At 37.3% G+C, this 72,089-nt stretch overlaps 2 protein-coding genes across 5 annotated transcripts in view; both read left to right on the top strand.

Annotated features, from left to right (window-relative positions):
* Positions 1-10,301, top strand: part of LOC140143042 (synaptic vesicle glycoprotein 2A-like) — a 21,194-nt gene extending 10,893 nt beyond the window's left edge. For both annotated transcript variants that reach the window (XM_072165086.1, XM_072165087.1), the window contains exons 3-12: positions 2,413-2,577; positions 2,905-3,088; positions 3,697-3,851; positions 4,194-4,321; positions 4,686-4,775; positions 5,372-5,470; positions 6,136-6,224; positions 7,282-7,778; positions 8,563-8,722; positions 9,186-10,301. In XM_072165086.1, coding sequence (XP_072021187.1) covers positions 2,413-2,577; positions 2,905-3,088; positions 3,697-3,851; positions 4,194-4,321; positions 4,686-4,775; positions 5,372-5,470; positions 6,136-6,224; positions 7,282-7,778; positions 8,563-8,722; positions 9,186-9,372 — 1,754 coding nt within the window. In that variant the 3' untranslated portion in view covers positions 9,373-10,301. The remainder of the gene's footprint in view (positions 1-2,412; positions 2,578-2,904; positions 3,089-3,696; positions 3,852-4,193; positions 4,322-4,685; positions 4,776-5,371; positions 5,471-6,135; positions 6,225-7,281; positions 7,779-8,562; positions 8,723-9,185) is intronic.
* Positions 10,302-40,911: 30,610 nt separating this feature from the next.
* On the top strand, positions 40,912-67,600 carry LOC140143041 (uncharacterized). 3 transcript variants are annotated; one of them, XM_072165082.1, is made up of 23 exons: positions 40,912-42,003; positions 44,143-44,286; positions 45,720-46,063; positions 46,419-46,622; positions 47,591-47,755; positions 48,286-48,711; positions 49,039-49,286; positions 49,780-49,978; positions 50,608-51,078; positions 51,302-51,534; positions 52,192-52,390; positions 52,959-53,516; positions 54,454-55,017; positions 55,673-56,045; positions 56,782-56,888; positions 57,798-58,319; positions 59,013-59,263; positions 60,085-60,295; positions 60,628-61,611; positions 62,117-62,587; positions 63,177-63,620; positions 64,334-64,765; positions 65,532-67,600. In XM_072165082.1, the coding sequence occupies exons 2-23, from the start codon at positions 44,276-44,278 to the stop codon at positions 65,534-65,536; spliced, it is 7,422 nt and encodes a 2,473-aa protein (XP_072021183.1). In that variant the 5' UTR covers positions 40,912-42,003; positions 44,143-44,275; the 3' UTR covers positions 65,537-67,600. The 3 variants fall into 3 exon arrangements, with proteins under 3 accessions (XP_072021183.1, XP_072021184.1, XP_072021185.1); XM_072165083.1 differs by lacking the exon at positions 52,959-53,516 and having other exon boundaries at positions 40,913-42,003; XM_072165084.1 differs by lacking the exons at positions 52,959-53,516; positions 54,454-55,017 and having other exon boundaries at positions 40,914-42,003.
* Positions 67,601-72,089: the final 4,489 nt, after the last annotated feature.

Here is a 72,089-nt window from a genome sequence, read left to right as displayed (position 1 = left end):
TATAAATTTAGTATCAAAATTATAGAATAATGATCATAATGAATTTTGGAGCGTTCCCTTTATAACATGTCAATTTGTTTTCTGATGGTGAATTTGAGATAGGCTATAGCCTACACATTGTATATCAAGAATAAGGGAGTGCCTATCGCCTCTATGTACAGGAAAGGTAAGGGACACAACAAATTCTTCCATTATGCATGGATCATGAAATGGCAACCTTGTCAGGTTGGGAATGAATCGGGCAATTTGAGTTTGAGTAAAGATATATATCGGTACCCGCCCGCTGTGTCCATGCAAGATTATGTCGAAGGTTCAATATATGTCGAAGGTTCGATATATGTCGAAGGTTAGATATATGTCGAAGGTTCGATGTGTCGAACGTTCGCCATACTATCGAACCGATATTTTCCTATTACCAAAGGGCTCGTTAAGTCGAATATGAAATAAGGATTAGGGTTAGAACCGCAATTTAAAAATGTTGTTAACATGTCATTATCAAATATTTGTGGGCAAACATTTTTGCAAAATATTTTTTCAATACTTAAAAAACAAGAATACTTGCAATAAGTTTTGTATACCCGCATGTATCCTGAAACATTCTGTCAAATGTTTTGTTTGTTTGCAGGGAATACCGATGAGGCGTTCTTTACAAGGGGGCTATCATGTAAAAAAATCTAGGGAGTCATGAAGCTTCATGACCTCAGATAGTGTGTTTATTTTATTAAAAAAGACTGATTTCAATACAATTTTATAGTCTGTTTAGGAAGTAAGGTATATCAGAGGTGTGTGTGTGGGGGGGGGTGTCATAAAACCCATATTTTAAGCTGTTTTAGATAATACAATAATGCCTGGATAAAGGAGGAGGTTTTTTTATTTTGTTGTTCTGAGAGGTAGGCCCCTCTAATAATCTCCTTTCAAAAGTGTTTCTTGTATATCAGCTAAGCTATAGAAAACATAATCAACTTCGTAGACATATTTTTTGAAAAGTTGTAACTAAATTTCAAAAAATAAAATATAAGAAACCTCAAAAAAGGAAGCGGGAGGGGACGTGAAACATGGTTATTTTTTTTTATTTTGCCTAATGTATCCCAGATCAAAATCTGAACTGTAGGCCATATTATAGGCCTACACGTGGTAAACATCACAAAATTGTTGACAGGTTTGAGGGAAATATTATATTAATTTGAACTTTGAAGGAAGGAAAATGTTGTTAAATTTGGCTCTACATATAACAGGTAAAAGGATATGCTGGATATGCACGTTGAAGGCACATCTATACACTCTCAAAAATCAGGTTAAAAATTTGTTGGTTAAACTAGTTCACCCAATTTGGTAAAATGTTAACCAACGTTGGATGGATTTAGGCCTACTCTGCTTAGCTAAAATTTAACCAACAGTGGGTGAAATTATTTTAACCAATCACTGCACTGTTTTGCTCAACTGGTAACCAACAATTTGCTAGAAAAGCATATTTTAACAGAATTGATTGAAATTTGCACATAAACTTAAACCCAATTTTTATTTACCAGGTGAACAATACAATGATTGGTTAAAATAATTTCACACAACTGTTGGTTAACTTTTAACCAACTAAAGTAAATTTAACCAACATATTGGTTTAAATTTTACCAATATTGGGTAAAATGTTGGGTTTTTACGGACAAATTCTTCAACCAAAGTTTTGAGTGTGTAGCGGGGCTTGAAATAGTGAAATTCCCATTCTCGTACATGGAAGATTACGCCTATGGTATAAATATATATCACTTTCAGATCCGGAAAGTGAATCGAAAGATCTCCTGTTTGATAATTTCCTGGATGCTATACAAATTTATATAGGCCTATTGTGATTCGATGTCGAATAACTCTCGGGGTCAACAATTAAGGCCTATATTAACATTTTGTTTAGTTGTTTGTTTTCACATTCCTCGAGTAATAATTATTGGAAATGTTTATAAAAGGCCCATTCCTTGAGTAATATTGGAAAGGTTTTAAACTTAAAGGCATATAGATGTGCTAACATAGTGCTAGTGGTTTTAAAAGCCGAAAGCTATGTATTAGAGACAAAATAACTTGACATTTTACTAAATCTGTAATTTCTCTACTTTATACGTAGACCTAGAGACATTAGCTTAATGTATGAATGGGCTACAACTTTGTCAATAATGCTGCTTTCCTCGTTTTTTTGCCAAATTTTTCATTTCAAAAATACCTTGATGACAATTTTAATTAAAGACCGTCCTTCACTTTCAGGAATTTAATAATAGGCCTATACACAATTGTAATATTTTTACACTTGGCTGGGATCACTGAGCCTTTAACAAAGATGCACGAGTCTTTATCATTCTCATCATACGCTCAAACCAACAGTTCTTATACTTATTATTTTGATACCTTTTCCTATTTCTTTTTCAGATGCTGGGTACCGATTATGTGTGTATGGAATTAAGAATGTCAAGTTTGTTCTAACAGTTGGATTAGGTTTGTTTTACGCTGGAATCCAAGCTGTCATTACATCGCTTCTTGTACCCGATATTGCCAGAGATTTGTGTTTGCGGGACGCTGAGACGGGATGGATCCGTAAGTCTATCTTAAGAGGGTCATTCAAAAAGTTCTGTCTCATCCCATGTCATGTGTGGAAATGGTATTAGCTTCTTGATGCAGAACTTTTTGAGCGACCCTCACATATGATTATCATGAGCTTCAAAATACTTCAAATTGAGGAGTGTTTACCATTTAGGCTAAATCCTGATAAATGTTATCATAAAATCATTATACATTATAGGCCTAATGCATAATTGTTATTTTAGTCAGCTCATGAAACGGACAATTTCTAAAACAAAAAGTTGTCATTCCATTGCCTTCGTTATAGTTATATCACTGTTATAATTCTTTTAAACTTTTTAGGCATCATCGTGCTGATCGGGATAGCTTTTGGTGCTTTTATCCAAGGTTGTATCTCCGATCTGACAGCTCGTCGTCCTTGCCTCATTGCATCCCTCATGACGGCAGGTATATTTGGAGCTATTGCAGGAGTTCTCCCACAAAGTCATGCTAGTTTGTTATTTTGCTTGGCTCTTAATGGATTCGGGTAAGTTAGGCTTGTAATCATTTCTAGACTATAGCCTATAACTTTCAGTTCCACTAAACTTCTATACTTTTATTCACACTGTCATGAGAGACTGTCGTTTAAAATAGGAAATTCAAACACTGCGGTAAGCGCACAACGCCATACGGCTTTTTGAAGTATGGCGGGCACAAAAGGAGAGGGCGTCCTTAGATTTGAATAATATTTTGTATGCTTTCTCAGCTGACAAATGATTACCAATATCAAAGTACGTCCTCTCATTTTGTGCCCGCCGTACTTCAGAAAGGCTTATGGATACAAATGAAAACTCCATCGAGTAATTCGAGTTCCTTACCAGATTATACCGCTTTCGCCCTATTAATACTCTGAGCTGTCCAATCTGATGGCTCACGCTGGGCTTGTGCAATGAGGGTTCTTTTACGATCGTCCCCTTTTACGACCCCGTTTCCGCCGTGTCTATTCCAGACATTCTTACCCTTTGCGATCCATTATCATTGCCCGTTTCTTGGAATATATCGAATAATTTACTATGTTTCTTACTTTAAGTAGGCCTACCCTTCTCGTCTGAAATCCACCTAAGCCAATCTATTCTCTCCATTTCATTTTCACAGCATTGGTGGTATTTTGGCGATAGCAGTGCCGTATTACACCGAGCTTCTACCAAGTCAAGGCTGTGGGAGACAGATCACTTCATTTCTTGTGTTCATCATCACAGGGGTTGCCTTCATTTCATTAGTTGTATCAGAGTTTAGCACTGCAATACCGAGTAAGCTAGCTTCATTAGAACATAAGGGGCCGAGTGTCCATTTATATCATAGCTACAATGACTTTTGCATAGAGACGAATCGCAATTTTGAGCAAATTGAGTTAATACGTGTTTCTGATTATATTTCCTGAGTTTTCTGTCTCGGGAAATTTTAATTTGCACCACACCTATGCGGCATATGATACAAAAACATGATTCCTTGACGAATCTAATTATAAAGTTTGTCCGATTTTTGGTATGCTTGAATGAACTTTTTTTCTTAACTTGAAGAAAGGCGTGCCATATTTGTCAGGAATCATGAATAACAATAACCCTATTGTTGATATTTTGTATTTTTTACAGCATTATGTTCTGGTTATTGTTTTTCCAACTGGCGTATAACCTGTCTGTCGTTATCTGTATTACCATGTCTATCGGCCCTTATGATATATTTGGCACACATTCCTGAGAGTCCACGGTTACTGATGGAGGTAAGCTTACTTATGGTGGTATATGTATGTGTGTTGTAAATCTTGGTCATGCTCCGCTACAGCCTCGATAGGCCTACAGCCTCGCTCCACCCTAACTTAAAGGTCACGATCCCGGCAGAGCAGAGGCCGGTGACTTTGTAATAAAGACTACCGACTTATAGAGTTCCGATATAGAAGAGCCCCGCAGGGCTGGGAAGCAAGGATAAATATAACAATTGTGACACTACAAACTATATAAATAAGTAAATTGTTAAGTTAAAGCAACGGTGTAGCGGAGGGAGAGGCTGAAAAATGAATTTAGATGGGGTGCTTTTGTTTCGATTATGGTATGTCTTTTCATTATATTTATGTGTTATCATTTCAGCACAGAGAATGGACCAAAGCAATCGAAATTTTGACTCATATTTATACTGAAAGTCACAACGGTGACGACGGGGAGACGTTTAAATATAAGGTAAGTTATATAGGGCCTATACCTGTGAGTTATATCCACGTGTCCGTGTAATCGTCTAGCCTGGAACACTACGCATGTCAGCATTTCAAGTGCTCAATTGTACAGCATCATACCGTAAAAACTCGATAGTTAGCATATGTGCTTACTATCGAGCGCTTTTGAAAACATGAAATTGTACCAAAGTCCGACGCTTTACCAACTGAGCTAATGGGGTTGAGACACACATTTGCATGTTTACTTGTTCGTATATAACTATGAGTATCGCTGATTTGCACAAAACCCTTTACACTTGTGTGGATGGGGCTCTTCATGTTTGCCTGTTTAAGCGCTGGATAGTAAGCGCATCTGCTAACTATCGAGTTTTTACGGTATAATGTGATTTTTTAAATTTTATTTCAGAGATATGTTGAGAACATGCATTACAATGTGAAAACTTTTTTCCTGCCATCATCATTCTAAGATTTTTCACAAGATATGTGTACAAATCAAAAAACAGTAACGAACATTTGTCATGGAAATGTATAATTTTTTCAGGTAAACATCTAGGCCTATTCAAATTGTATACGTCAAAATATTTTTTTTCTTGCTGCTTACAGGCGAATGAGTTATACCGAATAGGTCGCCAGACAAGAAGATCGAAGCCACCACCAGCACCTAGCACACTCCTACAACGAATTGGAAAGAAAATTTCTTCAGTAAGTTGGTTTCATTGTGTATATAATCGGGAATATAAAGATGAATGACAATGGTGTGGATTGAACAAAAAAGTCACTGATGAATTATCATTAAAATTGATCTCTTTTATAAATCTCAAACAAAAAGTGGTGTTAAACAAACGGACAACAGTACTGCTGTTGAAACTAGGACTGTTGTCGAGTAGAATTTACATTGTCAACAAGCGTCAAATCTCAAGATCCGATGTCGACAAGTTGTCGACAAAGCAATACATCACTAAAGTCAAAATATTAAGTTCAAAGACCACGTTATGCGCCGTTTTTATGCATCAACATATTACCATATTCCCGATACACGCAATTATTCATCATCAGAATATTAGAATTTATAATGGAAAGATAATCTACACCACTTACGAATGGCAAATAATGGCGATGTTATCATGTTAAGCATATCTTAAGCTTTTCTCTATTTTTGGCTTTGTCGACAACATTGTCGACAACAGCCTTGTCACCAGCCCTTGTTGAAACGTACTTGTATGCACGCACATTACTTACAAATAATGTGCAATTCTGACATTGCAAATTAAAGTCTTGGATCAAAATTGATCAAACCGACACACTTGCGTACCTAATTAAGTACATACTTGGAAACTTTCTTTCTATTTATTTTGTCTAATTTACAGTTCTTCAAAAACATAGCAGATGTTTTACGTAAGCCTATAGGACAATACACAGATCGCCTGATTATATGTGGATGTGCATTTGCTTTCGGGTTAGTAGAATTTATATTTTATGTACAAATGAATTGTATACTTTGGGTAGACTATTTCTCAAACTCGTCATCAATGGTGAACCTAGAACTTGTAAGACGACCCTACTCACTAGAAGCCAAATATCGTTAATACTGAGACGAATTATATATTTTGTCTGAGATATTAGTAGTACTTCTTCATATTCCTGTAATTCTTCTTCTTCATCTTCTTCTATATTAACCGTTTCTCAAACTATAGTCATCAATGGTGAACCAGGAATCGGTAAGACGACTCTAATTCATCAGATCATTACTATAGCATGTATAGGCCAAATATCTAACTACTGCATGTTGTCATTACATGATATACTTCAAAAATCATGATCATATGTAACCGTCCACCACAAACCAGCCGTAAAGTCGGCAAATTGTATTCTGCGTTACAATGTAAAATGTGCATGAAGGTCGTATAATAGGTACCTCTAAGTTGGTGCTACATGTATCTCATTTTGCTAGTGCCAGTCAAACACCTTTTAAACCAATTAATAATCCCATTGTTGAAAAGAATAATAAGCGTGTACCTATGTCTATAGAATTCTTAAATAGCTCTAGTCTTTGTTTGCTTTGCCTAAATCCTGTTCAAGTGGTGGGTTACAAAGCGTTGTATTTTGTCTAGGTATGTACAACCAACAATTAACAATTAGAGGACATTCCTGAACCTCGTTGACTTGGGGATGATTTGAAATGACCGCCAATTATGACTGTGTTTGATATTAATTACTAGCAATGTGGAAAAAGAGACACATGTAGAATCGAAATAAGGTTCCATTTTGTTGAAGGGGCAACGTTCAACAAACCACAACCCCACTTCTGGATATTGTTTGAAGTCAAATGATATACCATTTTAAAGCTTATGATATATATTTTCTAAACACGAAATAAAACAAAATTGGCCGGGGCCGACTTGTACAAAAGTGAAAAGTAGTAAACTACCGTGAAATATATACTTGGACGGTCACATAATGCTCATATCAAATGTGCACCTCATCCCCTCATAATTATTGGTTCCTCTTCACAGATATGGTGGATGGGCATTATGGCTTCCAGACTATATTAAAGCTGCCGATATCATTTCCCATCGATCCCATGATTCCAACATCACACGCACAACCATCAGCAACACCAATTACACAGATTCGCTGGAAAGCACACAATTCCATAATGTCACCATGCGTAATGTGCAATTCTACGATGTCTTTCTCAGCGATGTCCATTTCATCAATTCAATCATTCAAAATTGCAACTTCGACAATGTTGTGTCAGAAGGCGTTAGTTTTTCAAACTGTAAAATAATATCGAGCACATTTGGAGATACCGATTTTAGTGCAAGATTATTTTATGATTCCAAATGGGTTAACTCTAGTTTCGAGAAGAAAACCAGTGCGTGTTCATCTGATGAACCTTTTGCACCCACCATGGCTTATTATAAACTTTTCTTGTCACATATTGGTGGAATTGTTGGTGTCTTTGTGGCGTCCTTCGTAGTCAGCATCATAGGAAGTCGATTCATGTTTAGTAAGTATACTGTCATAATTATTTTAACCTATTTCCCAAAACAAACTTAAGATTTGCCTCAAATTTTCGGTCACAACTTTGACCTTTATCAGGAGACTGTCAACCCAGGCTAGGGATCAGTGATCTATTGGTCACATGGCCCAGAAAAGTTGATCGTATAAACGATAGGTGACTTGTATAGGCCCCTGTCGCGGCTGAGTGATGGTTGATTTGCTCTGATGTAATAGACTCCTTCACATCCTTTTCAAAGGTGTCTTGCACCCTTGGGTTTGACGTTGAGGTACGTCTTAGTTTTGTTTTAATATCATAGGTTAAAATGTTAATTATTAGGTCTATTAACACCAGATGAAATTTCAGTCTATTATTATAGTTACGGAGCAAGAAATATTTAAATTTGTTGGGTACTTTATAGTTGAAATGTGATTATTATTGCACCAATAATTAATGTTACAGGTCCCGGGAATGACCAGCGGTTAGGTAATTCGGGCCTACCCTTAATAAAGTTGATAAATTCCTGTAATAAATAAGCACACATATTGCTTGTAAATTATCTTCACCTAATCAAGTTACCATGGTTATTGGCAAAAACATGCTGCTTGCTACTGTGTCAACTTCAAGAAATTATATTTTCTATCCATTTATTTTGTAATAATAAAATGGTAACTTCTTTTTCAGTTGTACCAAATGTACTCTAAATATAATGTAACATTTCATTAAACATATTCCGGTTTTCAATAAGCATTTGATCAACTTTTCCGTATTTCCACTACGTTTTCTCTTTCAGTTGGTAGTTGTGTTGCCACTACAATCGTTGTATTCTGTATGCTCGCCCTATCCACATCCATATCAGCTACAGTTGTCTTCCTCTTCCTTCAGCTGACTGGAATGGTGACATGGAGCGCCCTCTGTGTTCATACAATGCTGTTATATCCTACTGGAAAAAGGTAAGCAAAAGTCCCAGCATCTTGCTAACTTATCAGAATGGCGAATATAGGCCTATATATATTTAAAAAAATAAGAAAGTTTATTAATAATTTGGAAATAAGTTCGACCTGCCTGTGATATTTCTCCATTTTTATTTTGCCAAGATCTTATGATTGTTTCCCTGCCATGCCACGTTTAAAAAACCCCTTCAAACAGACAATACAAATAAACATGATTAATGCAATGATATAAACGCTACATAGAATTTATTTATTAATGTAAACTGATGAAAACATATTAACATGTTGACTTTTGTTAGTGGTCGAAGTTTCAACCCATGAAAGGCATTTGATGAAATAAAAGTATTTGAAAAAATTCATCCTTTTATATTTTTCTTTTTTTTTTTTCTTTAGAATTTCATGTTTATGTGTAATGCCATTTGTCTTTTGTAATACTCCATGACTGTTATCTGCTCTATTTCAGAGGCACAGCTCTTGGTCTCTTTATTACCATGACAACCCTTTGTTGTCTCTTGGGACTGGGCGTGGTAGCCGAACTACCAATCAAAACATCAGAAGTAGCTCAAACTATTGTGACGTCATTAATCATACTTATTGGCGGTATTTTAATGTGGACAATGCCGTGTGTGAAGGATGAGCTCATCAGATGAGATAATGATTATTACATAATGCTGAGTGGCCTTTAGAGAGTGTCCAGGACGCGATTATTTTCCCCGTACATCATTTTTGTAACGCATGTGGTAAAAGCAGGTGATTTTTCAGATAATCTTCAATTTTTTCAGTGAGTTTTGCTTTTAATATTCCGTGTTTGATTATGAAAAACGGGGAAAAAAATCAAAATTTACAAATATGATGTACGAAAAAAATAATCGCGTCCAGGACGCGTGTTTATTTTATGCAACCATAATGGGCTAAACATAACGCTAACCCCAAATCCTATACCCTACTCCTATAAGTATTGCGGGCCATTATGGGTGCATAAAGAAATTAAGCGACCAGGACTCCTTATTTAGGCTTACACAGTTTTGCCTACCACTTGCCTGATAGTGGAGTGTGTATACCACCATTTGCCTTAGAGGAACAAGGAAGAGCACCGATTGAAGAGAAGGGCTAATTTTTTGCCGACCTCTCCCGACATGCCTCTCGTTTGGGTCTGAAGTTGAAGACCGTCTCCTACCCTATTCTACAAAAATAGTCTTACAAACAACATTACATTTTACGAAACATTCCAGTGTTGATTTACAGCAAATCCAAGTTGGCCAACATGATTTTAACCTAAAATCGTGTATATTAACTCAGGATATGAACGGATAAATAACATCCTAAGAACACCTTTCATACCTTTCTATCCAGTTGACACTACGGTTTCAAAAAACATGTATTTTATTAGTGGTTAGATGTTGACTGCATATATATTTATTTATTTTATGCTGTGCTAATATTGAATACTTTCATCTACATTGTATATGCTAGAATTTATTTAAAATATATTTATGGAGTTATCTTTTATGTTTTAAAAAAGGAAATAAAATGTCCCTTTGTAATTAAGAAATAAATGGGACGTTGATTGCTAACAGCAATGTGGATTGTCTGATTTTGTTTCGTTGTTTAAATTTTCGGCAGCGTTTTATTAGTAGTCGTTACCATGCATATTTACCAGAGCATGAGCTAAATAAGTTCTTACCGACTGGCTTATCTCCATTCATTTGCTGTAAACATGCATCCACCAAAAAGTAATTACCACCCTTTAGATAATGGCCGTTATTCCTAAACCGTTATTGTATGCCAAATTTGGAAACCGTTATTGTATGCCAAATTTGGAATGTGCAGTCGAAGCAGAATTTATTTTTGCTTATATAAACGCCCCATTTGTTCCAATGGTCCCAATATTGATGTCGCAGTGTACATTAGAAAGTAACCCAAGACTTGAAAGTTGCAGCAAAATCCTATATTTTGTATTCAGTATCCATTAAGAATCAGCTATCATTGGATTATCCTTTTTGTTTCATGCATTTGGAGGGGATCTAAACATGTCTGATGTGACAATAACAATTGTCATTATTCTAGTGAATTATTCACTTTATTTCAAATGGAAACATGAAGATTTCAATATTGTTTTCTGACTAATAAGGTCTACAATTGCAAGTTGTCCTTTCAGTGGTAAAGTTAAATTCACAATTTACTGATTGGAAAGTGTTCACAGCAGATGTAATGGTGCTTGGTCTTCCACTTCCTGCGATCTTGGTCACTGAAAACATTACACTTTTTTTAAAACAGTAAAATGTTTTAATATTGGATTAAGTAAACAATGACCACTGATGTGAATAATGACATTTTTTGTCGATTATTGCATGTGTTGACCTCTTCTAAATTCATGAAACAAGAAGATTAATCCAATGTGCGTAGAAAACATTTTCTTCCATGGACACTGAATACAAGACAATAGGGCAACTTTCAAATCTTGAGTTAATTCCATTTAAATGTACGCTGCGACATCAGTATTGGGACCATTGACAAATGGGGTGTCATAATGCGTAGTAATAAATTCTGCTTCGACTGCATACCAAATTTGGCATACGATCAACCTTATAAGAATAATGGCCATTATTTCAAGGGGGAATTACTAGAAACCCAGAAATTACCCAAATTAGACGAGAAAGGTTCAGGTAGGGCATGGAAAGTTCAGGTAGCCTATTAGTATTACCAAAGCCCATGGCATGTAGAAGTTCGTCATTTTTAAGAAACGGTGAACACTGATGGCGCTGTTTATCTTAAATCGTGTTTTCATCTTTACAAGGGGTAAACACTAGTATAATGGCATTAAAACATCAGAAAAATATTAACAAATAGCAAGGAAATTTTCCAAAAAAACCTTTATGATGAAATATATGGAATAACTTATATTTGAAAAAAAAAATCAATTAAAATATGTGACCGTACACCACGAATGAGCCGTAAATGTCCTCAATTGTATTCTGAGTTACAGTGTAAAATGGGCATGAAGGTCGTATTCATAGGTACCTCAATTTGGTGCTACGTGTACCTCATTTAATGAGATACACGGCGCACCAAATTGAAATACCTATGACTATGACCTTCATGCCCATTTTACACTGTAACTCAGAATACAATTGAGGACATTTACGGCTCATTCGTGGTGTACGGTCACATATATCATTACGTTACTCACCTCCTTTTCAACCAAATCGAAGGTAATAACACTTGTAGTGAGGGATCAACATTTAACCACAAATTGCCTCAGGCAAAACTCACTTCCTGTGAATCAAATACCACACAAGGTCATTTTTATGTAACTCATTGACCCATTTGTGTTATTTACTGCCTCTAGCTTTGTGATCTGGTCAACTCATTGACAGATACGAACCTCAGCAGGGAATTCAATTTTTGATCAATTCTCTCCAGGTAGTGAAACATAATGTGTAAATAGCGCCCTCAATTTTCACACAAGTTTAAAGAATAAAAAATTACCACAAACAAGCAAAAAAGACGAATAAAGTGAAAAAAATGAATATCTATGTTAAAAATGGCTAAAGATATATATGTATACATCACTGTGTGATGGTATTGTCCAGGTCTAGAATTGAACATTACAAAAAATGTTTTGTTAGAAAATTTAATAAATGATCGCATCAAACAACCACGCGAGTTGAATATTAATTAAATGAAGTCTTGCTCAAATCCTTGGCGATTGTATTTGTATCCAAGAGAGTCAAGAAAATGCGCAAAAAGTGCAGGTATATCGAATAAGATTTAGGTCACTCATTTTTTCTACAGACTCTGTACCTAAGTAACACCACTGTATCACCGAATATAGAATATATAAAATCTGTGACTATATAATCAGAGAGGCCAGAAAGCTTAGGCGACGAAAAAAAGAAACCCTGTTCTACGGGCGGACGGACCTTTCAAGTCGGGTCTGTCGGTCGGTCCCAAAAAGTCACCAAAATCTGTAAATAATTTGCAATTTGAGAAAATTGAAAAAAAATATGTTCCTGAAATTTGGGTCGGTATTCATTTGTACAGGAATTTTTTTCCCAATTTATTCAAAATCTGGGTCGGTCGGGCCTGTAGAACAGGGTTTTCTTTTTTCGTCGCCTTGTCACCAATTTAGTCAACAGTGGCGTTAAGGGATCTAAAATGAGCGTTTATTGCGTTTCGACAGTATTTTTTTGTGGGACATGAGAGCACCTCAGACCTATCGAATTGCATTCTGAATACGAAGCATGTCTTTCTGATATCAAATAATTTTCATTTTTTGAAAATCACAATATAATACAAATTTTATAACAAATTATAAAAATTTGATATTTTTCAAATTTTTGATATATAACAGTCCTCGAAGTAAGTTATATAAATCTAATGATATATTCTTAAAGTGTATGTAGCAGGGAGGAATAGCCGACGGTCAATTGAAAATTTTGACCTTTCATATTGAAGATGTGGATTTTTTTTCCCAAAAAGACCTAATTTTTCATCCCACTTACATACACTTTAAGTATCAATCATCAGATTTATAAAGTTTACTTCAAGTACTGTTAAATATCAAATATATCAATTTTAATGATTTGCCATAAAATGTGTATTAAATTGCGAATTTCAAAAATCAAAATTATTTGATATCAGAATGACATTCTTCGTATTCAGAATGCAATTCGATATGTCTGATGTGCTCTAATGTCCCAAAATAAATACTGTCCAAACGTTCATACCCCAGCCCTTAAGCGTGTGCTACTTATCTTGCAGACACAGAGTATGTAGCAGGTCTGAGAGGGCTGAATCTTACTCGATATACCTGAACCGTGTTCGACTTTACTAGACTCTTCTGGAACAAATCACCCAAGACTTAATTTATGTGTGAATAAAATCATGCATGTAGATAGATCATTGCAGATAAAGTAAATTTTCTTAGCTTCCTAACTCAATTCCTGTAAGATCAATGTACTAATATCAAGAAGCACACTGCAGTTTTTTTAGTTCAATGGCTGCCTCATTGCGTATTCTCAGAAAAATGGAAAGAAGATTATGCTTGTGTCAAAATATTTTCACTTTCTTAAATATTAAGCATAAAAACACCAGAGGGAGAAAGTGTTAGTGTAAAACCAAATTGACTTCTGACAGCTCGTCTTTTCTGCCGGCATGATACTGATTCAATCTTCTCAGTTATGTCAATAATGGCCATGTTTACTTATATAATAAATATATCCCATCCATATGACAATAATTTGATGGAACTATCAACCTGTTCCTTCTTATTAAGTGTGGTTGGATAAAAATAGGGTGGAGAATTCCTGGTAAATATAGCAGCTCTAAATATATTCGTACGGACATGTCATATAGGTAGATTTTACTACGAGATGTGTTGTTGTAGGCAGTCCGTGAATGGTCAATAACGAAAATGGGGGAGAAATAAAGAGATGGGGATGTACATGACACCTTCAAGTGGGAGTCAAGGTCATTTAACCAAGGTGAAAATTACATTTGGTAAAATCGGTCCATCAACCTTTAACTAGCCTTAAAGGGCCGATTTCTCGAAGTATGGCTGGTGGTTTGGCTTCCTAAGCTACCAGGCTTAAATAAGATTTATAGTGCGCTACGCACAGGCACAATGCCTAGACGTTGATCCACAAGCCTCAGCACACTTTACAGGTTAGTCCTCTATACCAGTGCTTACAAATGATTTCACATCGTACATCACGTAGAAAGATAAATCAATGAAATGGATCCACTTGGTATACACCAATCCGAGAAGCGTTTACTGTATTTGGCCCTCTATTGACGGCAACACAGATGTACCAGAGCGGGAGATTTAATTCGTAATTCAATACTCATGATTGTGTATTGAATATCACTGTTAATGTACAATTCCCGGGTACAATTCTGTATAGCACACAATAAATAATGGATGGAACCCCCGACCTCGGGACACCGCAGTTTTACATCGGGGACACCGCAGTAATGGCGAAGTCGGATAGGTGTATAGGGCTAGCTTGCTGGCTTAGGAAACCTGACTAGCCAAGCTTCGAGAAATCGGACCTTAAAGGTTTAACGGCTGACGCAGATGGTGAAGTCTTTTGAATTTACCGGGTTTTACCCAGATTGAACGACATACTTAAAATAGGATGATAAAAGTAATAATTTTTAATTAGTCAAATATATATTTGCCGGCCTCTCCTCTCCTAGACCCTATTCTACAAAAATACAACATCAATCTTGGGGCTTGATTTCTGAAATTTCACTTGTACCTGAAATATGGTGAATTTTTGAAACGCGAAACTGTTTTTCTTCAGATAGTACACCATGTGAACATAATGCATCAGCAACATGTGTTCAGCGCGTGGCAAGGATGAACGATATTTCCAAAGATGAAATTGATTCATAGAGACAGCATCTAGTTGCCGAACGAAAATAAAATTAATGTTGGTATTTAATATATGCACATGCGGTTGATAAATAAAATTCCTAGCGATTTATAATGCTAAAAAATAAACTGAACTAGGTTGCTTTCGTTATCAAATGGTTATCAAATATCGACAGGATGGTATGCCCTCATAATGTCCGTCCTGGGATGGCAAGAGAGCGGGAGCGGGGGCACCGGCACTCAAGTAAGATAATGGTGCAAGTGCGCAACTAATTTGTTTTCGCAACACCTCATCAGTTGAATTGAATGGATCAAGGTGCAACTTTCAAAACTGCATCTTAGTAATCTTAGTAATTAAAATTAATTGTGACCGAATGCAACGATATATGACATTATAAACTTGAATAGATTAGTAATAATTTTGTATTTTGTTAATTGCATAACACATTTTTCGATTTATCTTAATAGTCTTAGGTAACTCAGAAGTATCATTTATTTTTATACGATCAAGCTAAATGAGTCTGATGTCGATCAAAACCAAACGTCAGTTATCAATTTCATTGCATGAGCCATATACTGCACTTTATGTTGCTGAAAACCCCATGATAATTAGATTCACGGTTCCAGAGATATGGCCATTTTAATGTTGCTCAAAACAATAAAATACAAAGAAAGTTGAACACTATTATTGGCTATATCTCAAAATCAATATTCCCGACACCCGACTCATTTTGCTTGATCGCATCACCTTTATTGATATCTCAACAAACGGAGCTCAAATTTCGACGAATTATGACAGTGTACAACGTACGAATCAAGTCGTTACTTGGAAATGGAACCCACTTGACGGGTCGTATTCTTAAAAGAGGACACCTATTATAAATATGTGTCAGCCAATTTATTACTGGAATTGCGTGGGCATTGACGACGTGCAAAACGAACGAAATTTTCCAACTGGAATCTTTAAAGGAGAACCCAATTGTAAATTGGATGAAAAAGTACAATATCTGGTGAGCGTGGTGTTGCAGAAGCCTTGCAAAGCAGGCAAATGGGTCATTCCTCCCTTCGTCGGGACTCTTGCACAACCTCAGTGACTCCTTTCTTATTCACCTTCTTTTCTTTGATCTTTATCTTCAAAACGTTTTTTTTTGTGCACATATTACAACATGCTTATACAGGCTTTTTTTAGACTGGCTTGAGCAATTTGTTTCATTCTGCTCGATCTCATCAGGGCCCAAGTGTATATCTGGCAGACTATCCGCACGGAGCGACCGTTTAAACAAACTCAAATTGTCCAAAGATGTCAAAATTGCAACATGCACCAGGCATAGAAATGGCTTGACAGAGCATAAAGAACTTTTTACACGGCAAGTCTAATCTGGGGTTCGGGGGATGCACAATGAAAGTATATACTTGGTACCCATATTAGTATTAGAGCCGGAGAGGGTAAAAACATGGAATAGCCCCTGTCAAACCGTCGGGCAAGATGCCTATGTTGCAAAATATATTTTCATCATGGCGACGACGATGACGATAATACGACTAATTTCTGAACGAGAAGACTGTCCAATCGTTGGAACAGTTTCTTTTAAAGGCATGAAAAATTATTGAATAAGGGAGAAACCATTGTTAATCTTAAACATGGTAACATTATTAAAATGTGAAGTTTCCTCCTTTGCACAATGGTGTACGTCAAGGTTGTCCTCGTTCCGCATTGTTGTTTATATTATTGATCGAAGTTCTTGCTTGTAAAACTGAAACACTTATGGAGAAAACTCCATTTTCCGAGCAGGGACGATTTCACATCACAATTACAGTAAGCCAAAGAATTAAGGTACCAGTTGTATTCATCCCTGTATATCCAAAACAAAGACAGATATGTCAAAATTAAAACAAACAGCCAAAACAGGAAAACACAACTGAGACACCTATGCAGACAAATAGGAGAAAACACCCATCTTCTGAGCAGGGACGATTTAACATTATTTACCCTACAACTGCCGTATGCAGCCCGTGATAAGTTACGTGAATGTAGTTATTTAACTCGTAATATTAATACTAAATCACTTGTTATTTATATGTTAATAAATGCGTATCACTTGTTTGGGAGTGAAATTGTACAAAATAATGCACGCGTACTGAGATGTTGATACGTCTAATGCACGAGCCCCGAAGGGGGGGGGGGGGAGGAGTGCATTAGACGTATCAACAGATCAGTACAAGTGCATTATTTTGTACAATTTCTCGAGCAACAAGTGATACACATTTATTAACCTATTTCATACACGAGAAAAAATCTTTTATTTAAGGAAAGTTAAATAAACTTTACCCTAAATACCCTAAAACTTAGTTGGCAAGTAAAAACGAGATAAATTCCTAGAGGATCATAGTTTGCCACATTAGATGGTATGTTTAAAAGTAATTTATCCTGTTTTCCAACTAACTAAATAATCATAACTCCATATGAATGTGGTTTGACCAAGAAAATAACATGTCAGAATATAATCAATTAATTCTCTTATATTGGCCAAACCACCCCTTTTCCAAAATGCAGATAAGCTCAAGGGACACCGTCCACTTTGTTGGTGATCTGAATCATACCAGTCCTGTGATTTGTCTTAAGTTAATATAATTATCTAAACCTACTTGGAAGCTAGTTAGAAAAGTTTATTAACAATCACACTCAAAAAGTTATTAGATAACACCAATTTTCAAACGTGATGTCTTTATCCCAAGGAGAGAAGCTCCTCTCCTCTTCAGTCTAAACTACAACTTTAATAGAGATCCCCTAACTGAGGTGATCGATACAGATTTAAAACGCCATCGAAATGTGAAAAGCTGATCTTCTGAAAAAAAAAAAGATTTATGCTTTATAGTGATAGAAACTTATCAATGAGTGTACTTTGTGTTAATTGCCACGTTACTCCTATCGTCACATTGCATCATTATAAACAGTGATAAAATAAAATATTTCATATTTTCCCCTTTGCACAAAGATTTACGCCAAGGTTGTCCTCGTTCCGCATTGTTGTTTATATTATTGATCGAAGATCTTGCTTTTAAAACTAAAACACCTATAGAGACAGATAGAAGAAAATCCGTCTTCCAAGCATGGACGATTTCACATCATCAGAATTAAAAATCTGCTCCATATGCTCCAATGCCCTACAGTAGCTAACAATGGCCCTAACTGACTGCATTTGTGAGTTGCAAGTACGTGAATGGATTTAAGTAATTTGTAGTGTCAAAGACTTAATCACTTCGTGTACACATTTAGTACACTCTTATTAAGAAGGTTCTGAAAGGGTTCGTCGACTGCACTCCAGGGGAACCTTTGAGTTTGAAGGCTCATCAAGATACCAACCCGATCCCCGCACTCCGTGCATCCGCGGGTATTCATGCTCGTCGAAAATTTCGCGAAATAAGGGGTGTATTCAGATGAAGAAACGCGATTCGCGAAACACACAAAAAGGGTGTTTTTCAAACCACGTGTTCGCGAAATTGAAAAAAAGGGTATTTCCATCGAGCAGCCGACGCGTTTCTGCCAGAAACGAATATATTAGAAATATCATTCGCGTTTTAGCGAAAATAGGGGTATTGTCGAAGGGCAAATAATTCGCGAAATCGCTAAAAAAAAGGGTATTTTTCCCCTAAAAACTTCGCAAAATGAGATGCAAAAGAGGGTGTTTTTAAAGTTCACCGACAAGCATGAATACCCGCGGATGCACGGAGTGCGGGGACCGGGGATACCAATCATGTTCTCTAAAATAAAGAACCCTCTTGTTTCCCGAGGGTGCCCTCTCCTTAGCAAAAAGTTACTACGTTTCTTTAAAAAGTGCAGCACAGTACTTAGTCAGTTAATGAAACGTTTGAGAACCTGGGCAAAGATAGGTCTGGCTCTAGATTTATTTGCGCTTGACGAAATAAATACCTGACATTATTGTTGGCACAATGATTACATCAAAGAATTGACTTTCTTTGAATACTATTATAGTATAATACGAGAGCTCGGCGCAACAATATCTTAAATCCAATTTTGTCAACTGAGATTTTGGTATGAAAATGTTCCTAGAACACCGCCCATTTGACAGCCACAAAATCTTAACTCCACCATGGTTCTGAATGTGCCAGAGAAACAACATCTTGGAGTTCCATAGAGTTTGTATTGGCTCTACATGGGGTATTTATATGCACTCAGCTCAGTGCCACAAAATCGTATCTCCATGGAGTTCCGATAATGTGGTTTTGTATATTTCTCAAATTGGCGATTTTGGAGTTCAGATACTCTTGCTCTGTGCATTTGAAAAGTAGCGAGTAAATTGTAATTTGAAAAAATCTCCCTTAACATTTAAAAAGAATCGGTTCAAGCAACCCTATTGTATTTCAAGTTCGATAGCAATGGGAAAGAGAGGAAAAGAACAATGATAAATGACTGCCAAATTGTTATTCCAACATCATCTCATTCATCGTTTCTGGACTTAATATTAACTTTAGAAACTGGTGGGATGTCACAAGGTAAGTGAAGACAGTGTGATATCACTGACTTAAAGTTCAAGCTGATCAAACAAATTGTCGAAATTTTGCACTTATAGCATACCTGGTTGTCATTCACGTCACAAAAAGTATCTCTTTTGTTTTTGGAAGTATATCTAGAAAAACGTTACTTTTGTGAAAATTAAAACCTCGATGGAACCACGGATCCTATAAAATGAAGAATATCGATATGAAGAAGGTCAAGGAATGGCAAGTCTAGGTGCGAGGATGGACCACTGCGAAGCAGACAAATATGCCACAAGAATTCCAAACACGTTTTTGATGTAACTGCTTTTGCAATGTGTGGTGATGTTTACAAGAAGTCAAACAAGTTGACAACCCTTGGTGGATCCCCAGCAAGGTACCAGTGCACGCGAGTCGTGGCACCCCCTGGGGTGCACTATCAACACAGCAGTTCCGACGCCGAGATGGGGATGCGCTGTAAGAACAAGAGACAAGATAATAAGGCTCTTGCACCGGTGTGATTACACCAGTGTAATCATTGAACGATAGATGTAGAGTTTAGAAACAAGAGTCGCGCTGTAATAGGTTGGGGAGTTTGTAAATTACATGAAACGAGACCAAACAAAACAAACATTTTGATCCAATTTTAATAAGAAAGTTGGAAAAACGCAAAATAAAAGACACTGTCAAGGGTCTTGAATTGAAAGATGTCAATCAAACATTGGAATTTAACAAAAACAAGCAGATTGTCAATACAAATTATTAACTCTTTCGCGAAAAGTTTGCATTTGCTAAACTGGACTTCCCAATTTATTCCCAAGTTTCCATTTTACTTTATCCAATACCTGATTATATTTCGTTGATTGATTCTTTATAATCAGTAAAAATGTACACTATTGACTCCAGTGATTTATATAAACAATATCTGATGATAAATGGATGAACAAAAAGGCGTTCCAAACTTGTAACAATGATAACATACGCAGGTAAATGGTTAAATCACCACCGCGGTGGTTAGTTGTCTGTGAGAGGTCCTTACCCTATTAAGAACCTGATTGGTGGGACCACGCAGCAAACATAGTGTACATTAGAGAAAATTTGTCCTCCTTGTTTCCTTTTTACTTACTTTTCATCATTCCGTGTTTGGTATCCATCTCGATACAAGATAAAAACATCTTGTTCTTATAATAGAATATGTAGTACATATCATTGGTGCAATAACCTGAACTTACGCACGCGAAACATATCGATTTCAACAGGAGTGAAATTTCATTTATTTTATCTATTATTTCGTAACTCGGTCGGTTGACAACGTACCTTGGTATGTTGCTCTTCATCTTGGTTGTTGTATAACTTTTAAATCTTTATACTATAAGAAAGAAATGAAACATGCCACCACACATTATACTGTACTATTTGTGGCGATATTAAGTAAGGGGTTGTGAAATTGTTTGTGTTCGAGGGAAGGGTTTTTGTCCCTTTTGTTTTTGGGAGGTAAGGATTTTTTTGCATAATTCAATATGAGGACACCTTGTTATTTTATCCAATAAGGCAGCGAGGAAAATAGTGTTAACTACAGAAAACATTTATTTTCTGCTTGCATCACGTACCAGATTGACCACTTAATTCATATTTGCCAAATATATTATGTCCAGTGATAAGGTAGGAGAAATTCGATGAAGATTATTATCAAGCTATTCCAAGAAAAAAAGGACACATGGTAATAGTACAACTCTAATTTGGGGGGAATTCTTTCAAGGACAACGTTATTTTACTGTCTACAAACAATTTGAATCATGATGACCATGTAAAAAGTGATCGAATGAATAATCATGGAAATTAAAACACAAAATATAATTAATATTATGTCAAACTCGTGATTTCTAAAAATAAAATGTTACTTTAAATGTCTTGGAAACAGATTAGAGCTATAGGCAACGTTATTCTTCACAGATGTCGTCCGTTACCAAGTGCGTTATAGGTCAAAATAAGACCTTACCAGATGTGACCACGCTCTAATTGCTTAGAAACAACAGATTTTGCTCCGAATGTGGAAGACCTCACAAAAAGTAACTAAGCCGTTATAAATACTTCTATTAAACTATAAGTCATAATTATTGGTATTTGAAAACACCACGAAAAAATCTTTATTTACGGTAATTTTAACGCCTTATTTATTACAATAATTTATTGAGTAATTGTTTTCTCAGTGTAAGCTTATAAGTTTAATAGTGAAGAGGACAAGTTCCCATTTTCATTTTTGCAGTGCATTTGATTGATTCAGCGCGAAGACAATGGCGGGTTAATACTTGCGTAATTATAACCATTGATCGGCAAGAAATAAAGTACAGTTTACAAACTCAAAGTGTTACAAAGAGTTAATAAAATCACAAAACTGAGCAAATAGATTCTTTGGGTCAATATGATTAATTTCAGGACAGGCTTCAAAAATATGGACTTTTGGAACCCATTTAAAACAGGTGTGAAAATTTACATGGGGAAAATTTCAAAAGTGCTCATATTATGATAAAAAAAACCACTACACCAATGCATTCCTCAGGTCATAAGGATTCAGGAAGAGGGGCGTTTTAAAGTGATGAACCGTTTTCGAGTTATAAGCAAACGGGCCAATGGCTAAGTTTTGACCTCCACAGGGGAAATTTGTCAAAATGCTCCGATTTTTATCAAAATGGTCTCAAGTTATTCCTCTTAAAGGGGCATTTCGTGATCCACAGCCTCATCCCCCACTTTTCTCAAAATAAGTTGAGATTTTTATATCACTGGAAACCTCTGGCTACATTATGTTTATGTACAAAATATTTCTTGCAGATTAATTCGTTTTGCAAAGATATCGTGAAATTTGAATTTCGTTCTGGTGCACCAGAACGAAATTACAACGCATTGTCTATGGAGCAGTGTAATACACATAATCATGCATAACTCGCAAACGCAAAATCGGAATCAACTGAAATTTTGGGAATAGGCTTTTTCGTGGATATGTACTGAAAAATGTCATAAAAAGAGGATGCTAGGATCACGAAATACTCCTTTAACATAACAATCCAAATGAAGATTTTACATAATAGGATGTTTGTGTCCCAAGATTACAGATGATGTCAAAGACCGTTAACTCCTATTGATGCCTATTGACCATAACATATATCTTACTATGCATCACTATGTAAAGAGGAACAATTTGAGACCATTTATATCAAAATCTGATCATGTTTCAGATGTTGACACCTGTAGAGACTAATATTTCACATTAATTATTAAAATATTAAAACGGTACATCACAGATCAGACTGTATTTTTTTCTGGATCCTTATGAACCGAGGAATCCCATCGGCGCGGTATTAAACACAATCTAAGCACTCTCATTTTTGTGTTTCTGAATATAAACCTTTGACCTCTCTGTTCTGTGGTTTCCAGTAGTTGTTTATTTTTGAGCCTATTCAAAAATTGATCACTATACGATATTAGGAAGCCCACACGCTCAATTTGGTGCTTTTGTCCACTCTGCCCCCATTTTGATAAAATCGGCCATAATGTTGCCTCACTAAATTAATCAAGACAACAAATAAAGACAAATCGCGACCAGCACACAACCCAACTTGCAAAAAAGCAAGGGAATGTGCCATCCCGGGATTCGAACCCACGACCCACGATCACTGACGGATGCCCACCAAAAAGCCAACATCGGCAACAGAAGCAGCAGCATCATAAACCTACAGCAGCATTTATACTATCATCTATGTTGACCTTGTTCTTGTTTTTATTATACTATTTGTTTTATTATCACTGTGTCTTTCATACAGTGGTATCAAAGCAATTAGGCCTGCTATTAAGTTAGATCACTTCCGTTTGGAACCGCAACCTTGGTGTAGGTCATAGCTGTATTTATCGTGTTGATTAAGAAGAAAGACCTTTTCTGTCGCCGTCGCCAAACGGCTCTATGTAATTACTGTACGACCATCCTTTGCCCTCAATATAGCGTCATAAAACGACCCTACCAACTGATCCCGGTTACCAGGGGTAGGGTAGGCTGTCCAACATCGAGGTGGTGGTGGTGTGGGTGTTGAAGCCCGAGCACATTTTTTCGCCTATTTCTAAGATATTTTGATATGGGCATGGAACTTCTCATAATATGTTGTATTAGTGGTTTTCTATCATCTTCAGGCTTCAGTCGATTATGTCGTCATTACGACGCTATTCTAAGGATGTTTGTACTTGTTTTGGTATCAATGGAAAGAAGAGACTCATACCTATTCATTGACATCAAACTCAGAATGGCACTTTTAAAAATGCCACTTTTAGAGGTAATGTTAAAAAAGATTCAGAATGGCCCTTAAATTAGCCTAGAATGTGTTGCTTAAGGTTATTGATCATGTTGATTAATGATTGTGATAACTATAAACACATATCCGAATACTAGATCAAAAGTAGCTGGGCAGATGTCTTCTACTGACTCTCTGACGGAATAGCGAGAACCTGACACACCATCACAGACTGTTGGATCTGATATGCCTCGTCTACCTACCATCAAACCCCTCTAGCCACTTGTAGTACCCACCAACAATGTGCGTATCTTATACCAGAAAGGGAAATCCCATAATCTGTTTAGCTCTGTTTGTGGGCTACAATGACGCAGGCGTCGACATCGTTGGTATTCAAGAACACCGTCTGAAAATATCATCCCTAACCGACGAATTATGGTCAGATGACAAGAACTGTGTACTTATCTACAGCTAAGCCACAGACCAGAGACTTAGAGGCGTCGGATTTCGCAAACAAGATTTCCGCAGCCAAAGTAATTGCATTTGGACCTGGATGCATCCTGGAGGCTCCACGCACCAGTGGTGTAGATCATATCCTTATCAGCAGCAAGTAGGTAAACTCATTGAGCAATAATTGTAGAACCTACATTCATGTGGAGCTGGCTTCTGATCATCGCATACCCAGTGTACATGTACTCCTTACCGCTAGTCTTCATACCACCAAAGGGAAACCAATGCAAGAGGCCAACGTACATTTGGAAGAAGTTACAAGGTGCTGACACTAAGACCAACTTTCAGATTGAGCTTTCATACCGTTTCCTATCAACAGTGCGACAATACCTCAACACCAATCACTGAGAGGTATGATCTGTTTGTGAAGGCATTCTAAGATGTTGCATAGGTGGTTGGGAAGCGAAATCTCCGTGAAATGCCAAGCTGGCTGTCAGACAAGACTCTGAAACTGAGAGAGGACAGAGATGCAGCAAAGAAGGTTCCTGCTTGTAAGAACCCGGCAGTCGAGAGAAAATCAGAGAAGGCTCAACCTAGTCTTACAGTCTTACAGATCTGACGATTTTGCTTCGCTACAAGAGCAGATGGACGACCTTCAGGAAGCCAATAAAAACTGCGACTATAACGCCACCGGGCATTATCTTCCATAACATATCTGGTGAGAACAGAAGAGCTAACTCAAAAGTTTTAAAAAATGGATCAACCCGTCCAGTGACAAGGAATTACTTGCTGAGATGGAGAGAGTAAAATCAGATCTCAGTTCCACTACCTGCTAATCAGGACATACCCATCTGTGATGATTTGTGTACCATTGAGGAAACGAGAGATGCCATCCAGAGTATGAAGAACAACAGAGTTGTTGGGCTGGATTGTGCGTTTACCTCAGAACCACTCCAAGGTGACTGTGAAGCTATGGTTAGAAATCACACACAAATTCTGTGTTGAAGTATTCATAACACTTACTCCTCCTGAGCAGGATTACCAATGTCAATGTTCCATTACCAACGAAATGTGACCACAGCCCTATGACTAATAGGGATCACACTGATGTCCATTGCTGCAAATGTATACATCATGAGAACTAGGGATCATATAGATCCAATAAGAAGGAATAACCAGGCGGAAATTTCCCAGGTAGAAGTTGTTCATGTATAGGTCACAAATGTTTATTTAAACTATAACATGCTTCTCTCTTTACCTTATAACTTACCGAAAGGCCCAAAATACCTCTAAAAAGAGTTTGTTTTTACCGTAACTCATCAAAGATACTCAACATTACATCGCGCTCGGAGTGATTTGGTAGTGTGCGCCCTTATAAGGGACAAAGTCAATCATCGAAGCCTTCCAGAGCAATCAACATCCACTCACCATCACATTTGGTGACCTAAAAAGACCGCTTTCAACTCAATCAACAGGAGTGACATGTTCTCAATTCCCCACCACTAGAGTATTCCAGAGCCCTTGGTAAATACTTTACAACAACTCCAAGAGTGTTGATATCATTGATGTATCATGGATGGCAACATCTCAGAACCGTTACAGGTGTTCACATGGGTACTGCAGGGGGATATTCTGGCACCACTCTTGTTCATTTTACTCATAATAGACAGTCACAGCTAAGATTATACATGATCTGCATTTTGCTGACGACATTGCTTTGCTTGAATCTTCCATCTCACGAGCACGGGTACAACTAACCAGAACAGCAGGCACAGCAGAACATCTAGCTAAGTTTCGTTACCCAAAACTGAGTGCATGACAGTCAACCGCAACCTACAGCCACAATGCCACATACACCGATTCTGAAGTGTATGGAGAGCTTATCAAGTATGCACCCGACTTCACTATCTAGGATCAATGATGACCTCTAGTACCCGCGACCTAACCAGGAGGAAAACATTTGCTGGGACTGTTTTTGGAAGTTAGAAAGCTTTAGAGCACCTTTGGAGATCTCCACCCAAAATCAAAATCAGGCTTTTTAAAACTACCTATGTAAGAATGATTTTATATGGCTGTCCAGAGTTATATCTGGTGACATGGAAAATGAGATGAATGCATTCGTCACATCACGATACAAGATTCTGCTCATCATCAATCGCCTTGACTGTGTGAAGAACACCCGGATCTATACTATGACTGAGATCTAAGCTCTCATCAACCTAGCAAGGTAGTGTCAACTTCGCTTCCTAGGACACTCAGCGGAGGGGCCCTGAAGAAGATAATTATGCTCTCTATGAGACCAGGCGACAAAAGACAAGCTATCTGACTATATACTGAAGGTGAGGGGCAGATACCAACAACGATTTGCAACCATATTATGCTATTGCCTTACTAGCTATGGATTATGGTGATTGGAAAAACTTTGTAAATGAAATAATCATGTTGATTGAGGAAGTAAGATTCAGAATGGGGCTACAGTTCCGGGTTAAATTAGCCTCAAATGTATTGTTTAAGGTTATTGATCATGTTGATTGAGGAAGCAAGACTTAGAATTGCATTTACATTAGCCTCAAATGTATTGTTTAAGTCATTGATCATGTTGATTGGGGAAGTAAGACTCAGAATTGCACTTACATTAGCCTCAAATGTATTGATTAAGGTTATTGATCATGTTGATTGGGGAAGTAAGACTCAGAATGACACTTAAATTAGCCTCAAATGTATTGTTTAAGGTTATTGATCATGTTGATTGAGGAAGCAAGACTCAGAGTGGCACTTAAATTAGCCTCAAATGTATTGTTTATGATGATTGACCATGTTGATTGAGGAAACAGCCTCATATACAAAGTAAAAAGTACACATTTGACGTACATATGGACTTTTACGATTTCATTCACGAAAACTGCACTGGTGTACAAATATTTCACGAAAACGGAATAACATTTCATCTAGTTTAATACTTAGAATATCACTCTTTTGACGTGTGTGAGGCTAGAAAAGTTTCCGCGTAATATCTAAATCTGCCAGATACAATTCAACATATTACACATCATATCTCTGAACTGCTTCCTGATTGGTCGAGCTTTAGTCTCGTTACCAGGGGTTTAAACCACCATCTTAACATCGTGACCCTATACATATGTCAAGCACGTTAATGGCTTAATACGGAACCCGTGCAAACTGGGATCACTTCCGAGATAGACCTGTGTGCACTGTTTGAAACTGTTTGATAAGTCACTCCATTTTACTTTTAGCAATCGCTCTATCAACACATATATATATATTGATTGGAAACAGTGGAAAGACTTGTCTATTGCACTATTTTGAATGAAACTCTTGGAGATAGAATAAGATCATCTAGTGGAGACATTTTTGATACTGGATTATTTGTAAACAGTGACATAATGTTACCCCATTGGAGACTACTTGTGTATTTCCTGGTCATTTGTGGCTGCCTGCACAGTGTCTTGGCTGGAACTACTAGTAAGTTTAATCTCACTATTTCTGCACTTTAGTAACTGATAAAAAAATTATCTTTTTTCAGCGAATACATTTTTAGTATCTTCATGTTTCCTTTGGTTATTTTCTTTGTCGACTTGCTTATAAATCCTCTAGTTATTCCTTCCTCTTCCTTTTTCTTCTCATCCTCCCTTCTCCCCTCCTCCTTCGCATCCTCCTCCTCCTCCTCATCAACATCATCTTCATCATTGCTTTGATCATCATCGACATCACTATCGTCATCATTTATCTTTATTCATCTATCCAACATGAGTATGACTTAACGCTTTAATTGCATTCATTTCTAAAAATAAATCCAATGCATTGTTTTTTCTTTTGCCAAGTAATTGTTGTCGCTTAAATACAACCTTTAAATCATTAATCTGAATGGAGCCAAACTCCCCGTGATATGTTTAAATTGCTTTGGTGTGGCTGGAGTGAGCCTGTGACTCACAATACTTGGCAATTACAATGATGGGAATTATGATTTTGTGGTTGTCCCACATTATCTTAATAATTTTTTTAAAACACTAGCAATTATGTTCTAAATACGAAGAAGCATGACGACCTGGAAACCAGTGCCGTTTGTCAAGTTTACTACCAGGTTTAAAGATAATTCTGATTGTCATGCTGAGTCATATCAGTGATTGTGCAGCTCGGTGTGTAAATCGGTGAATACTAATACTGAGATATGTATTGTCAAGAAGACGCAAGCTCAGTGCGTGAATTCACAGGTGCACTGGCAATAACTGAGAGAAAACTTACGATAGAAAACTTGGTTAATTTAGATGAAGAATTTATATTTTGCTGAAGAATAAGAAACACTAGCAAAGGGCAAAGTGGTACAAGTTTGTTTCTGATGAACAAGGTGAATTCTATATTGGACTTGGACTAGGACTAGGAAAATCTGAATTTAATTGAAAGGGTTTGAAATAAATGGAAACTAGATTGAAAGAAGAGTTTTATTTACGTTCTCCACACGATTCATCTTGGAATTGGGCTAGTGAACCATCAGTGTAGCCCCCAATCATAATCTCCTAAAAAATTTAAAATAGGATAGAAATTAAATATGCATTTAATTGTAAAACGATAACAGTTGTCGCAATCCGTAATGTTCTCAGTGATTATGGTTATCTTCTATGTGAAATTAAATCACATAGATGAAATTAATTTACTGTTAAAGTGTAAATTAATAAAAAAAAAAAATTTGTTTATCAACGAAAAGATGTACAGTATAGAAATCATGCAAGTAATTCACGTTTCAAATTCTGTCCTTAAATGACCGTAATTTTAACGCAACATATTACGTAACTCCATAAATATCACAGTTGAACACAGTTGCAAACTGCCTTTGTATCTTTATATACAACATGCACAAAGGTCCACTTAAGGAAACCCAGCGCAGCATGAAAGTCTAGTCAACATTTACCCGCCCCTGGGCACGGGGCTATGTCAAAACATGGTGTCACTACTTCGTGTTCAAATAAAGTTAGTGGGAGACCAAAGCAATATTTAGTACATTAGTTTCCAAATTTACTCTCATTATCTCGTCCATACATGAGAAAACTCGATCTAACCATGTTTAATTCGGCCATGTTTAACGTAAGCGCGCGTCTTTGTCGGTCAATTTCATTCATGTTGTGAAATGTAACGTGTCGGCTATTTTTATACTCGCAGCTCGTGTTGAAATTTTAATCTAACCTGATACTTTTGACATGGACAAAATCCTACAGCGATCTACCTACGGCAATCAGGCAGAATCGATCTCCTATATCATATCGAACACAATTTTGTTCTGGCAAAGAGCCTATTCGGCTGCGCTTTTCCGAATTGGAATGATATACATTTACAGTTCCGGAAATTGAATTTTTGTTTGTTACTAAAAAAAAGTAAAATACAAACAAAACCGAATTCTTATTTTGGACGTATTTCAAATAAAATTGTCTTCTTATTTTGTTCCTAATCATATTAGATTTTACTAGGAATGCTTGCGCTTTGGGGGTTGTTCTTGTTTTGCCTTGCAGGGGAGCAATAGATGTCACTATGTGTTATTGTAGCCACGTGATAATAACAGACAATTAAAGGTCACAACATGTCATACTAGAAAAAAAAGAAGAATGCTTTGGAACATAACAGTATGTTATCGAGGTATTGTGTTATGTAATGTTCTAGGTTATTGATCGTATTAATTGTTGTTTTCTTGATCAGTCCCGGTATTCAGGTAGATTTACTGATAATTTAATATAACATTTCCGTATAAAACTGTTTAAAGATAAACATTTATCAGAGTATGATTAATCTTCTTATCTTCTCGTATAGGTATTATTTTAACTTAACTATTTAAATATTAATTTAACATAATATTTTGATGTTTAATTGATTATTTACTACAATGTACTAATGGGAAGGGCTATCTTTTGGCCCTCCAGTCATATTCCATTGTTCCTTTGCCTTTGTTTGTTAGCTCTTTTTAGACAATCCGTATTGATGAAATTTGTATTTATGCGTTTTTATATTATGATAAAATAAAATTGGAATTGTGGAAATTGAATGTATCACATACATGTTTTAGGCATTGCATCTATATACAACACCACCTTGACTGGTGACCTATAAAGCTGCTGTGGACGTGTGTCTGAAATTGATATGATATATTCTGCGAATTAAAGGTGCAAGTGCCACATCACAGGTACTAAACGAGACACAAGTTAATTTTAAGTTGAGCAAAAGTAAGGATTTGTTTTTAATTCTAAAGATCTCTTAAATATTGTACAATTTTAAGCAATTTTTAACAGTATTTTTGATAAGAAAATATATTACTGAATGAAGTTGTTAATTTAATGTATTAGCGATTACCGAATAGGGTGCAACTCTCTACTAGTCTTATACAAGACTGCCAGCCCTACCTGAACCCTAAACCCTAACCCTAAACTCATTAAACGAGGACTGGACTCAAGTATAGCAAGTTGCACCCTATTCGGTAATTGTACCTTTTGCAAATTTTCCTGTATTTATATTATAAAAATGCCAAATCTAATTATCAAACCAGGTGAATTGTGGGTAATAACACGACAGATACAATGACTATCCCTACAGCGCAGCAAAGTTTTCATTCCCTTACATTGCTCCCAGCAACAGAAAAAATAATTCCAGCGTCATTGTTAATTAATTAATGTAACATACTGCTTCAAAGCACCTTACGAGAAAGGTGTCTCGGTTAAGGTGTTATTAAGGTGAACACAAAGATAATCATCCCTTTAGCGGACTGCTGCAGAGTCTCTGTTGTCTAACATGTATATCGAAAGTTAGATGACTTTCTTTGCCCGAGAGATATTTGTATACAAAATGAAACTTAAAGATCAACACACCATGTGTCAAAATACCCGGTGAACTAACTGGTGTGATATGTCCGGAGATTGGCCGGACATTAAATTGGCATTGATATTTACCCAAGGTCACTGCAATGTGGATATCAGATTGAAAATGGTATCCGATGACCGTCACTTCACCAATCATATTAAGAAAAATCATCAATTGAAATGACAAGTATTATTTTGTTACCAGTTTGAATATAAAGTTACAGGTAACCCTACATGATAATGGAGTCACATTGACTTAAGACAACGTTTGTATATAATTTGACATCTAAAGGGAACAACTAACTTTCACGTTGTCAATTGATGTCAGTCAAATGATACAAACCATGATTTCTTACCAGCAAAGTAGATTTTGTCATTCATCACAAGTATATGGAGATATTTATCCCAATATTTCGATGTGTACAACACACATCCTCATCAGGAGGGCTCCGATGATGAACTGATGGAGTTGTATGTCCTTCTCCTGACCTTTGGTGTCCTTTCTGTTGATCGGATTAGGGCTTTATATAACGAAGGGAGCTCAAGTCCTTAATCGCGGTTGAGCACTGGAGTGTTTTTCTGATTTCTATGGCCTCCCGCACTCCCGCACTAGACTCTGTCTTCACGATTTAAAACCTTGAAGCTCAACCGTGATCAAGGACTTAAGCTCCTTTCATTATAATGCCCTAATCCAATCAACAGAAAGGACATTAAAGTCCGAGAGAAGGATATACAACTCCATCAGTTCTTCATTCGAGCCATCCTGATGAGGATATGTGATGTACAAATCGTCAGCTTAGATTCCAGTGACCTTGAACATTATTGTCATTTAGGTACCTGTGACACAATCTGATCCGAGACCAAAGGAGTCAATTTTGAAAAATCATCATCAATTTGCAAAGTGTGCACTATTGTTGAAAACCCTACACCCCTAGCACATGTAATGTCATTGGCCGCAAAGTTATGAGCTTTTAAAATGCCAATTTTCTTATGTATTTCATTATTTTTGCCTCATATGTTTGCCCGTATCTTGTTTTGAGAATTGTAACTTTTGGTCAGATTGGATCAGATTGTGGCACATATTTTTGGATTGCAACTGAATTTACATGCAGTTGAAATATGTCTGGGGATTTTGCATTCGATTTTTGTTTAAATAATGAAAAGGGCAAAAGATACTTCAGTAACACAATTGCTTTATGAATATCGTTTAACTCTGTATTCTTATCTTTCTATAGACCATTCTTATACGAAGTTTAAGCGAAGGTATCTCTTATATATGCCAAGGTGAAACAGAGCGCATGCGTCATTAAACTACTTTTACATCTTCAAATATGAAATGATGAATGTAATTATAATGCAATACAGACTTCAGTTGTTTTATCCCTAAATATTAATGCTCATTTGCTCATTGTAGAGCCCGGGTGTAGAGCGCACAACCAAAAACCTTGATCATATAGGAAGTAAAAACCGTTCACAAAATCCAAACTATGCAATAAATTCTGAAATCTATCTGAACGTCTTAAATGACGGAAAAGTGTATTTTACCGCATTCCCATGACAAAGTGCGTTTGCCTGCTGCTCAGTACTCTTCTCCCTTACGTGATTCTGATGCGTATTTTTACTATATGGCTGACAAAACAAATCATCGAGTAATTTGTGATGGGTTTGATTGATAGACTATGACATGATTTTGTTTATCTATGCTATTGCCTCACCATGTTGAGAATTCCATTTCAAGGTGGTCCTGTAGACCATGGTAAACTGACAATGTCACTCTCAAGATACCCGGGGAAGATACTAGCATTATCAATGGGACAAATAGATTAATTTCAGGCAATTATCTTCGCCATCAGGACATGCATGGGATGATGGGAGACCTAACTTTGCTTTAAAATAGTGCACTTAACTTGAGTTGTTTTTTTGATATTTCAAGAACGTGAATCTGCATTAACCCTCCTGTACGTAAGCGCGGTGCGCTAATTTCAGCTTCAGTAAGTTGTGAATCCGTTACGAAATACGTACCTCAAGATCATTTAAGCGCTTTTCTTTATTTTGTTAAAAAGCTCTATTACTCTAATTGTGCGCCCTCATTATTTTATTACATCATTGTCAACACCTATAAAATTTAAAAAATAAAAAATAAATAACATTAAACATAAACATAAACACACTCTATGAAATTTTGTATCTCAAGGTCATATCATTTATAATGTAAATGATGATATCAAGTAAATTAATATGCCGTAGAATGACCCCAAGGTAATTGATACCGGAACTATTTTTGTTGAATAAAGAACACCTTCGACTTTTTCTAAACTGTTGTTTTTGTTTATTGAATTGGCCATTTACAGAAGATTCAATATCTATAGTCATGAAATAAGTGCTCAATTTGTATGTATTTCCAATATGCCCGAAGATCGATTTAATATACATTCGATCATCAATTAGGTAAAAATAAAAAGTAAAATACTTAATTCTTAATTAAATTCGTTTACTGTATTCGTATAATTGCTTAGTTCCACTTATAAATGTTTTCTTTAGATAATTTATATGAGTGATACGATCATATTCTTCGTCTTCTGTAGTACCTGCAGCTCACAAGAGGTCATTGACAAATTCAACCCAGCTTGTTATCGAGCACACACAGTGCAGTAGCTTAAAATGACGCAAAGACAAGCTATAGCAAACCACCATGCCAGATGACCCCAATACTTGGTCCACGATATGGGACTATAACATAGATTATTACTATGTTATCATTCAGATGACAGTAACTTAAATGTCTTAATCAACATCTAATTTAGTTCACTTGTAGAGGATCCATATAAGCTGACTTGTTCTGCTTCTTTAAGGCCTGTGGCGTTATAGCAGCCACTTTTGGGAAGTTTCCCCAATTTACCGTACCATTTGTTCTTATTTTTCAAATTGTTGGCTCCAAAATTGGTCATTTTTCTTCAGTCCCAATGAAATTTATTAAAGGAATTTGTTGGAAGGCATACAATTTACATTTTGATATTCCCTTAAAATTTCTAACGCAGGTATAAGAACCGGATTATGTAATTATTGTATCTTTATGAATATTCTCCATATTCCAACTATATTGTATCTTCATGCTATAAAAACTTGCAAATGAAGATATCAATATTAAATATACTAGTATTATGCTGGTCATTGCTCAAGTTCAATTTTATTTCTTTTGCATTTCAATTCACATCAATGTTATAAAAATGGAAAATGCAAGATTTGATTGAGGAAATAAGATTCGAAATTGCACTTAACTTAGCCTCAAATGTGTTGTTTAAGGTTATTGATTATGTTAATTGAGGAAGCAGGAGTCAAAATGGCACTTACGTTAGCCACAAATGTATTGTGTTAGGTTATTGATGATGTTAATTGAGGAAGCAAGACTCAAAATGTCACTTGAATTAGCCTCAAATATGTTGTTTATTGTAATTAGTTATGTTAATTGATGAAGTATTGTGTAAAGGTTATTGATTATGTTAATTGAAGAAGCAAGACTCAGAGACGTCGTTTACTTTAAGCTCAAAAATGTTGTTTTAGGTTAAAATTATGTTAATTGAAGAAGCAAGACTCCGAATGTCGCTTGCATTAGCCTCAAGTGTGTTGTGTTAGGTTATTAATTATGTTAATTGAGGAAGATTGAGTCAGATTGACACTTAATTAGCCTCAAATGTATTGTTTAATGTTAATCCTCTTTTCGTCTCTGTTCGCCAATGCAATTATTCACTTTCATTAATTGAATAAGAATTATTAAGTAGATTTGGATTGGATAAATACATTTTCTAAGTTTAGGGAATATTTAGTGAAATGTGATCGTGGGGAACCGAACCGGAGACCACATTTCCCACAGAATGGTAAAAACAATTCAAAGCAATTAGTGTAATATTTATTTTGCTCATTATATGCAGTCATCTTCAGGACACAGAGTGGAATAAAAGGGCAAGAAGAAATCAGAGATACATGTTTTCATTCTGCTATATTTTCTCTTGTATAATTTGTTCGGCGACTTGAGTCTGTGTCCTACAGTTCCCCACAACAACGTGTGTGGATGTTATTCAGTCAACCCAACCTCCCGCATAAAATGTTTGAAATAACCAGACCTATCTAACTCAGGCCAATACACTATAACTTCTAGTATAAGGTGTCAAAGAAAAAAGAATAAGTAGGAATTGATGACGTCATAAGAAATACTTTTCAATTGTCATATGATTGTGTGAATGCATGTTATGGAATAGAGAGTTCTATCATGTTCGATATTGTACTATAAAGGGGGCGCCCTGTTTTCTAAATGCGAGTGAGCATGGTAAGTAACCAAACCAAGTTGCGACGTTTCTTAAACTAGAATCTAGAAACTAAAGTTCCTGTAACGCGAGAATGAAAATAAATTAAACAAACCAATACTAACTATCCTTTGCAGGATGTAATTTGAAGGATGTAATTTTTCTGAACTTACGTTGCTACAAAGACTAGATATTAATCTGCGTGCCTTGTTAAAAGGTGCAATATTTTATAATTGTAAATATACTATTATGATATACAGATATAAGCAGCAAAACAATACAAAATAAACAAAATAATGGAAATTATTGGAAACCTTATTTGAATGTTACCATAGTTACGATCTCAAAACAACAAATTAGTCAATAAGTTAGTAGTAATGCTTAAGTATTTGAGTAAAGTGGGGAATTTCATTATTATGTCAACCTTGTTATTCTATTATTTTGTGAGAGATGGGTTTAATAATACCACATTATATGTTTGCTACACCGCGTAATCAAAACTTATTTCGGCCTGCGTAAGTAGAAAATGCAAGTTCCCCAATAATGCAATAATCTCTGCTTTGATGGATGAGACTACTGTCCGATTATATCATTATATATTAGGAATAAATCAAGTTGTGCGTATAATGGAATTGAAGACAGATCTATTTTTAGTAAACAAACTTCTGATACCATTGTTGTTGAGAAATGGAAAAATCTAAACTAAAAGAAAAAAATAATGAAAGTGTGGAATTTCCAATTTAAAATCAGGAAACAAATACTTTCTTCACAGTAATTCACATATACTCTTACAACCCTTGAATAAAGAAGTAAAATGGTAAATCTTATGCAGTAAAATATTATTTTCTTATAATGTGCCAAAAACTGCTAATCTGGAATACCCTAATGTTAATGTATAGGGCCTGTCTTCCACATTATCCTTAATTGCTTTTTGTACACAATGTACTAAGGTTCGTCCTACAATCGATTCTGTTTGTCATAATGGCCTAATTCAAGCCATTTAAGGTCCGCAATCGGGAAGATTTTGGAAAGATCTTCCACATTTGGAGTATGATTTGCACATGAACGAACTCTATTTGAAACTCGTTCTCCTTCTATGGAAGATTCAGGTTGAATCTTTCTCAGAGGGCGTATGAAATTTATATGGAGCTGCCTAATGTGTCCATTTCATTTGAAATTCATACTCCCCTTTGGAAGATATTCCCAAAATCTTCCACAGGAGTGGTGTGAATTTTAAATGGAATTAGAATAGCCCACTCACGTAACTATTTGTTATTCGATATCATCAGTAACAAAATAATAGCAAACAATTCAATTTCAGCAATAATGGTAATTTTTCCTGGTGGTAGATTGTTTTCATTGACTTCGAGGAGGGTGGGTAACATTCTGATACCTGTTTTTATGACGTTGTTTCGGGATGTATTCCTATAATTTGTAAAGCACTCCTGGAATGTTTTGATATGGACCAGAAGTACTTGTTTTAATTCCACATTTCGCCGTGTGTAGTCCAAACTATGATGATTATGTATGAAATATGTTTGGCAGCCTAAAAACATTGTTTTCTTTTCCAGATTATTATTTTGTTTTTTAAGTTTACTGCAAAATATAAATAGAGCAGACCAAAACCACTCTGAAAAATGTCCAGGTACATATTAATTGAATGTTTATACTTAAGGTTAGACAAGGCATTGTTGGTCCAAGCACCCAAAAAAAATCGATCTAAATCAATATGTTATTGAAAAATAACACTTGTTTTGCAAAAGTTCATTCTACAAATCATATACTTTGAAAACTTGCTTGATTTATTGTTGTAAATGAGTTATGTACGTTTTACAAAAGTGTTGTTGTGTCAGCCTTCTTTACAACATAACTCAAGAACCACAGGACCTACATATTTCTGTGTGTCTGTGATATTTGAATTCTTCTACACACTCGTTATGAAATGATCAATGTAATTTTTGCCAAAGCTCACTACCATTCGCAAGATGCTGTAAACTACCAAATCGCAACAGTTTCAAATTGTTGCTAACCTCATGCCTTTTGACACACGAAAACAGAAAAGGCCATACCTTCGATACTTTTATTTTCATTGCAATAAAATGGTCTACACTTGGGTGTCGTACATCATATTATTTTGTTTTAAACAAATTCCTAATATAATTGATGAAATATGAAAAATTTACCAACCATAGTTAAAATGACATCTAATAATTTAAGTTATAATAAAAAATAAACAATAAAATACACAAAGATAATATCTATCAAAGCGCAAAAAAATTAACAAATCTCTGATGACCAAACAAAGTGGCGCATGAAATAAAACACCAATCACCTCACATGATCTAGCCAATTGTTTTCTCATCCATTGGTTACTCTTATTGCTTACGTCATCGTGCAATCCATTCCAGGGATCCATTTATAATGGTGTAACAATTACAAGTGAAAGATCTCGCTTCAATTACATGTATTAATTAGCTGCAATGAATTCAGGTGCTGCAAAGATAAAAACAAATTAAGCGTTGTCTGCCAGCCTGTCTCCTACACAGTACGAGATGTACTGTAAATAGATTACGCATTAATTACGCTAATTAGAGCATCTCGACGTCTGTATTGTTTAGTGTAGGTTTTCTTTTGTTTGCGACAACGTGGTATTATAATATATAAATGTCAAATCGAGGTCAGCTTTTTCATATATCTATAGAGTGTCATTATGTAGGTCAAATATTTCAAAGCAGCGAGAATTAACATTATCAGCTGCCGTGATCGCGAAAATTAACATTAACATTTCATAGATCATTCAAAGCCATAATGTGCGATCTTATTATGAAATATGATCTTATATATCGAGGGTTGAGGGCCGGAAAGCCCAACTCACAATCACATGCTCCCTCAAAGAAGATACAGTACATTAATCATTTGCTAATCATGACAAAATCCAATAGAAAAACAAAAGACATTCTGGAGGAAATACTGATTTTAAACACCAAAGCAAGGAACCATAAAATAAGGATTTAAAATCTGAAATATATAAAAAAAGTATTCTGTAAACTTTATGTTCATTTTGTGAGAGCTATTCATTGTGAGTTACGGCTTTCTGGTTCTCAACCCTCGATATATAGCCGATGGGGTTTCTTTCTCTTTAACTTGTTATTTCGGTATAACATGACAGAAACCTTTCCTGATGGCAGTTTTTACTACACTAATATTATTTCAGCATTTTAAGTAAACCCGGGTAAGTAAAGAATAATGAAATTCAAATTTGATAGAAATCGTACATTATGGCTTTAAAGATAGTGTTTCTGTTGTTGTGTAAATAAAGATGATGATGATAACGTCGATTACTATGAATTATGATGATGAAAATGATAATGATGATAATAAATGATCAAAATGATGAAAATGCTTTGTCCCTGCAGTCAATAATTAGTTCGTGGAAGTCCACAAACTGGAAAGCTTACATTGTGCAATATCTCAGGCTCTTGTTCTTGTTTCATTTTGTGTACTGATAGGGTTAACAGCACGTGGTCAGTGATTCGTCAAAGGTTGACCTTATATGTAGGCTTATTATACCAGAAGCCTTTTCGAGATATGGCGTACACAATAGGAGGGCAGTCTTCAATATGGGTAAAACCCGGCAAATTCAAAAGACTTTCGTGCAGCGCCATCCTATTGTGTCCGTCCGCCATATCTCGAAAAGGCTAATAGTTGTATCCGTTGCACATTATTATTATTATTATTTCTTTCAAACATGTCATATGTTAATATTGAAATTGATTCCATAAATGGTATGTTAATTAATTAATGCAAATGTATTCAAATATAATTCACTTTCTTTGGTGATGCCCCGTGGAATAGTTTTCACCGACGATTATTTTAAGAATTTCACATTTCTAGTAACCGTTTTGCACTGAAGATACACTAATTATGTGCTGCATGCTTGTGGTTTCTAACTTACTCAATTGTTTCAATGTCACATAACTATACTTAATTTGCACAAAACACACTTTTATCTCAGTTTATTTATAATCTAGACGTTTGGATTGATCTTGAATAATGATTTTAGTTTTTGTACCCAAATTTTCAAAGGTCATTCAATGAATGTACACGTGTATTGGGGTTAGAGAACTGCACTCTGATAGAAGAGCATGTTGTGGATCTTAGTGAGGAAGCTCATCAATCGAATCCAATAAATCCGTATTTCCACTTGACTCTTTGAGAATTATCGTGGGGCTGATTTGGCTTAAACAATCCGCATCGTTTTAAATACTAATAGTTTTATTTCAGGTTGTAACAGCATAGTGTGCCCCCAAACAAGACAGTACGTTTGTGGATCAGACGGGAAAACATATAGAAATCTTTGTTTACTTCAGAAACGCGCGTGTAAGGGACCGAACGTAGAGGCAGCTTATCAAGGAAGATGTACGAAAGAAATTAAAGAAGCCGCCCCTGGTGATACAGGTAGGATTTCGTGTAGAGAGAGATATTAGATGAAAGAAACAAAACGGAGGGAAGAATGAATGAATGAAGGAAGGAAGGAAGGAAGGAAAGAAAGAAAGAAAGAAAAAGAAAGAAAAAAGAAAGAAAGAAAAAAAAAGAAAAAAAAAGAAAGAAAGAAAGAAAAAAAAAAAAAAAAAAAAGAAAGAAAGAAAGAAAGAAAGAAAAAGGATGATATCACAAGAGACGAAACACTAGCAGTGAAGAAAGTAAAAAATTAAAAACACTACATTGAAAATTGAATGTTTTAATGTAGAAAAATACAGACACAGCATAGTAAATTGAATGTAGAATGATAGCATTAGATACCCTAGCTACTAGAGCATCATCTAGAGCATAGCCCTATAGCCCCTATGTATTCCTTACAGCAGACCGTAACAGTTTTACAAACACGAGGGAAGAGATGAGTTTAAAAGATTTTTAGGGATCGTTACGTCAACCACTCATTGATGTTGCAGAAGATATATGTTCTGCGATCGCAATGGCCCTCTCAAGATTATTTATGTCTTCATACAGTAAAAACTCGATAGTTAGCATATGTGCTTACTATCAATCGCTTTTGAAAACTTGAAATTGTACCAAAGTCTAACGTTTTACCAACTGAGCTAATGGGGTTGAGACACACATTTGCAGGTTTACTTGTTCGTATGTGTATCGATGATTTGCTCAAAATCCTTTTGTGGATGGGGATCTTCATGTTTGCATGTTTTAAAAGCGCTCGATAGTAAGCACATATGCTAACTATCGAGTTTTTACGGTATTTCAGTTTTACCCAATTCTGATAAAATAAAGAACACGTCATTTTCTCTGCATTTCTTATAGTCCATATTTCTTTATACACATCACGTGCTCATTATATCTTTGCTACCTTACCAAATTTTTTTAAAATAATATATTTGATAAAAACAATATGAGCGTCTGCTTTGTACACCCAATAAAAATGGTTAAATGAAATTATATTCTAGGAAAGAATTTGCCTTAAAATTCTTATGGTACATATATAGTTAGTGGTGTCGTATTGTTGATACCTCGACAAAATGTGGCTCAATTTGACCCAACGAACCTACCAAGCGCACATTCTGAAGACTTACTACTACCATGACTACTGTATTTAATCTCTTCCATGTGTGATCATACTAGAGAGGTTGAGATTTTCGTACGTGAACGTGGTACATCAACGCCTGACGTCGATTTCATGTCTAAAAAGTGCCAATTCGCCGTAGAAGTAGTGATGTACCAGGATTAATTACCATATCGATGGGTCTATATTATTATTGAACGTATTGCCCTGCACTAGAAGTTACGCCGTTCCTCTGCATTGCACCATAAGTTATCAAATCACAGCGATAAACACCATACATATGTTACATGCTAGTTACTGCGAACATGTACCACGAAAACTATTTGCGTTAAATGCCGCCGTATTGAATAACTTTATAACAAAGTTCCAGTATTAAGCCTAACACTGCATGTTCCTGTTTTTGCACCTTAGCACCGCTAGCCCAAAGTAAAAAAAAGGTAACTACAAATCAAACACTAATTTACTTTGGGCTGTCTTACACTAACACTTATAGCTCGCATAAGTATTGGGAACTAATCAAACGATGGGTTACACGATTTGAAATCCACACTCCGTCTGTGGAAGACTTAGCAAAAGTCTTTCAAAGAGGGAGTATGAGTTTCAAATAGAATAGACAATTGACAATAGACAATTAGATTCTAACTTAAATTAGGAAGCTCATCAATCGAATCCAATAAACCCGTATTTCCACTTGACTCTTTGAGAATTATCGTGGGGCTGATTTGGCTTTAACAATCCGCATCGTTTCAAATACTAATAGTTTTATTTCAGGTTGTAACAGCATAGTGTGCCCCCAAACAAGGCAGTATGTTTGTGGAACAGACGGGAAAACATATAGAAATCTTTGTTTGCTTCAGAAACGCACGTGTAAGGGACCGAAAGTAGAGGCAGCTTATCAAGGAAGATGTACGAAAGAAATTAGAGAAGCCGCCCCTGGTGATACAGGTAGGATTTCATGTAGAGAGAGATATTAAATGAAAGAAACAAAACGGAGGGATGAATGAATGAAGGAAAGAAGGAAAGAAGGAAAGAAAGAAAGAAAGAAAGAAAGAAAGAAAGAAAGAAAGAAAGAAAGAAAGAAAGAAAGAAAGAAAGAAAGAAAGAAAGAAAGAAAGAAAGAAAGAAAGAAAGAAAGAAAGAAAGAAAGAAAGAAAGAAAAGAAAGAAAGAAAGAAGATATCAGAAATATAGAGAAATATAGATGCGGCATAGTAAATTAGATATAGAATCATTAGATACCCAAGTTACTAGAACATCTAGAGCCCATTCCCTGATTTCCCTCGCCTATTCCTTACGACAAACCGTTACTCTTATACAAATACGAAAGGAAGTAAAAATGAGTTTTAGAGGATTTTTCTTCGCGTCACACATCCATTGTGTTACAAATGTACAAGAGTTTTATATTCTGCGATCGCCAAGGCCATCTGTAGATTATTATGGCTTCATGTCACTTCACCCAATTCTGATGAAAGATAGAACCTTTCTTAGCATTTGGTATAGTCATTTTTTCTTTATATACATCATAAGCTTATCATATCTTTGCTATACCGTACATATAATTTTCAACATATTTGATAACAATTATTATATAGCAGCTGCTTTGTACATCCCAATAAAATTGCCATGTTTAAATGAAATTTTATTCTTGGAAAGAATACGCCTCAAAATTCTTATGGTATAAAAATAGTGGTGTGGTTTTGTTGATACCTCGACAAAATGTGACTCAATCTGACCCAACGAACCTATACCAAACGCACACTCTGCAGACTATAACTACTATATGTAATCTCTTACATGTGTGAAAGATACTAGAGAGGATTAGATTTTCGTACGTGGACGTGGTACGTAAATGCGTTACGTCAATTTCATGTTATTTTTTGAGTATCACAAACCTCGAACATGTACTACGAAAACTTTTTGTTCAAGTTCCAGTGTATAGCCTAACGTAACGCTGCATGTTCCTTTTTTGCACTTCTGCACCATCAGCTGACCATTAATTAGCCCAAAGTAAAAAAAAAACCACCAGTAACTGCAAGTCTGAATGTGTTTTTACTTTGGGCAGTCTTAACACTAACACTTAGCTCACTTAACTTCACGTATGTGAACTAATCCAACAATGGGCCACTCGATTTGAAATACACTCTCCATCTGTGGAAGATATAGCTAAAGCCTTCCATAGAGGGAGTATGAGTGTCAAATATAATAGACAATTGGATAGCTTCCATCTGAAATACTTACTCCAGTTGTGGTAAATAAAGACCACTTGACATCACTGTTTATCAACAAAGGCGAGGGACTCGTCTATCGATATGCTCGAACGAGCCGCTACACTGTTCAGTGGCTTTCCTGTACTATATGAAATGTGGCGGGCGATTTAAAATAAACGTGCCCTTAGCAGCTACGATGCGTACAAAGGCGACGGACTCTGCACACTGCAGGGCAAAGAACAATTGAAATTGCCATAATGCGCGCGCATACTGCCGGGCACTGACGTCAGATGCCAAGTGGTCTATAGGTAACGCCATTATACAGGGGAGTATGGATTTCAAAATAATTGAAAATAATTAACCGTAATTCCATTTAAAAAAAAAGCATACTCCCTCTGTGGAAGACTTTTCTTAAATGTTTCACAAGGGCATGGAAGATTTTCAATGGAAGAATCCAATGATGCCAAAGTTTTTGTGAGATACGAGGTGATTGACCATTGTTTAAACACCTCTATAACGTTTTCAACTATAAATATGTTTTCTTAAGTCATAGTTTGATAGCATTTACATGATAATTAGATAAAACTCACGAAAATTTCTTCAATTTGAATTTTGAATTTTCACGACATTGTGTTCAGATAACTTTATGGGGATAACTTGATTCCATAAATTATTTGCATAATATCAGAATAATACAATAAGTTTATACAATAAGTGTGCATGTTACAATAGTTTAATGCAAGCATTATAACGCTGTAGTGTTTCCTAATGCAAGTAAAATATATACTAATAAACTCAGTAATGAAAGCAGTCCGGTCTGCATTCATTTGATTTTTTTTTCCTGACAATTTTATTTATTTCTGTTTTGCCTCATGCAGGTTGCAGTAAAGTGGCCTGTCCCAAAACAAAAAGCTATTTGTGTGGTTCTGATGGTAAGACGTACAGAAATGAATGCCAACTACAAAAACGTTCTTGTAAAGGACCTCATATTGACATTGCATATGCAGGACGATGTGGACAAGGTAGGTCACGCACACCCCACCCCACCCAACACACCCACCCATCCCACCCCGAACATACTTTCACACACATACAATTATGAATTCGAGTTTATAAGATCCTAATCTGCGTCTGACTGCAGAACCTCATTCATCTGGGAATGTTGAAAGTGATGAATCAAATGTCATCTTCCTGAAGACCGTAGGTTACGGTTGCAACGTTGGTTGCTCCAACAAGGTATACCTACCTACATCTGTGTGAGTTGACAGACACACAACTGGACCGATTTTTCCTGTAATGCACCCCAACACAAAGGCACATAACCCCACAGACAAATAATAATAATTAACAGTTCCAAACATAATTATATGAAAATACACGAAGCTAATGTAGAATAATACTTTAATGTCTGCAGAAAATAGAACCCGTGTAACCCGTAACGTAGGCTCCAATTAGTTCATGGTTTGTTGATTAAAAGGTTACTAATTCCGATTCCCGATGTCTGAGAATGGTATTGTCAGTTGTCCTGTGTAAGTAATTGTTTTTGTGAACAGTCATACGACGCAATCAACTTTTGTCTTAGTTTGTTGCCGTTTCGTGTACACATATAGTCTGGTCCTTCGGTGTTACGTTGTCAAGTCAAAGTCCCTTAGTTTCGTTTGTCTTCTGTACTTTTAAGAGTGTCTTCTTGTCAGCATTCTGTTTTCTCTTCGATGGTTTTGGTTGCTTTTGATACACTTGTTAATTAGGTTTCTTTCTAAAGATTTCAACGTGGAATGTGAAAACAGATGGGAAATCTCGCATCTCAGGAAGGTAGGTTGTCATTATTTTATTTGAAGCTTTTAAGTCACTTAAATAAGAAAATTCAGTGTAACTCTCGAGTAAGTAAAGGGATTGTTCAACATTGTCGCCATTTTCCGACGTACGTAAACTTTTACGTATGCGGAAATGTCGACAATGTTGGACCACTTCACTTCCCGGGTTGACCGAAGCTTTGTATTAGAATAGTAACTTACTCGGGAGTAAAAAGACTTTGTCTTACTTCCCTGTTCACACTCACACAATACTTCCAAAGGCTTGGGATCGAAAGTATCAAGTTATTCCTGTTTTCTTTCTTACTCGAAGGAATGTTGAATTGATATTCTTTAGTATATAGTAGTGTAGATGTGATCGAAAGGCCTAACAATCTTGATACATAAGTTATTTGTATGTCGTAAAAAATGCAAATATTTAACATACCAGTTGCAATCAATACGCCCCCTGTGGAAGACGCAGGGGTATAAATTTCCAATGAAGTCACCCATTTAGGTAACCCCATTTGAAACTCACATTCCCTGTGTGGAAGATTCAAGGTCATGTCTTCCATAGGTGTTACATATGGATTTCATCAACTGGTATAGCCCACTGCACCCTATAAGTTTCCTTATCATTAGTTTCTAACTGTACCTCATGACAGATCTTTCCAGACATCAGATTCTGATGACACATCACTAGCAGTTGATGGTTTCCAATGGGGGCTAGTCTCAAAGAACTCTCCTCGTACCAAGCGGTGGGCACGTGGGGAGCTGGTGATAGAGGGCTTCGAATGGTCAGTGGCTTCAAAGAGAGTACCACGTGGATCACCACCAACCGTGACCTTGAACGTTACTGCCATATTATCAGATAATGATGCATATGTGTCAGGAAAAAAACTCTGGCGGTTGGGATTGTTTGCCAGTGAGTGGAATGATGGATGGGGAGTAAGGAAAAATGAGGTACGCCAACTTCTGACTCCTAAGCAACGGAAACAAACGGCACGTGGTGAGTAAAAAAGCTTACAAACGAGGCCAAAAAGGTTATTCCAACTTGCTTTCTGTGGTCAAGAATGCCACTACTACACTCTAGCATTTCACATGCACTCAAAACACGAATTGTCCCAGCCAGAAGTCAAGATAGACTATATAAGATTTTCTTCGGTAACTCATACCCCGATCTAGATGAATAGTGCCCTGGCTTAAGCATACATATTTTGCTTAATATTAAGTTTGACAAACTGTATTTGTATTTTATATTTATATATTCTAGGTTTGAATTCGATTGATCCAGTACTTGTACTTATTTTGTTTTTTAAAACATAGATGATCATAAAATACATTCTATTATGTGTTACTTGCAGGAGGAGTACCATTAACATTCCAAAACGTTGAGGGTGCATTTGACTACACTGAAATTGGTTGTGATAATTATCGGTTCTTGTGTTTTGAGTTAGCGAAACATGGCAAAGCAAAACCAGATTTTAATATGCGGATGTATACAATGCAAGACACACTGATTGGTTGTGATGAGGTCCCATGTCAGCAAGCTGGACAAAATCAAATAAGTAAGAAGAATAATCATTGTATTAAAAATCTTTGTCAATGAGTTTGTTGAAAATCTGTATGAATAATCATTGTATTAAAAATCTTTGTCTATGAGTTTGTTGAAAATCTGTACAAAGTGGGATTAAAGTGGCCATGCGTCTCGAGTTTACTTTTTAGTAAGCCTAGATCTGCAGATAGAAGTCAATGTTACATAAATGTTGAGGAAAGTAACGAACACAGGTAGTTGCATAAAACGTGAAAGCGCTTTAAGGGGTGGGGTATGAACCTTTGGACAGTATTTATTGTGGGACATCAGAGCACATCAGACATATCGAATTGCATTCTGAATACGAAGAATGTCCTTCTGATATCAAATAATTTGATAATGTAATACACATTTTATGGCAAATGATTAAAAATTGGTATTTTTGATATTTAACAGTACTCGAAGTAAACTTTATAAATCTGATTATATGTACTTAAAGTGTATGTAGGTGGGATGAAAAGCCGATGATCAATTGAAAATTTCGACCTTTCGTATTGAAGATATGGATTTTTTTCCCAAAACACCAAAAAAATTCGGTATTTTTGGGAAAAAATCCATATCTTCAATATGAACGGTCAAAATTTTAAATTGATCGTCGGCTTTTCCTCCCAGCTACATAGTATCATACACTTTAAGAATATATCATTAGATTTATAAAATTTACTTCGAGGACTGTTATAATATCAAAATGTGAAAAATATCAAATTTTAATAATTTGTCATAAAATTTGTATTATATCGTGAATTTCAAAAATGAAAATTATTTGATATCAGAAAGACATTCTTCGTATTCAGAATGCAATTCGATATGTCTGATGTGCTCTCATGTCCCACAAAAATACTGTCGAAACGCTCAAAACGCTCATTCCAGATCCCTTTAATAACCTTTATAATTATTAGTATCTTATTATTCTGTTGAATCTTATTTTCTTTACCATTACAGATGATGATGGCTCGCCATCTTGTCTCCAGTCTTGTGCATACGACTACTCCCCAGTGTGTGGAAGTAATGGGCACACCTATCCAAACAAATGCGAAATACAAAACGAAATCAGATGTTTTCCAAATGTATCTTTAGAAGTAGTCTTTGAAGATGATTGCAATAAAAGTAAGTTTTAAGTTTAACTAGAGGCATAAATGAGCGTCATCCGGTATCGTCAGCTACTTTTAACTTTACTTATTTTGTGTTGCAATACCACTACATAGAGATGGGCAGTGTTTTAAAAAAGAAAGGGACTATTTTCTTGCATGGCATCTGAAAAGGAACTTAAAAATCACCGAAAACACCAAGCTGTATAGACACAAATGTGCACATTTTAGAGTAACATGCAGAAATGACATGTTTACTACCATTATTTTACAATTTTGATGAAAAGTTCCCCCAAATTCATCCGCTGCACATCGTTTTTCCCACCCAGCCGGTACGTGTGCTTCTATCTCGTCCCTCCAAAAAAGAGGGCGCACTTTACACTTCAGTTGTTTCAAACAAAAAGACACTTAATTGAATGTCTTTTTCACTGTGAGAGTTCCTTTTATGAGAAAATCGTGCTGGAAATTACCCATTTTTCCATTGAAAACTGTGTTAAAATAGGTGGTATTGAACTTTATATCAACCAACTGTGTTGTCCCTTTTTATAGGTGTTGCTGTGACTAGTGTATTCTGGGGCGTTGAAGCAGTAAACTATGTAACTCGTGGTCCTAGTGACTTGCTTATAGACGCTATTGTCTTCACCGAAGGACCAAACGATGTCATGGGTACAGATCTATGGAGAATGGGACTCTTTGGAAGTAAATATGCAAATGGATCTGGTCCTCGACTTGATTATCAGCATCAGATTCTCAACTCTACATATGCGTCAAAACCTCTGTTCACTTGGAAACCGATTAGCCTCGGGTTTTTGGTAGGAGTGCAATTTGACGTTGGAAAAATTGGATGCTCGATTTACAAGTTCTTCTGTTTGGAATTTGCTAAAGGTGACAACCCAACACCGGATTTTAATTTTAGATCGTTAAATGGTCCAGCAACTTTCATCGCCTGTCGAACTGCTCCTTGTAATGGACCTGGTAAGCATATCAACAGTTCCAATCAAATGTACATTTGTAAAATGGGTGTTGGTGGGCTTTCATCATCAAAGCCGGTCACTCGTAGTATTACAGTGGGAGCCCTCATAAAGAATCCTAACCACTCCTGTTAATGCCATCTGTTTTGGTTACATCCTAAGTTCACTGCATTTTGGATAAGCTTACACCAATTCTTGAAATATAAATTAACAGCGACAAAGAAATTCTGCTGAAAGTCACCATTTTACACTTACCGTTAGCTGCAAAACATGATGAAATAAATTGAAACAGTGTGAAATTCGTAACTTTGTAATATTTGACCCTTTGCAGAGGATGATGGTACCGGTCGTGATATTGCCTCATTCGAACGTTTTAGATGGACATTATCAGGCCATGGTATGGCTATACCAGGTGAACCAATGAATGTAACATTGACTGTCACTGTGCCTGTGTTGCGCAATAGTGATGAGATTCGTGGCACTAATCTCTGGCGTATTGGTATTTATGGGAGTGGCAGTGAAGATGGAAGTGATCCGGAGAGATATAGTTACGTGAGGCAAACTATAACTGATGAACAGGTAAGACAAGGTCGCTCCGTGTGGATACACGCTTGGGTCACGGTGGGACCAAGTTCACAATAAATGCTCAAGTCAAAGCTTATTAATAAGCATAGTCATAATGAAAGACTTCTTGAAATGGCTAACATTTTCTCTTTTACCATTACCGAGACTCTTTATACAAAAGCAAATTGAAGTGCCAGACGAAGATGTATGGGCGATAAACGGGCTGCAGTATCAATCTGAATGGATAATAAAAACCACCAAAAAAGAAACACCCAAAAACATAAAAACAAAAAGAAGAGAAAAAACCCAAAACACTACGAAATGCTACTACTAGTAGTTGATATCATTGGAGGAAAGTCAACATAGGCTAGTTGGGAAGTACAGTTTCATAAATATAATAGTTAGCTGGCTCATAATATTGATCACAGCATCCACGATATTAATTAATTGATCATTTCGTGACTAATCCATGTACCGTTTTATAATTAAACCTGTTCTTATTTTAAAGGTGGCAACCTCTGTAGTACCCGGTTCTGATATGGTGCTCTCCATCGACACACAATTTGCTATCACAGGCGTGGGGTGTGGTGATTATGGCTATTTTTGTGTTGAATTTGCCAAAGCAGATAACCCTGTGCCTGATTTTATCTTCAATCAAGACGGAAACGGCCAACCTATCGTTGTATGCCAACAAATAGCATGCAGAGGTAATAGTCGTTTTTATTCCAAAAATAACATGTGACCTGGTCCCACAAAATGAGCGTTAAGTCGCAATTTAGAAGTTTTGAAACCTCGTCCTTCTTTGTTTGACACGCACCTGTACAAGTCAGTATAGTATTGTGTCCTTTGTGAATGCCCCATGTGCATATTGTACCCATCCCCAAAGGGCAGACTGCTGACTTACAAAATGCCTCACGACTGTCTTGTGCAGATGCACATCAAATAAAGAACACCAACTCAACAGCCAGGGGATTTCAAAATTGACTTTGAGTTCATTTGGTGAGTGCAGTTCACAAAATGTTTCAAGCCAACAACACATATTCAGTATGTTCGTTCCAAGTAAGTAACGACCCGTTCATGAAGAAATTTGCCCTGGTTAGAGATGCAAGAAGGGACAAGGTCCGATAGGGCTGATTTAACATTTTCATTTCATCCGTTTAACCCAATTTCACTTAACACACCTGCATTTCATTCATTTTTCTGTGGGTGAACTCTGCTCTCAGATCCCTTCGCTGTTACACTCCTTGGTCTATAAAAGTAGATAACTTGCCATTTCCAAAGGTATCTTATGGTTCTTCTTGGTCTTATTTATGTTCTTCTTGGTCTTGTTTACCAGACGGAGATAGTGCCACAGAAAGTGCGTCATCTATAGCTCGCCTCAAGAGTTTAAACTGGAATTTGGAGGTAACACATTTGATTATTGGATATCCGAGTAATGTCACCCTACAGGTCACTATTTTGCCTAATGATCAAACTGATACCATTATCGGTGAAGGATTGTGGCGTCTTGGAATCTTCTTCAGCAAGACGCCAAATGTACAAGGCGCTCGTCATAAATACGATCCACAAATACTACCAGAGGAGTACGCCGACTGGCCCTTGGTTCCGAGGCTTCCATTGTTATTTTTGGATGTCACTACACTTATTGATGTCACAGGAATAGGATGTAATATGTGGCGATATGTATGTGTGGAATTCGCTAAAGGTGCCAATGCTGTGCCTGACTTTGAATTGCCGCTTCCTGGAGGTATAACTGCAGCTGTATCCTGTCGAGAATTTCCTTGTACAAGTGGACACTCATCTCGTGGTAAGTTCAATTATCCTGGTTATAATGAACAAATAAACTGTTATGCATCAACGATTTAATTTACGTATTTTCAGTGACAAAATTGCATGCTTTCTGTAAAAACTCCCGGTTACATGTCGATGTCGGCCATGTATCTGTATCACCTGGACACCGTTCCAACAACATCAGTAGGAAAGCCATTGATTTATACATTTACAAAAGTTATTCCGTTTGTGTTATTTAGGACTAACAGCATCAATTGACCATTTTACCTGGAGTATAAGCGGCTCCCCCGGAAGCACAAATCCTGGAGAACTAGAGGATGTAACGTTGGCTATTACGGTACCTGTTTCCCACACTAGTGATGAGATTCGTGGCTCTAATCTCTGGCGCATTGGGTTGTATGGTAGTGATCGTATAAACGGCGAGGGCGGTGATCGATTTTATTACATAAGACAAATACTTACTGACCAACAGGTGAGATATGTATTCTGATTTCTAGTAGCATTTCTTTAGAGAATGAAACTAAATACGTGACACACTATGTTCTGTAGGGCAGTGGCGTAGCCAAGGTGAAGGCAAGGGTGGTAACTGCCTCCTGTGAGAAGTCTTGCCACCCTCTTGCCTCTTCTTGTGGGATACTGTCCGCTATAATATGTAAGATCTTTAGGCCATGTTTATCAGTTCTGTCATTCTTACCCCTATAAAATTGACTTAATTGCTCTCCCTTTCCCCCCATTTTCCCACTCTAAGACAGTCCTGGCTACGCCACTGCTGTGCACACGAACTTAAGTTGGACAATTTATTACTATATACAATATTAACGAGTAGTGATGATCTGAACATTACATTTTAACACGAACACGAAGTATACATTCCTATTGATGCTTCAAATGCCGAGATCGGCCTTACAAAAAGTTCTTCAGAATTTCCACTGAGAGGCACTTTATGTTCGAGATCATTCGTAACTTAAGAAATATACTAGGAACCAGTTTTTACGAAATGATATAAGGAAGCGGAAATTTGTGATGGGATAATAATATTTCATGGTGTACTCTTAATGACTATACCGTATAATGAGCCTTCAAATGTATACTTTTTATAGACAAGCAAATTCAATTAATACCTTTACAGGTGTCAACGCCTCTAATACCAGATACTGACATCGAATTCAACATAGAAACACAATACATGTTAAGCGGTGTAGGATGTGGAAAGTTTCGTCATCTGTGCGTCGAAATCGCTCGAGGAGATTTCCCGCAGCCAGAATATGTGTTTAATGAGGAGCAAGGTGGTGAGCCCATTGTGGTATGTCAACAAATGACTTGCACAGGTGATTACTTGCTTTGTATTAAAAATAACACATCTTCTATAGTTGGATTCAGTTTGTCCAAGCTCACAATATCTCATTTACTGCCAAACGACAACTTTATAATCTGAGGCGATTTGTTGATTTCATAATTCTTTACGTCTTTCTGACGCAGTTTAAGTCTGCGTCCACGGGGTAAGGGAAGAGTGCGCAACTTGTATACCATGAAGGTGTGGAATGTGGAGTGTATTTGCGTATGTCTGGGGATCAAAAAGCATAATGACTGTGATGGTTTGCCACGATTGCACCAAAATGTACCACAGTCCACTTAAAAATACTATGTAAGTACCCAATCTGTACGTCACCTGGTTTGGATGTTGGCAATTATTAGTCCAGGCATGTTTGGGAAACACTTCCTAATAACGCAGCATGTTGCCTGATCCGGATACATGGTGTAGTATCCCGCAATCCAATACAATACTCTAATTAAATTTGGCCGGGACTGATTTTATTGTTACCTGGCGGAGGTAAAATGATGTTACTAACGTACCGCACTATGCTGACGACTTTCTTTGATTCTAAATGAATCTAGGTGGAAGCCCACCAGGCACAAACCCAAACCATGGTCATGGACAAGAAAATACCAATCCTAACCATGGGCAAGACATTGGAAGAACTGAAAACGAAAGGCGCTTAGTTGCTAGACCTAGTAGTCTAAATTGGAAAGTGTGGGTAACGGATGTAAATTATGGACGTCCGAGTAATGTTACTATTAGAATTCACATCATTCCCCATGACAGTACTGATGTCATTGAAGGTCATGGACTATGGCGAATTGGACTCTTCTTCAGCGCTGAAGTAGATGGGCAAGGCGAACGTCATAAATATCATCGACAAGTGTTGCCTACAGAATACGCAGATTGGCCACTAGGTCCACAAAGTATACTCGAATTTCGTGATTTCAATACACCTATCGATGTCACAGGTCTAGGATGTGAAATATGGCCGTATGTGTGTCTAGAGTTTGCGAAAGGTGACAATGCCATGCCAGATTTTGACTTACCGTTACCTGGTGGATTAGATTCAGCGGTCGCTTGCCGTACTTTTCCATGTATATCGAATATGCCGTCGCCAGCTGGACCGCCGGCAGGTAAACAATGACTAATATATATAGACATATTGGTATATGGCCAAACGACAACAAAACTTAGGGAGAGCGTGGCGCAATGGTTAGGGTACTTGTCTTTAGTGCATGAGGTCCCGGGTTCAATTCCCAGCGGTGGCGATTTGCTGGGATATTGACTTGGAAAGAAAGACTGAAATTAATTAGCAATTTCTGTAGATTAAATTCAGACTTCCGCTCTCCCCATGGTTCATTTAGAATTGGGTAAATGAATCATGAAAGTACTCCGTCCTTCGGAGGGGCCGTCTGTCCCGTGTGCAGAGAGCCACACCTATACATAACTCGCAGCCAGTTTCGAAAAGAGTAGGGTGTTAACCCCTGACTGTTCCCAACCCGTCCCGGTGTTCAAATGGACCCCAAAGGAAAGTAGCTTCAATGGAGGCTTTCTTGAATTATCCAGGGTTGTCAAAAACCCGAACAAATCAAATTAAAAAAAAAAAATCGGAGGGGATTTGTTGATTTCGTTATTCTTTACGTCTTTGTGAGGTATTTGGTGAGCTTAGGTTTGTATGTATAAGGGAGGAGTACGCATCTTGTATACCCACAAGGTGTGGGGTGCAGAACGTATTTTCGCACAACGTATGTCTGGGGATCAAAAGGATCAAAGGCATAATGACTGTGATGGTTTGTCTAGGATTGCACCAAAATGCGTCAAAGTACCCCTAAAATGACTAGAAAAGATTGTAGTATCCTGGGTGCGTCATGGTTTGGATGTTGGCAATCATTTATCCAGGCATCATGCTAATAGCGCTGCATGTTGCCTGATCCGTATACATGATATCCCACAATCCAATACAATACTCTATTCAAGTTGACCGGGACTGATTCATTTTTAGCAGCTAAAATAATGTTACTAACGTACCGCACTATACTGACGACTTTCTTTGGTTCTAAATGAATTTAGGTGGAAGCCCACCAGGCACAAACCCAAATCATGGTCAAGGACAAGAAAATACCAATCCTAACCATGGGCAAGACATTGGAAGAACTGAAAATGAAAGGCGCTTAGTTGCTAGACCTAGTAGTCTTAATTGGAATGTATGGGTAACGGATCTAAATTATGGACGTCCGAGTAATGTTACTCTTCGAATTCACATCGTTCCCCATGACAGTACTGATGTCATTGAAGGCATTGGGCTATGGCGAATTGGGCTCTTCTTCAGCGCTGAAGTAGACGGACAAGGCAAACGTCATAAGTATCATAGACAAGTGCTGCCTACGGAATATGCAGATTGGCCGCTAGGTCCACGAAGTATACTTGAATTTCGTGATTTCAATACGCCTATCGATGTCACAGGTCTAGGATGCGAAACATGGCCGTATGTTTGCCTAGAATTTGCTAAAGGTGACAATGCAATGCCAGATTTTGACTTACCGTTACCTGGCGGATTAGATGCAGCGGTCGCTTGCCGTACGTTTCCGTGTATATCGAATATGCCTACGCCAGCTGGACCGCCGGCGCCAGCAGGTAAACAATGACTAATATATAACTTTGATCAATTCGTAATCGACGGGATTTGTTAGGCTTTTACCACTACGCCGAAAAGTAGTATATTAATATTAATCCGCGATCTTATAAGGCCCGCCGATTACCAGCTAATCAAACTAGAGATATATTGGTATATTGTTAAAATCTACAACCACAAGTTTGTTCAGAAGCGACAATCTAGATCTTCCACGAATCTCATGCCATTTTAATGGCGCTAAAGTGTTGGGCGTGTTTGTGATAAGTGTCCTATACCTTCGTTTTGCCTTTTGTTGCAATGTGTTCCGTGTTTCCAAGTACATGTATGGTGATGAGTCACCTTATTGGTTATTACGATGTTCACTTCGCTTAATGTCAAAATAATCGACAGTTTTCCGTGTAGTTTAATGCATGAATATAGTATCCTCACTCTAACCAATATCTCATTAAATCGTAGATCGGCAAGAACGTACATGATAACACACACGCGTTACATATTAACATAATAATACTACTATAACTATGTGAAACACAATCGCATCATCGTTACACAGAATTAAAAATGTCCCCCACCTAAATGACTTCCAGCTTGAAATGCTTGACTTACTCTTCCTCGACTATACCAGAATCTGACCGAATCATCAATGTTCTTTCACAGGCGGTGATATAAACGGGGAAGGAGGTGCACGTGATCCAGACTACCCAGCCCTACCCGGCGAGGCTTCACCTTCCATCCCATCCGCAGCCGTCACCACTATACGCATCAGTAACTTCGAAGCTACAGCAGACCGTGTCCGCTTTCTCTTGGCAGTAACACCTGGGGGATACTCACAACGTATACAAGGAGAAGGCCTATGGAGGATTGGACTCTATGGTAGCTCAGACCGTAATGGAGAAGAGATTGGAAGTCCTCATAAGCGACAGGTTCTGAATGTCGTCAGTCAAGGAAAGTCTTTGAGACCCCAAAGCCAACTGGTGTTTGATATAGATACACGTTTTCAGATGTATGAACTTGGTTGTAGCGAACTTAGGTGAGTACATCTTTGGCAGAGTTATATTAATTATTAAAATTAATCCAAATAGCTTTAGTGAGATCGAATTTGGCATTTACCTGTTGGCAGTTGAGTGCTTAAAAGTGTTGAGCAAGTTGTAATACAACCATTACTTACCCAATGTCTAGTTGTAAATTTGAGGCTAAACTTTTGTCGCCACATCAAGTGTGCGTAAATTAGTCGCGCAGAGCGAATATGGACGCATACAAGGGCTGCTTGTCGACACGCGCAGCACCTACTATTAATAATATAGATTATGTTTTCTCTACTGGAACCTAAAGAGCAATAGCCCCCTTTGTTGTTATCAATTACATTTATTGCGTATATCATGATATGTAAGGTTTTGAACAACAACAACAACAACAACAACAACAACGCGACAACAACAACAACAACAACAACAATAATAATAATGCCCTTGTGTGCAACAACAAATATAAATTCAAATGGTGCCAATTCACTAACATAAGGATATGCCTTGAAAATGCCAAGGTCCAACTTAGTCTCCCACTGACAGAAGGTAATATTTCCATACTCTTCGGCCTCGGGTATTTGAAATAACCTACCAGCACATGTGGCTTCAAACCAGGATTTCCAGCGCCAAGCGGGATGTGAATAGATTTCAACGTTTACCTAAATAAATGTGCTGATAATGCACAAATTAGCTTTGATATAAACATTGTTTAATGCAGTTACCATTATGTAATAATTTCAGATACATCTGTATAGAGTTTGGCAAAGGCGACAATCCCATTCCTGATTTCAACCTGGTCCTTCCAGGCTCCGATACGGTGGTTACCTGTCAGATGGTTCCATGTAACAGTAAGTTTCTTTATGATTATTTCTTCATTATCATGATCTTTATCTATACGCATCATAATAATTTACATTGATATCATTCATTTATCATAAGTCATTTATCATAAGTCATTTCATTGCACATCTAAGATCACATCAACATAGAGGCGTAGCCAGCCTTTCATAATTAAGAGGGCAACGGGAGAGGGGATTAATCACAATTATCTTCAGTGACACCTGTATAGTTTGTTTCATTTAGCATGTTTAGTGTCATCATGGTCATGGAGGATTCATGACGGGATGGACGATCCTCCCCTGGCTACGCCACTGAATCATATTGCAATTGAAATTAACGACGAATGGGACTTTTTTATCCAATTTAGCTTCCATATGTTACAAAAAGCGCACCAAATTGCTAACATATAGGATACATTGTTTAGTCCAGTCCAACACGTTCGGAAATCGTTCATACAAATGTCGTTGATTTCGAAATTTGCACTCGAGCATTCCATATCTGCCTTCACATTTGGAGGTGAATTTACAATAATATTTTGTAACATTTGCCATTGAGTGAAACAGAAGCACTCTTACAAACATATTCCATAAATGAACCTCCAAAATAATATACCGTAAAACCCCGTCTACAAGCATATAGTGTGCTTCTGATGAAAGCTACATTAATCCAGTCGCCATTATGGAGTTTGAGCAAATACATTACGGATCCAAGCATATACAAACAAGTATTATTTTAAGACCGATCTATTGTATTGGTATATTAACGCTTGCTTCGAATTAATTAAGCTTTTATAAAAAAAACACTATAATAGCTTGTAGACGGGGTTTTACGGTATTTAATTCTGATTTACCATCACCTCATTTTCTAATATCATAATCATTTCACCTTTCTTCACTTCATATAATTTCATCATGAAGCACCAAATCCCCAGCCATTCAATCCAAACACAAACAACAACAACCAACCGGGTCCTGCATTACCAAACAACAACAATGGCGGCGGTGGAGGGGGGCTGGGACATATTGCTCAGCTCACTGGTCTCTTCTGGACAATGCAACCAATCATCATCAGAAATGACGCAAGAAGTCTAATACGCCTACGTGTAACTGCACCAATCAGCAACAATTCAGACACCATTAATGGGCGTGGCTTATGGAGAGTGTCGCTTTTTGGCGCTCCAGATTCCATTGGCAGTGAACCACATTTTGACTACCATCACCAAATCCTTCGTCAGGAAGATCAAAATGAAGCAGCTGCTCCATACTTTAATCTATCCTTCAATGCTATTACGGACTTTGACCTGATGGGTATAGGATGTGTGCAGTATTTGTATCTTTGCATTGAGTTTGGTAAAGGAGATAACCCAGTGCCAGATTTCTATCTTCCTCTTAATGGCGGTGAAAGCTCGATCGTGTCATGTCAGAGAGCAAAATGCTTGAGTAAGTTGACATGTAGATTCAGTTTTAGACATGTTAGACATGTTAGATTAGTGCTTTGATTCACCTCAAGTTATGTAGTGACGTAGGTGTGTATTTCGCTGATCGTAGTATCGAATTGCGCGCGTAAAGATTATTGATATGCACGCTTACAAGAGATATTTGTCAGCACGATTGTAACGCAACTACGAAAAAGCATTGATGTCACTACTGAACTTGATTTGAACTCAAGTTTAGAAATATGATTTCTAATAGGGTTTTCAGTTATTGTTAATGGTTTAATTAGTGTTTTGATACACTGTTTAACCGGTCATTCCCTAGGTGAGAATTTGCACCATCCATGCCAATAATCCCGGTTGTAATTTCCGTAGCATTTACCATGTTTACATTACTTGGGCAGACTCGCTATAATCATGATTAGTTGTGCGTGGTACCCATCATAATCGAGAAAACACAATTACCTTGTTCTGAATACCATTGTGAATCAAAACAACTTTCTGTTAATTGACATAGGTAGAATAACGTTGCTTAACATAACGCACTATGCTGATGATTTGCTTTGGTTCGGTGGACACGCATCAAGTACAAACCTAAACCTGTGATCAAACTATTGCTATTAATCTTAGTTGCTGTTAGATTAGTCGGTTTATTCCTTCATATTTTTTTTTCACTTCCTCTGAATTAAACTTCATTCAGATCCTAACGCAATGCCATTGGATACAACAAATGAGCCACAAATCCAAGGCACAGCACAGCTTGCAAGGTTTGGATGGGAGATGAACCCATTAAGGAAAAACCCAGATGGCCCCAGCGATGTCTCATTCACTCTTACCATTACCCCAAACCCGAGTACCGATGTCATCAGTGGTGATGGACTTTGGCGAGTAGGGGTATTCGGTAGTCAAAGAGAAAATGGAGATGAACCAAGGGAGAGCTACAAGCGTCAGGTAATTCTACGTTGTGGCACCATAGGAATAGTATATTCTGTTGGATATGTGTCTGTTGCTTGTCTTTCATGTCGAGGTGCAACGATATTGTCTGGTCTGAGATTGTTGTAAAGAGGTAGTTCTGTCTGGTCTTCCAAATCCCGTGGTTGTTTCGTCATCGTCAACCGAGTCAATTGTTGATTGTGTATACGTTTGTTTAAAATATGTCAATGTCCTGTTGTCTTTGTAAGTAAAGAGCCTGTGCGTGTGGTGAAATTGCAACTGTGAATTGTTGTCAGCTTTTGATTGGGCGTAACTTTTAACGACTTTCTGTAGCAGAATGTAGCTTACCACGAGCAGCAAAAGTTCAACCAATTGATATTATCACATAGTAATTACCATGAAAAGGGCATTATTCTATATTCTGGAGTACAGCATCCTGTAATATATTTGGCAAAGGATTCGGCAATATCCTAAGTCAGAAAACCTATAGACCACTTGACATGTGACGTCATTGTCCAACAGTATGTGCCCGAATTATGGCAATTTCCATTGTTCTTTACCCTGCAGTGTGCATCATAGTTTGCTCAGGGCACGTGCATTTTAAATCGCCCACCACATTTCATATAGTACAAGAAAGCCCTTGAACAGTGTAGCGGTTCGTTCAAGCATATCGATAGACCAGTTCCTCGCCTTTGTTGCTAAACAATGATGTCAAGTGGTCTATATCGTGTGAATGAGGGTCACTACTCCATGGTAACTATACGTGATAATGACCGAATGGTGGATATTGTTGATATCACTATCATTTGTTCGTCATTGTTATGGAATTCTACCCGCAGGTGTTGAATCAACTTCAAGCCAATCAAGCCCTATCGGAAAGTCCACTAGTGTTTGATGTGCAGACGACAATTGACATGAGAGAAATGGGGTGCGGAGCTTTCAAATTCCTTTGCATTGAGTTTTCCAAGGGAGATGAACCAGCGCCTGATTTCAGGATGCCACTCAACGGACGTGACTCGCTAATTTCTTGCCAAAACGTGCCTTGCTTAAGTAAGTGACACGCCGTTTATAAGACTAGTGATACATAATTTAAACTGATCGTGGAGATTAAAATTGAACTGTCTCTATGCCGCGCTAGTTAACATGCAATTTACAGCAGTATCGTAGGTTTCAACTTCAGTTTACATTTATAGTTTTGAAAATAGACCATAATGCCATCATGACAATAATTATTCATCTGTTCTTTTAAGTTACAAAATTTTTATACATTCAATATCACATTCTTCATGAAACTTTCATTTCATACCTCATGTTATACGGCAAACACATAACATCTAATCTCATTATATCATCTATATCATTCCATTTCGCTTAATTTCCAGACACCAACAGGCAGCGTCCCAGACCACGTCCCAATTCCAGACCCCGACCTCCTCCCCCACCACAGAAACGACCAAATCGAGGCAATCAAGACACAAGACCTGACAGTAACCCTTCTACAAAGAAACCACCACAACCGGTTACAGAAGAGCAGTCCATAGTTACTACAGCTATATCAAATAGACCAACGCTATCTCCTTATTTCCATCTTTGGCCAACCATGTCACCACCAGAGCCAACACGCCAACTTCGTCCACAACAACCAGAGACAAAACCCAAGCCAAGACCACGACCACCGTATAATCGCCCACAAACAACTCCATCAGATCAGTCAACATGGTCAATAAACACCAATCCTAATAAAGTTGGCACCAACGAGGACAATAATAATGGCAATAACGTTTTCAAACCGGACAACACCCACACACAAGAACGACCTGAACCACCATATAATAGACAACCTCAACCACAACCTGAGCCAAATCCTCGCGTACAACCACATATTCAAGAAACCAACCCAGAAACTGAACGACAAAGATACGTGCCAATACCTGGTCGCAAGGTAGTGTGGTTTGCGGCCATTCGGTGGAAAGCAAGCGTGGAGAAAGTCTACCCCGATGGCTCTCAAGAGGTCAATCTTGATGTTATGCTGCTTCCTCATAATAACAGAGTGAACGCTGTGATGGGGAGAGGTTTGTGGCGAATGGGAATCTTTGGAAGCACAAACATAGACGGCCATGGACCAAAACATGACTACAAACAGCAAATTCTCGGTCCATTTGAACAGGGCAATCCATTGATCCCACCAAATTTCCTGCAATTTGACATTGACACTGAATTTGATATCAAATCTGTTGGGTGTGGTAAATTCAAATATGTCTGTCTTGAATTTGCCAAAGGCGCTAGACCTTCACTTGACTTTGACCTGGTTGTTGAGGACGGAGTACTTGGACCAATCATTTCGTGTCAAGCAGCACCCTGTGACTGTAAGTATACCTGTTCTCTTAGAATACGCCAATATTGCGTCCATTTATAACAGTATTAAATGTTGAATTTGCAATCAGTGATGACACAAAGCGTTTGCTGTTGTGTTGGAAAAGGCGCCCAATGCGTCATTGGTCAAAACAAATTGCTCGCCGCAAAGGGCTCGCTATCCAGGGATTTGGTGTAAATCCAGCTAAACGATATTTTTTAATTGTCTGTACAAGAAGTATAAAGAGAAACCAAACTCAACTTAATAACGCTATAATTAATCAAGCAATTATAATCTGTTATCCTGCGTCACTTCTGTCATGATAATAAAAGAGCATTAAACTGTATGGTCATTGGCACTCATTGCATAATAAACAAATTGAGAGAAATTATTCTCTGTCATCAACCATAAAGTGCCGTTTTCGTGACCACTTTACATTCTCTTTTAATATCTATCACCAATCATCTATCACCAACTTATCATTCCATACCATTTCTTAACATATATCATTCTTATAGCCTTCACTACATTTCTAACGACCCGGGGACCCCCTTCCGCACAACGCCCATATGTAATCATTCAACACGTCAGGCCCGAAGAAGTTCACATCACCGAAGAAGCACAAAACCAACTTGACATCGATATTGAGATTGTCTACAACCGACGAAGTGATGAGGTGACGGGTACAAATCTTTGGCGGTTGGAATTATGGTCAAGTCCCAAACCTGATGGTAGTGGCACGCGATTGGTTAGTTTGGATCAAGCTTTGACTGATGCACAAATGGGCAAGGCATTAGTTCGCCCGTATCCGTTTGAGTTCACTAATGTTAGAATGAACCTCGACATGAGAGGGAATCGGTGCTCATATGCCAGATATATTTGTGCACGGCTAACCAATGAACCATTCCGCCATCTTGAACCAGAATTCGACTTAACTGGAGAACCGAACTACCGTGCTCTAACAGGCTGTACAAAGACAAAGTGCCTTCGTAAGTTGGGAAGCTTTGAAATTAGTAACGTTAAAAATGAAATGATTATTATAGCTAGTAATATAAGCCGGGTGAACATTGCTGTATTACGTATTGACAAATGGCGTTTGAATATGAAGAAAAGGACATCGTGGATGAAACTCCATATAGGGACTGAGTGGCATGGTCATTCAACCAATAAGGTGGAAATATGAAATCGGCCAATCATCCTTTCAAGTCAAAACCCTTTTTTATTTGTTTTTGTCTTATTCTTTGTTTTCCAATTTCCTTTATTTGTTTATAAAAAGACACGTTTGAGTCCTGGTGGGACCAGGCTCATACAAGATGCTCAAGCTAGGTTAAAAAAGCCTATGTAGGAAGAAAAGATTTGAAATCAAGATCAAGAAAACGAAGGCCACTTAGTCTAACAAATCAAGTGAACAATAATTAACTTGGTTAGTTTTTTAACCCCATGAGAAGTAACTGCCGATTGGCCAAAATTAATATTGTGTCCAATTTTGAACCAATCAAGGAGGGTATTAATAAGATCATCTGCAATAGTGTCCAGGGGTTAATGTAATTTGTTTTATCTGGATTTCAATTATTACAGGAACGGAGGCGGTTGCAGCCCATCCTAACACAAGACCTCTCGTCAAATTCAGCGGAGTCACCGTGGGTATCCCAACCATAGAAGAGAACAGGCTGAATAAATTAGCATTACGTGTATCCATCCAAGTATCATCACAAAGTGACGCAGTATCTGGCTCACAACTGTGGCAGTTGAATGTCTGGGGAAGTAAGAAAGCCAATGGCCAAGGACGTCGATACTCCAACCTGGAACAAGCTTTGACCCCACAGCAAGCTGATATGAGTGTCGTAGCGGCAACTGATTTGTTATTTGAATATGTACGATTTGATTTGGACATGTCAAGTGCCAGATGCAACGATATTTCCTATATTTGTGTTAAGATCTCAACAGCGAGTACTAATTTTGATCTACAGGGTATGCCTAACAAGGATGCATTGAAGGAATGTACAACAGTAACCTGTGAAAGTAAGTACATGTATTTTAATATACTGCAGGCTATACAACACAACAACCCCTAAATCATCCCAATACCCAACACTCATCAATCCAAATGGTAAGGAGAATAAGTTTGCCATGTGTAGTGGAAGTGCATAGAGTACCGAAGTGTAGAACATGATGAAAAACATCCACAGTCCAAATTTGGTAGGAATCTGATCATGAGGGCCCGAGATATGGCCGCATGAACTGTTTGGAACCAGGCCAATTTACACTGATTTCAATGGGGCTAATTAGGTATTCATGCGGCCATATCTTGGGCCCTCATGATCCGATTCCCACCAAATTTGGACTGTGGATGTTTTTCATCATGCTCCACCGATAATGGTATTCAAAACGCTGAAATGCAAAAACGTTTTCTGTGACGTCATCACTTCGGTACTCTATTCTAATACAATGCAAACCATTTCTTATTTGTTCAGTGCTAACATAACAAAACTTTATTATTATCATAAACCGCATTATATGTTCCCTAGGTGTTCGCTTTGTGAGGATAATAACTATTGTATATGGTGTGTGTATATCCCGAGGCGCATGGGTGTTTGGGGTGGGGTGTTTGTGGGTGTGCATTTATATGTTCTTTCGGGATTTATATGTGTGGTGTGTAGAAGCGGTGTCGATCTACACGTCGAATTGCTCCATAAAGGCTTTTAAAGTCAAAGTCTCCATATTATTTCTTGCAGCTGCATCTGTTCCAGAATTCTACGTGAACAGTGTCTCGATCATCTTACCACCAACCCCAGTGATATCAGGTGAAACTAATCCAATGACGATGGACTTTGAAATCGTCTACGATGTGTCTAACAGCGATGCCATCCGTGGAAACGGCGTCTGGAGGGTCAAAATTTGGGGCAGTGATAAAGCTGGCGGCGGTGGGCCAAGGATATCACAAGCTCCCAACGCATTGACGAGTCAACAGGGGTCGCAACCACTCATTCTTGGGAGGCCGTTCACTATTAGAGGCATTGAATATTCCATGGACTTAACAAATTATTACTGCAGAGATGTGTCATTTGTTTGTGCACAACTTGTTGAGGGCAATAACTCTTTTAACATAAGGCCCGTACCCAATAAGAGGTCATTAGTGTCGTGCCAAAGGATACATTGCATAAACGGTAAGTTTATTTATGTGAGTCCAACGGACGAGAACACAAAACACATCAAAAATTATACCAAAGACAGCGAGCCGAAGGGCCTAAAAACAACAATTAATGTAGGCCTATAGGCACCAAACAAGAACAATGCAAGAACAATGGACCGATATTCGCTTGCATGCCCTTACGCAGGATCCGCAAATAGATTAATCAGGATTGTCCTTTGAAATTATTTACAAAGTTCTAAAACAAATCCAATTTGAAATAGGTGATGTAGACATACCTCAATGACGTTTCGTGCTGTAACACAGCACTTTCTCAAATTGAATGACCAGCTTTGACCTTAGACGTCTGTTGCTTCCTGTTGGTAGCTGACGTAGGTGGCGCTGTTAGTAACTGGTCATAGATGTGCGGAAGGAAGTAGTTACCACAATCCCTGTCGAGTGTATTAGCCTGCCCCCTCTTTCTTATCCAAATGGATTCCTTTATGTTCCTTCTTTTCCTGGGGGTTGAAAATGAAAATATGTTTTGTAAAAAGTGGACCTAAATCCCTCTAAAATTGCCCTTTTTGGACTTTTTGAATGCCTTATCACCAAAAAGTGGACACTTTGTCAAATTTTCTCTCACTTTTGGACCTTTTTATTGAAAAGGAAATAGCAAAAGGTGAACCTGTGTTAATTATTGTAGTCATCTAGAAACCGCGCGATATGCATATTTAAGTACCACTCGGAAGGCTGGTATACATTAAATAATAATCGTATTTATCTTCTGTTCTTTTCTGTTGCAGGGTGATGAAGAGACGCCATTGGGTAAAAATCTTGCTATCAATTGAAAGACTGAATGAATATAAATTGTTTATGTGATTTATGCAAAATAATGGTCTTAGTACTTATAGTAATTTATTTTGACTTGAAATGTCATTTTAATATTTTAATTAGGTCTTACAATGTATTCTTTATACTTTGAAACACATCCAACTATTATTTGTGAATAGCTCCGACGAACCGGTAACTAATGATCATAAGATGACACGGAAGTCTGTTCTACGTGCAGTGTGCGTGTAACCCCGTATGATCGTGATGAAGAAGAAAAAAGAAATCAAGGGCCGGGCAAAGATTTAAAACTTGAAAAGACGCTTAATTCGTGAGGTAAAGGGAATGCTATGCTGCTCGCTGGAGTCATTTTTACAGACCGAGGTGCCCTTTTCATTTGGTCAGATTCTTTGCCATGGCATGACCAGTTGCCTGGAATCTACATAAATTTATTATGAAGAGCTTCAGATATGAAGAGATGGCACCGGAATACCTCTCCTGTCATTACGTGTGACGGTGACAATAAAAGTGTGACGGTGACAGTAAAACAATTATTTTCAAACGTATTATCGACAAGTATGTCGATACGCATTATTTACTGTATGATAGCTTTAGGCACCGCAGCCTAATTTGCACGATACTGAGATCGGCCGTCTATGCTGCGTCGACGCTTGTTATTAAGGAACCGTATCGACTAATTAAGCAAAATTTTATGTAAATATCATTGAACAATATATTACGTACAAAGATTAAATGTTATCACAGCTAAATGATCATGATGATCGACAAGAGTAATATTCATAACTACTTAGGATCGAACAAGCCTCGACGGCCGATCGAAAGATCGGACGAATTATAGCTCCATTGCCTTAATGTATAAATGAATGTTAAGTTTATCAGAACCAAACTGGTGCTATTTTAGGAAACAGAAGATGGCATCTGTATTTACTGTATTGATGTGAATTTGTACTATAAATCGCAAGCAAGACACAATATATCATGATATAGAACGCAGATATAACCCAGGCCTCTGTTCGAACTTCGAATCGTATGTTTCACAATAGAGGCTTGGTTATGATAATCCTGGTGCGATATGAATTTTATCTTATATATACGTAGATTTATGACGTCACTATGAGGTTCTAATCCTGTTTTCAAAATATAGCCTGCTCCTTCCCCCATCAATGCATCAAATCTTTGTGCCCTCACACCCTTTAATAAAAGCCAAATGTTTCAATCCATACCGTAACAATTCGTTAATAAGCATTTGTGCCAATTATGAGTTACTCGGACAAGAACGAATTTTAGGGTAGTTTTTAGTTCATTTTTTGCTCTTTTAATTTACAAATATCCGTGTTAAAATGAAAATGTTTAACAAACTAGATAGTCATCCTTGCTGTTCAACAACCTGATAATTTTGGATTATTCTGTGAACTGGACATTGCTTTCTCATTTGACACCATGTTCGTGAAAATCGAGCAAGAATTGACAAAGATATGCGCCTCCAAACCCTCAAACCCCAATATAAAAAGTTGCAATTTTAACGATCAATTGTGCCTGTTACATTGTGTGCTTTATTGATTGGCCCGCGGTGCTTGTGTGCAATACAACGATGCGTTCCCATTGAAAATCGTTGAAATTGCAACTTTTAATTTTGGGGTTTGACGCTTTAGAGGCGCATATCTTGGTCAATTCTTGTTCGATTTTCACGAACAGGGCGTCAAATGAGAAAACAAAGTCCAATTAAGAAACTGTATATTTCAGAATAATCAAAAATTACCAGGTTGTTGGACAGCAAGGATGACTATAACTGACGAGTTTCTTTTTGTGCCTGGTGTATATTCACAGGACACTTTGGTTATTTTTTTTATAAGTTCAACTGAAATAACCTTTAATGATGTCAAGAAATGTGTAAGGAAAACGATGAGAACAGTAAGAGGAACATATCGCTAACTTGTACATATGTATTATACAAAAGCAGTATAGAAAACAGGTGTAAATATTTATGTTTTTAAGACGTGAGATTAAAATCCAGGCTATAGTTCGACGTTTTGCGAGCGATTTTCCTTGCGACTGGGCGTCAGGTTTTCAGTTTAATTTTCAGTGGACCATGACGAGCTTTCAGCATGTTCAGGGCTTCGCGACGCTTGCTGCAGAGCAAGACGTTGAGGAAAATTTGAGGCTGTGTTGGAGAACGCAGGCGGAAATCGCCAGTGTCTGTCGCAGCGAAAAAAGCCTGCAAGACATCGCACTAAAGCATGGCATTCTTTATGTATTATGCACACGTAAGCCTATTTGTCTTATGTGGGGTGGGGGGGGGTGGAGGTGTGGGTTGCTATTACTTCATTTCGAGGACTTGCGCATGACAATCATGACACCGATATAATGAGGACCCGAGTCATTCACCGCGTCACGATACTTCACGGTGTCCTCGACACATAAGTCGTCTGAAAACATCGAAAATGGGGTAATCGTATATACCCGACTGGGTGGGTGGGTTTATCTATACGGCCGTGTGTATATATCAATGTGTGCATGCGTGACGTGATTTTAAACATAAACTACTTGATCAGATAAAGTTTTGACGCATTGTGTGTTGTTCTGTTGCAACAAACGGTACGCAGCGGTCATTTTGCCGCAGTGTTGAGAGGGCGAACAAGCAATGCACAAAACTAATCGTTATTTTGAATGGGAAACTACGGACGAGAACCGCCTTGGAAAAAACACAGGCGAAAACGTCCGCGTATGGCCTTTTAAGCTATACTGTGTTTGTTTGTTTGTCAGTGTGTTGAGAATTGAGATATGATAAACATGATAAACGCGTGTTCGTCTGGCGAGCTGTAAGGTAGCAATGTATAAATCTAGGAACGTGGTATCGATTTGCGAGTGTTGTGACAATGGTGGTCCGCTTGGAAGAAAAACAAAAAACTTTCTGTTAGCATACTGTTGGAGAACGTGGATCAGATGACACTGCTACTTCATGACAAATCGACTTAATATTGATTGATATTCATGACCAGTTGTCTCAGGCCCGGTCTTAGGCCTCATGTAAAAAATGTCCAAAGTTACCCCAAAACGGCAATATTGGTTTAAAAGTCGTTTAACAGTTGTCCAAAGATAGCTAAACTTGTACAAAGCTCCCTAAACTCTATAAGTTGCGACAAGTGGGATACAATGACGACAAAGTTGACATATAATTACCAAAAGTTGTTTGTCCACACGATCATGTCTCGTACTTCCATGACTTGATGAAAGGTACAGCTTTTAGTGAGCAAATTGGTAAAAATAGGACTAACCAATGTTGCCGTTTTACCCCAATTTTTTGACATTTTCCTATAGTGATATTTCCTGATTGAGTGTATAAGAATGATAATTCTTAAAAGATGTTGTGGAGAATAAACATAATAATGGAGATGTTGTAAATAGACTATTAAATGACGCTGTTTTTAGTGTCTTCTCCAGGTACGTTCTTGATGACTCTATAGAATATGAAATAAAATTCTTAAAATGAAAAAAAAGCCCATGTTTTTGGTGTTGTTTTTGTTTTTGTAAACAGTGGACCTATAAAACTCAATAAAAATTGCCCTCTTTTGGGTTTTTGAATACCTTGTCACCACAAGGTGGACTAGTTGGGGATATAAGAGGGCCTAGTTGGCACCCCTTCTTGGACCTTTACCTTTAATATGCATTTCTTCCTGCAATACCGTAACACTCGTCTACAAGCATAGTGGTTTTGATGAAAGCTAAATTAATCCAGACGCCAACCATCGAAAAACGTACAACATTATGGAGTACGAGCAAATTAATTACCGATACAAGCATATATACAAACAAGTGGTATCAAAAACACACTATATGCTTGTAGACGAGGTATTACGGTATTTATTTTTAGAAAAAAATATTTTTGTGTAACCTGAAGTTACCTGATTGGACACTGTGACACTCTTGAATTATAAAGTAATACTGCAAATAAACTTGCAAAATACTCCGTTTACTTTGACTTTGTTACGAATGAGCACATACAAATCCCCAAACTTTGAAAAAAAAAACCACCCTAAAATGAAATGAATTGGAATGAATAAAAAGCAACTTGACAGAAATTTAGGTCTTAACAAAATGATTTGTTCACTAAGGGTAGAGACCAGTTAAAGCCCCTGGCTTGGGGCCCAGGATGTAGAGCCCCCAAGTTAACGAGTGTTTACTTTTAGGCAGCGGCGTAGCTACATGTAGGTGTTGTGGCATCCGGGTGCAAGGATAAATCTACAGATTCAGGCCCATCCCCCACATCCCCAGTCCTCAAACAAATGCGTGCGGAGCGCGCGAAATTTCGGTTAATTTAATTTGGTTATAATCAAGTTGAATTTCGGTCTTAAAACGGTCTTTCAAATGACTACCTATGTTGAAATTTGCGCGAAATTTGCGACTTTCACCGCTTGGAGGGGGCAAAGAGTCGATTTGACTTCCCCTATAAAGGCGGCCAAGGTAGGCCTACGTGCCCTCTATTTCCCCTAGCTACGCCACTACTGTTAGACTTTTATAAAGCATCAGGAACGCTTTCCCGGCACTCTATGTTCATTCATAATTTTGATGGAATTAAATCTCTGATATTGTTGAAATAGTTGAAAAAAATGAATTTCCAAAAGGATCAGAATTGCAAGGTCCCGCTGACCTACTATCAAAGGCGCGAGAAAAAAAATTCGCCATTTAATGCTAATAAAATAGACCAAAAATTTGGTTAATTCAGGTCAAAACAGAACCAAATTAAAAGCCAATCGCAAATGTTTGTTAATTTTGTCTAGGTATTTCGTTCCGGAGAGGCATCTCCCCAACACGGGCCCCCACCCCCTCTTCCCACATTATGATTGTTACAGTAGGTCACTGACGCTAATGGATTGTGCGTATTGACAATTTGCATAGGCCTACAGGGTGTCCCTAAAAGAACTGTATCGTCGGAAACGCAATTGTTTAGGTATTTTAAGGGAACTGGAATGAGCGTTTTGAGCGTTTCGACAGCATTTTTTATGGGACATGAGAGCACATCAGACCTATCGAATTGCATTCTGAATACGAAGAATGTCTTTCTGATATCAAATAATTTTCATTTTATGAAATTCACGATATAATACAAATTGTATGACAAATTATTGAAGATATGGATTTTTTCCCAAAAAAGACGTAATTGTTTTTGGTGTTTTGGGAAAAATCCATATCTTCAATACGAAAGGTCAAAATTTTCAATTGATCGTCGGCTTTTCATCCCACCTACATACACTTTAGGTAGAAATCATCAGATTTATAAAGTTTACTTCGAGTACTGTTAAATATCAAAAATATCAATTTTTAATGATTTGCCATAAAATGTGTATTACATTGCGAATTTCAAAAATCAAAATTATTTGATATCAGAAGGCCATTCTTCGTATTCAGATGTGCTCTAATGTGCCACAATAAATACTGTCCAAACGTTCATACCCCTTCCCTTAACGCCACAACTACAAATAACTATATAAATAGGGCCTACTCATGTGGTTGAGGAATAAATCAACTATCATACTTTTTGAATTTTGACAATTGACCATATCGTGTTTGAGATATAAGAATTTTACGAAACTCACTCATTTTCAAGCCTTTCCACTGAATGTATAAGTAGGGATGACCAATGAACCATCAACTTGATTAGAACACTCCCATAGACATGCAGGGAGCTCAACTGTGCACTGCTTGCACAGACATTTCTAAATTGAGCTCATTCTTTTATTGTTCATAATTATTCTGTAAAAATTGGAGATGTTAATGCCAATTATGTTTTGTAACTATCCTGCAAATTACAGCATCATAACTTATTTGGTTTTTCTGTAAGTGTGAGTCAAAATTGGTCCATCGCCACAGTGCGCCTAATTGCCAGTGGCCCAGTGCAGCACTGCTCAGAATGGCACAAAATATTCAGATGAAAAAGATCAGGTGAACACCTTGACCTACTGAGCTGTAATTTGGCAGAGTTGTTGTTATTACCTCTATCATACCCTCTGTAAAAAGGAAAAAAAAACGGACAAGTAGATCTCGAGTTAAAAATTAAATCACCAGCTTCCCTTTGGAATTTCCAAACACCTTTCGAATCATGTTAAATAGACACCTTTCTGAACATAAATGTGAAGTTTCATGCTCATTTGTTGTATTATTCACCTGATCTCAACCCTAAACATTTTCTTATATTTATACCATCTGCACTGACTTGCTGCTATACACGCACAGGAGCTGTACTTTTAAAATACGCGCCTAATCAATAATGAGTCTTTCACTCCATTGTTAAAGTACAGTGCTCCCTGTAGCATATGCAGTGACCAGGCCCTGGAGTGTGATGGTTTTGTAGCACATGACAGTATTCATTCAAGCCTATCAAGGTCTGTTATTAGCCACTTGCTGAATGGCTGGGCATTATCAGCTATCAAAGAGATACCTTATGCTGCTGCCAATCACAATAGAGGTTAAACATTTTGTTAAAACCCCAGAAGTGATATCAGGACAAAGCTGTG

This window comes from Amphiura filiformis, chromosome 20 (assembly GCF_039555335.1).
Source record: "Amphiura filiformis chromosome 20, Afil_fr2py, whole genome shotgun sequence".
Taxonomy (NCBI): Eukaryota; Metazoa; Echinodermata; class Ophiuroidea; order Amphilepidida; family Amphiuridae; genus Amphiura; species Amphiura filiformis.
Note: the sequence above shows the minus strand (reverse complement) of the source record. Positions and strands in the feature narration are given on the sequence as shown.

What these genes read in the sequence shown, in the direction of transcription:
- LOC140143041 (XM_072165082.1), top strand. An exon ending in TCAGATGGTTCCATGTAACA is followed by an intron (nt 56,889 to 57,797) that starts GTAAGTTTCTTT and finishes TTCATCATGAAG; the next exon opens with CACCAAATCCCCAGCCATTC. An exon ending in CCAAAACGTGCCTTGCTTAA is followed by an intron (nt 60,296 to 60,627) that starts GTAAGTGACACG and finishes CTTAATTTCCAG; the next exon opens with ACACCAACAGGCAGCGTCCC.